Below are 70,243 nucleotides of genomic sequence, written 5' to 3' on the forward strand. Positions count from 1 at the left end.
TCCCTTCCCCGCTTTTCCCGCCAGCCCCAACAGAAAATGGCGGGTTCCGAGGCCAGGCTATTTAACCATCATGCAACGGGGCTGGAGAAAGGAGGGGAAGGGAGGAGGAGGAGGGGGGTGGAAAAAACGGCAGGTCAATTGAGGTGAGCTCAGCTTTCGCGCTGGAGCCATCTTGAGCGCTGCCACCTTCGCGCCAGAAGGCGACGACGTCCCCTTAAGAAAACCACACAAAACACGAACGCCCTTCAACAAAGAGGGGCCACGTTTCTCTCACAGCAGAACAGTTGCCTTGTGCGTGCGCACCAAGGCTCATAACCTTGAATTAAACTTTGTTTAAAGGTGCCACTGGACCCTAACTTTGTTCTATTCTATTGCTTCCAAGGGGTGGCCAAACTGTGGCTCTTTCACACATATTGTGTGGCTCTCAAAGCTCCAGTGGAAAAGGCATTTATCTCTTTAAATCGCTTCATTTGAAGTTAAAGTTGCTTTCTTTCCACCTCTCCCTCCCCTCCATCTCCCTTTCTTCCTGTTTTGTAGCTCTCAAACATCTGACGCTCATGTCTTGTGGCTCTCAAACATCTGACGCTCGTGTCTTGTGGCTCTCAAACATCGGACGCTCGTGTCTTGTGGCTCTCGCACATCGGACGCTCGTGTCTTGTGGTTCTCACACATCGGACGCTCGTGTCTTGTGGTTCTCAAACATCTGACACTCATGTCTTGTGGCTCTCAAACATCTGACGCTCGTGTCTTGTGGCTCTCAAACATCGGACGCTCGTGTCTTGTGGCTCTCAAACATTGGACGCTCGTGTCTTGCGGCTCTCAAACATCTCACGCTCGTGTCTTGTGGCTCTCAAACATCTGACGCTCGTGTCTTGTGGCTCTCAAAGATCTGAAGTTTATTCTATGTGGCTCCTGCATTAAGCAAGTTTGGCCACCCCTGCTTCAGACCAACACAGCCGCCCACCTGGACGTGGCAGTGGCTGCCATCAACCTTCAAATTGTTGTGCCAGGAAATGGGCGTGGCATAGAAAAGGGGAAATTGCTGGCCTGTCGTGATGAAAGCGATCCCCTCACATGGTACTGTGGCCAAAATGGGGGTTGTTAACTTGGCACCTGTCATTCCTAAACACGCAAAGACAAGTGAGGCACTCAGCTGAATAGAGGGAAAATACTTTATTCCTGGAATAAAGGAGATCAGGACTTTTTTCCTCCTGAAAAAAAAAGGTGCTGGAGCTCTCCTGAAGGAAATGAAGGAGAAACACACAAATACCCCTCATGAACTTTTAAACGATTTTTCCGTCGCATTCCCCCAGGAAAAAAGCCCTGAAGGGGTTACAGAAAAGCAAATCAACCCCACCCGTTCTGCTCTCACTTGAGTGGAGCTGGGATGGCCTTTTATTACCGCCACACAAACAACTTTCCTTTACACATGCACAAGCTGCATTTTGCCCTGTTGCCATTGCTAACTTCTGCACGTCAGCAAGCAAGCAGATAACTTATCGCATCTGAGACATGCTGAAGACCCTTTGTTCTTCCCCATGTTCTCTCTTTTCCTTTGTGCTCAGCATCTCTCCAAACGTTCATATCTCTTACATTCCAAAAACCTTTATCAAAGACAATGGAGTTGGGTGGAGACACCCAGAGCACTAGCCGCCAGCCAAAATCTAACAAAATGGTATTACTCTTGCCTATCAGTACCAGGCTGTTGCCTGTATCAATGGTAGGCAACTGGTCATGACTCGGGAAGAAGACTTTAAATTCTAGTGACCTTTATCATCACAGGCTATTCTTCCATTGCAAATATAACTAGTGGACTTGATTCTGAATGCAAATAAACAGGATAAGGCTGCATGGCTGTAATCCTGAACACAATTACTAGAGCATTAAGTCCAACAGAATTCAGTGGGGGGTTAATTTTAAGTTATAATGTTTAGGAAAGTATTGCGTAATTTACACCTTTGTATGGTCTGGCTGGTGTCTCAATTTGCCACTATGAAAAACTGAGGCATCAGCACGTCTTGAAAGGAGTTGCACTCCCCCAAAGTAGCAGTTTCATAGCTCGAGAGTGCTGCTGGATCCCAGCTTAAAGTTGGGAGTCTCAGGTGTCCTCTTTTATTAGCTTTGGCTGATACACAAGCTGTGGCCGTTCCTTGAAAAGCATGATCTAGACATGCTGTTTCAGGTTGGGTTACTGTAATATGCTTTACTTAGGGTTGCCATTGAAAACAATGCATAGACTTCAAAATGTGGTCACCAGGCTATGATTAGGGGCTGTGTGTAGAGACAGAGCTGAAAAATCTGTTTTGGCTATATTCCCAGGCACATTTTAAAGTGCTAATTCGTATCTTTTGAGAGTCTAAATCAGGGGTGTCAAACATGCAGCCCAAAAGCTGAATCAGGCCCCCGAGCAACTGGCTGTCGTCTGCCTCCTTCTCCCTCTCTCTTGCTTCATTAAGTGTCACAGCTTGTTTTGCAAGGCTTGCTCTGTTGTGCAGGAGCCTACAGAGCAAAGCCTCTATTTTCTCCATTCAGAGCAAGAGGTGTAGTTATCAGAGACTTAAATATACAAAATATTGCAAGAGTGCTAACCTTTTAAGCATGTTTTAAGTTTTTAAAGAATCTTTCTGTGTGTGTCATTTGTAAAGTTTATATCTTCACTACCTGGCATTACATTTTATGACATGTATGGCCCGGCCCAACAAGGTCTCATTTATGTCAGATCCAGCCCTCATAAGAAATGAGTTTGACACCCCTGCTCTAAATGGCTTGGGCTCAGGAAACTTGAAAGATGGCATTCTTCCGTACCATCCATGGAGAATTCAGATTCTGTTCCCTACCCTCATGTGCCCTTTCCTACAGAGTAAAATATGTCAACCAGAGACAGGGCTTTTTCAGAAGTAGCACCTCACCTTTGGAATACCTTTCCTTTTGAAATTCTCCAGGTATCTACTTGTCCTTTAAGCACCGAGCCAAAACCCAGGCATTTAACTGAAGTGTTCCATCTTTTTTAAACTGATTATTTAAGCTCTGGCCTGGCTGTTTTCTGGATATACCTTTTAGCTGTTCAAAGCTGCTTTTATGGCTTTTTAAAATACTGATAATTCATGGTGGTTGTCTTAAAGATTTTACTGGATTTATTTTTATGAGCTGAGTCAAGCGAGCATCCTGAGAGGCTGCATGTGCATTTTCCAAACAAGGAAGCAGCCTATAAAAACAGGCTGCCGCTATTGACCTAATGGCATTTAATAGAGGACACAAAGTCAAAACCATTTTAGGAGTAGCCATATATTTTGATCATCGTAGAATCAGACAGAACAATTAACCGTTGAAGGCTCATTCAAAGAACAGACGGCAGACTTTGTTGTTCAGTTGCAGTCGAATCCGACTCTTTGCGACCCCATGGACAAAGTCACGCCAGGCCCTCCTGTCTTCCACCATCCTACAAAATCTGCTCAAATTCATGTTAGTTACATCAGTAATGCTGTCCAGCCATCTCATCTTTTGCCATCCCCTTCTTCTTTTGCCTTCTGTCTTTCCCAGCATCAGGGGCTTCTCTAGTGAGTGCTCCCTTTTCACTTGGTGGCCAATTTAAGCTTCAGCTTCAGCATCTGACCTTCCAGGGAACAGTCAAGAGTTGATTTCTCTTAGGACTGACTGATTGGATCTTCTTGCAGTCCAAGGAACTCTTAAGATTCTTCTCCAGCGCCACAACTCAAAAGCATCTATTCTTCTGCGACCAGACAGCATATCCCTATTGACACTAGAGGGCACTCATGTAGTAATGACCATTTGGTCTCTTGCAATGGATGGAAATTTTTTTACTTTGAGGAAGAGAATGCTAAAATGGCATCAGTTTGACTTTGGCCACTCCTAAAAGCACAGTGGACCAGTCTTTATTACTTTTTATAGATCACTGAAACCTAAAAAACATTCCGATACAAACGCACCCAGAGAATTCCGTTCTCTTCCTATAGCAGTTGCCTCAAATTCAGTTTACTCCAACTTCCACGCTCTGTGCCCTAGGATCTTGTAGCCCTGGAACACTTAACTTATCCAAACCACACCCTCTTTCCCACAAACCCTTTCCTCAAATTTCCCAACCTCCTATCCCACTCTCATTAGTCCTGTATAAAGCTGTATTTTTCTCCATTTTCCAGACAAGGACCCATTCACTTTCTCACAGTATGCAGCACACACCAAATAAACATACTGCAAATGCTTCTTTCATTAGCTTCTCCACTGTACATGCTGGAAATGGCCATGCTTTACTTCCTTGCAATCAGGTTTGATTTAAACATGAAGTCAAAGAACACACACCTGGAGGACCTTGGGCTCACACAAGAGTCTCATTTAAACCAGGGTGCTACCTGTGCAAAATAGTTACATGTGCTTAGCTAGCATACCAGAGATCTGTGGCCCAGGTGGGCATTGTGCTGCAAAGTCCCACAAATGAGATCTTTTGTCTTACCAGCATCCCATTTACATTAGCCTACAGTATCAAGCAGTGAAGGCATTTAAGCAGAGGATGGCTGCAGGTTCTGTCTGTAGCGGTGATGGAAAATGAGAAACGATGCGGCACTCACTGCTTCTTTCAAAGCAGCTTAATTAATGAGAGCATTCAGTTGTCATGGCAACAGCAGAAAACAGTTTCACATAAGCCCCTTGCAGTGAGGTACCAGAGGCCTCCTTCAACCTGAGATTTATTCCTTAAGTAGTCTATAATAGGTAGAAATGATGTGCCAAAAGTTGTATCAAGCAGATTTGTTTTCTTTTAAAGCACAGCTATTTTAGACAAAACATGTCCCAAGAAGAGGTGGGCTGCTTTGCTATTCTATGAAGGAATCAGATAGCTGGAAACCCTCTATCTCAGGGATGCCAAACTCATTTGTTGAGGGCTGGATCTGACATAAATGAGACCTTGTTAGGCTATGTTCATAAAATGTAATGCCAGGAAGCAGAGATACAAACTTTATAAAGGACACAGAGGTGCTTTCTTTCTTTTAAAAGGTGATTTCTTTGTATCGCTCTCATGGGAGAAACTCTTGAGGGAACTGAGCAAAGGAAACTCCGGCTCTTTTCCTCCCTCCCCGGGGGATCAGGAGGGAGAGGAGCCTCAGCCAGCAGAAGGAAGAGAGGCTTGGCTCAGTAGCTCTGCTGTGCAATTGAGTTTGGCAAAGCAAGCTCTCCTTTCCCCCTAAGGGAGGACCCTCAGCCAATGGAGAAAATAGAGGCTTTGATCTGTAGCTCCTGTGCAGTTGAGCAAGCTTGGCAAAGCAAGCTGTGATGCAGAAGGAAGCAAACAAGAGAAAGAAGCAGACTTGTTTGAGGGCTTAATAGGAGCCCTCCAGGGGCCTAATTCACCCCCCCAGCCACATGTTTAAAACCCCTGCTCTATCTCTTGTTTCTAGCATACTCCAGAACTACACTAGATCATGACTCAAGATGGAAGCTTTTTACCTACATAAAGACTTTGGGCACAAAGATCCTCAGCCATCCTTTCCTCCCCCCCCCCCATAGCACCACGCAGAACGCCTACCCAAATTCTGCTTTGAAGCTTACAATCTCCACTTATAACGTTCATTGGAAAGAGGAGGGTGAAAGTGCTGCATCAGCTTAGCACTCACTAAACTTTTAACCTAGCATCCTTTGAGAGAAGTTATGTTTAGAGAGATTTATTTAAAGGCTACCCAAGGAGAACTTAATAGGAGAGTAGGCTCTTGCGCTCAAAGCAGAAATCCAGAGTAGCATACAAGATAACAGTCCTCTAAGTTAAGAAAGGGAACTGAGAAACCCTGGCCACCAGAAGGTATGAAAACATGGGATGTACAGAGCAGTCAACATTTACATCATCCATATGTTAAGGGTTCAATTTGGACTTAGCTGAGAATACACACACAGAAGCAAAATAATGTAAAGCCTTGGCAAGGAGTGGCCAAACTGCGGCTCAGGAGTCATATGTGGCTCTTTCACACATATTGGTGTGGCTCTTGAAGCCCCCACAGCCCCATTGGCTAGCTTGGAGAAGACATTTGTCTAAATCACTTCTCCAAGCCAAGCCAGCTGGTGGCTTGGAGAATGCATCTGAAGTTAAAGTCGCTTCCCCCACCCCCACCTCTCACTCCATCTATTTCTTTCCTTCCTCCTTCCCTCCCTCACGGTTCTCAAATATCTGACGGTCGCATCTTGTGGCTCTCAAACATCTGATGTTTATTCTATGTGGCTCTGTTAAGTTTGGCCAACCCTGGTCTCAGCTCTAAAAAGGACGTAAAATATCAGTGTAAATGTAGGCTATGCACGTAACAAAGCTGCAAAAAGGCAAAAAGATTTGTGTTTCACGTAAGCTGCAATCTTTTGAGAGGATGCATATAATAGATACCCCAAATCTGTAGAATCCTACACCAAAGGAACCGGAATCAGAAGCAAAGAGTGACAGGATGATCCTGTAACTTGAAAAATTATGGAGAGAGCTGCGTGTTTGATAGTTGTGTCAGGCCGGTTAATGGAATTTGACACCAGCACATTTGTAAATTTAAACATTTATTTTTAAAGATGGAAAGCTGAAGATGTTCAAGGATTTTTCATAGCTTTGCAAACTTGTTTCCCCGCTCCCTTCCAGCCTGATAGCAAGTTGTTACTGTTGTTCACTGTTAAACTCAAATTACACAGAAAGTCAACATCACATGTAGCATGCACAGAAGATACAACCCCAGAGGCGGACCTTCAGTGCAATGCACAGAGGTGTCGAAGCACACCATCTTCAGAGTTCAAATGTCCATCAGACTCTGGTCAAGCCAGCCTCCCCCGCAAGATTTCTCAGGGAACAACCACGCGTCGAGTGACATTTCAGCAGTCCCCATCATTAAGCAGTCAGCTGGAATGAACAAAGCGGATTCTTGTTTGAACTACTGGGAAACATAAGAGAAAAAGAGAAGGCATATGCACCGTTATGAGATCTGCAGATAGAAGAAGCAACTGCTTTACTGGAGAGACTGCTTTGGATAACAGGAAAAAAAAACGGCTTTGGTGATTCACAGAAGTTGGTAGTATCTTTAAAGCTTTTTGGCCATCGATATGAAGGAAAGGCTTTGTTCCTGCTTAAAATGAAAAATGGCTTATAAGAAATTCACAAATATTTTCCTCCGTGGGATCTCACTGCTGCATTGCTTGCATTTTGAGAGCATTATGCCAACTTTAGAACTGAAGGCTTTGAACCAGATAAAAGAGAAATGATTGGCTGCTCCACATAGAGAAGTACATTGCAACAATGGGTGAGTCCTATGAGTTCCCTGTAATAGTTGTTGAATAATTTGAGGATAAAGGTTTGAATTCATCCCAGGGTCCTCAAAATGCACCATATTAGTGTAATAACAAACTTTACCAGCGCATTTGTTATCTGTATTTTTTAGGTGGAGAGTGTTTTGGCCAGCGATGAAATGGAAGGCTTTGCACATGTGTTTGAAAAAGAGATTGGCTTACTCCTTCACTACATACAGCTCAACAAGAAGAAGACATTAACGATACTGATGAAGTGGCAACACGAAATGCGTCTATTATTGTAACTAGTTAATTGCATGCTGCATGACTAAACAACAAGCTCTGTTGAAAATTGTTTTTTACTGTCTATTTTTGTAAAAATATGGTAGCCTACACATATCACAGTTACGGTTGGTGCTTCTTTTGGTGATTCCCTGGCCTTATGCATGGAAGAACTGACACTCCACAGAGGGTGCTTTTAAAAGCAGAATCGTCCCAGCCCTATCATATGCAAGCTTATTCGGAAATCTCCCGTCAATGACCGTAGGTGCAGGATTGCAGCATGACACTGCACTCCCTCCCGCCTACAGTCAACTGAGACAAAGGCATTTCTGCACACGCTCAGAAAGATTTCACATGCAACAGGACTTATTGTGGAATTAGGATCCTGAGATTCTCTACTACACTAAACAGACACAATCCTCCTTAGAACGTGGGATAGCTGCCAACTCTTACAGCCATTTCTCTCACCACACTGAAGTGCCGTTGAATCTCTCCTACGGTGCAGGGTGGGATGGAAGCATGTTTAAGGCAGAGTCCCTTCTAGGCCCTTTAAGGATCACACTGATTAGCTGTCCCAGTCACTTCAAGTGTCATGAGGCGACATATTCAGCAGATCCACCAACAGATCTAGAGAGCGCAGGGGAGGACGGGAGATCCCTGAACCCAGTCCTCTTGAGAAAGCCTAACACGAAGGCTTTGGCAGAGACTAAACAATTTTATTCCAAGATTTGGGACAATCCCTGCAGGGATCTCAGCAACAGATATTTTAGAATGAGGAACAATCACCATCCGTTTTTACCTCTGCTGTTTACCGATCTGCTGGGTACATTCTTCCAACGATCTCTACGCCAAGGCTACTTTTACGGCCGTGATTATCTTGTGTAACTTGTCGGCGTTGTCCACAAAGCCATCTCCGTTCTACCAGGAAGAAGGCAAGGTTAAAAGCAAGAGCTTTCCCTACCTCTTTCTAGTTTTAATAAAGAAAACAAAATTATTCATGTGTCCATCCAGGAAGGGATGAAACCAAACAGCACCCCTGGAACATGGAGAGCTGGGTCATGGAGAGAGGATGCTGGACTCTCAACTGCTGTACCGCTGTACAAAAGGAGCAATTACAGAATCCAGTTTTCCCAAGCAGGAATTTTTCATTCTTTTGAGCCCTCCTGTCTCTGCTAGTTCACAGCCCGTGGGGAAACTGCCTTATTGAATGACTTAGCCTAATTTAGGGGGAGGAGACAGAATCACTGAAGCATCTTGCATTGCCTGTACCACTTTATGTTCTCAGTCGCCATTCCCTCCACCACAGGCTGTGTACAGATGAACTAGGGTTTTTGGAAGACAAGGAAAACCCTAAACTCTACCCCACATGCTAATTTGTTGGAGCAGGGAGAATGTATCTTTGCAAGGGGAGAAATTCACATGCATAACTTTGTGGAGTCCAGGGGGAAAAAAAGATACCACATAGGGACTACCGATTTTGTGTTCTTGTAGAATGCAGATTCAGATTTGCACTAGAACACGTACAGAGGTCCGGATAGATTTGCACTAATCCTGATCACAGAACATATCTGCACTAACCTGCCTTAACTACTATATTTGCAGAACAAGCCTTAATATATATGACACAGGCCCATAGTGATCTCTGAGAACAAAGAAAGAAAGAAAGTACATTGCATATCGCAAAGTCCTTCTCTCTAGCAAGAATATGTTATCATCATGTTCTGTAAACATCTAAGAGAAAGTAAACTTTCTCCCTATCTCTGGAGACATACCACAAAGGTAGAAGTTTTGCCTCTTACACATTTTCTGGAATTAGGCCAAGTGCCCACACAAAGAAGACAAAGGACCTGAACAAACACCCCTTGGCCATCTGCATATTCCCAGAAAACCACAAATGCAAGATACCAGGAAGTTAAGGGTTGGGGGGTCCAGATTAGAAGACCCCATGAGGTATCACGTCATCTTTCGTTTCTAAAATGGGAGATGGGATTCACTTGACCGATGAGATACCACAAAGGGCCAGAAGCGAGAACTATGTGACCAATCAACTAGACTTGCTTTGTTATCAGAAATGTATAAATGTTATGGCTTTGTGAAAATGACTCAGAGGAAAAACACAGGAAGGATGTTGGTACAGAGAAGGAGAGTGTGTTGCTTTTCCTCTTTCACCAGTGGCAATAAAGAAGCCTCTGGATCAACTCACTTGAACCTCTGGCTGTTGAGTCTCTTAAATTGGGCTGGGGACTCTACTTGGCACTGATGGTGTATGCAACATTCTTACAGAGACATCCCCCCCCCCCAAAAAAATATCTATGCTTACGGAACATTTTGGCTTCTAAACTGAGGAGCTGCTTACCTTCTTGGAATGCACCAGCTTCCCTTTGACCGTCACTTCAAACCATCCTGTGACCTGGGGAGTGCCTTCACCACTCTAGGTTGAAAGAAGGGAGGGAAAGACAAAGTTGGCACATTTGCATTCTCACTTACTACAAGCTTTTCAGAACTTCTGAATACCAACAGTAAGATATGAAGGCCTGTTTAAGGGGATTACTGCACTCCCTCCAGCACATCTGCAGCTTTTCCTCCCACGGTCCACCCTCATCTCTAAACTCAACACAATCTGTAAGACGGCCAATGTCCTAACACTTCAGCACTTTACGGCTGCACCTTCTACCAGCCACTGAACTCCTGCTTGCTACAACACCAATCCCCAACTTTTCTGAGCCTGTGGGCACAGTTGGAATCCTGATACACTATGGTGGTCACAGTGATACAATGGCTGCACAAGGGGGTGGAGCCAATCACGCAGTGGCTGCCACAACTTAACTTCAGTCACATAGTCGAGATCCTTGTGCTGAGCCAGCACCAACCGCTGAAGCAATATTTCGAAAAAATATGCACAGCCGATCAAATCTCCAATGGCCTATAAGAAGCCTTGCTGGGCAACGGCTCCACACGGTCCGGCATTTTCTAAAAACATTTGGCAGGAGCCAGTAAAGGTGTCACTGGGTGCTATGGTGCCCATGGGCGCCAAATTGGGGACCCCTGTGCTAAAGGATTCTGGGACACAGTCAGTTCATAGAAACCAGGAGCCAAACCTGTGGAGTCTTACTGTCACCCTGCAGAGACCAAAAAGCCGCTTTAGAACACATTTGGCTAACCTAGCCTGGAGTTTCATGTTGCGGAGGACTCAATAGCAGCGTTCACCAAGGAACTCTTCCAGGTTTCCCCAGAAGGAAGCTGCTGGTCTACAGAACCCAGAAACAATTTCTGCCAAGCAGGCCAGACATTCATTACAGCTAATTTAAGGCATTTCTGCATGGGACTCAGTCTGAGGTCGGGGCACAAATCTTTCATTTTACATTAAGAAACAGCCTGCACGCATATCAAATTCCTCCTCTGAAAGGGCAAGACTGGAATTCCACTCCGGTTCATAGATCACACGACTGTACAAACGCAAGCAGGCTAGAGCCAACAGCTCCGGGATATACTCACGATCTCCAGCTTGCCCGGAAACTCTCTCTCGAGTTCCTTCTTGAGCTGCTGATACTATTGTGGGAGAGAGGAAAAGAGAAGTTCAAGATTGGTGAAGACGTATCGCTCCCAAAGAAATTAAGGACCTCTAAGACCTAGCTTGGGAGCCCAAGATTCTGAAAGGGGGCCATTACTTAGGAGATCTGATCTGCATGTTCCACCACTGGCATCTCCAGGATCAAGTATGATGCAATGAGGAAGGTGTTTGATTTTGATCTACGAGCGATGGGTGCCATAAACTCATTGTACAAGCAGGCCGGAGCTGCAGGGGGAGCCCAGGCCCATCCTTTCAAACCTCCTTCCAACTACTCCTTCCAAGCCCAATCAGTGTTCCCTCTAAGCCGAGTTAGTGTGAGCTAGCTCAGTTTGTTAGTCTCCGGCTCACACATTTTTGTCTTAGCTCAGGAAGGATGGCCCCAGGGCAAACTATGCAGCAGTTCACAACTTTAACGCCAGTAGCCCAGGAAGTAGCGTTTTTGCTCACAAGACTCCACAGCTTAGAGGGCGTATTGTCCCCTTTGCTCACCGCCACTCTGAACAAGTAGTAGCATTGCGGCTGGTCTCTTCACTTTTTTCTCTCCCCTTTCCTAACACTGTGTGCAGAGCAAACGGGGGCGGTTTGGCTTGTGGAACTCAAGGCTGCTTACAGTGCAGAGAGCCCCCCAAACAACAAATCCTGCTGTGGCAACATGAAATCCTGGCTATGGCCCTGTGTACAAGTCATGGGTTTGGGGCCTTGACTAAACAGCAGGCTGTAATCCACAGTGTAAGAGCTGGTCTTCGAGACGCTGCATTTTTCGCCAATACTGCTCCAAGAGGTTCTTGCGGCAGTTAATGAGCAATGTGGAAATGACACAAGAACTCTGGCATTGCCAAGGGCATCGCCTACACTAGCGGGGCACGTGACACCCCCCTCCCATCCCTCTTCCCCGGAGTGATCCAAACCCATTATGCTCTTCAGCATCTGTTCACTGAGACAGTGTTACAGAATCCGTTAAAGACAAAGCAATCGATACGATCCTAATACCATCCTCAGGCATTCCAACTGCCGCATGTCTGGACAGAAGGGGAAACAGTTCCACGCCAGGAACTGCTGCTGACGTTACAGAGGACGGTCTCTACTGCTCCCCCCATAGCCTAATACTTATGTTCCATATTTTCTAGGAAACAGGTGGACAAGCTTAACGTAAGAGCCACATAGAATAAACACCAGATGTTTGAGAGCTGCAAGACATGAACATCAGATGCTGGTGGGAGGAAGGGAAGGTCAAATGGATGGAGGGAGAGGTGGAAAGAAAGCAAACTTTAAATGCATTTTCCAAGCCACCAACAAATGCCTTTCCCAAGCCAGCTGATGGGGAAGTGGGGGCCTTGAGAGCCACACAATCTGTGTGAAAGAGCCACAGTTTGGCCACCCCTGTTCTAGGAGAACACTGGCTGTGCATTCACAGCCCAAAGGAATCACGGAAGACTTCCAGCCCCAGTGTTAGAAGTATAGGTTTCTCCAGCTGTGATTGCTAGGAACCACCACAAGCCCCCAAAGATACCTGCTGCTGCCCTCATACTTCCCAGATGTTCTCTGGCCAAGCATCCAGGTAACTGTTTGGGGCAAAACAATGAGAAGGACGGAGACACAAGGTCTCCACTCGCTCCCCGTCACGAATAAGATACAGAGAAATGGACCTCTGCTGGATCTGACAGATGTGCAAGAGGCAAAAGCCGCAATACTACACTACAACTCACCCCACCTCAAAGAAAAGGGTGCTGTTAGTTCCCTCCATGCATGAGAGGAGACGGATGGAGCATAGCAACAGAGTCTCTGTTAATTACTCCCAGCACTCCGCAATTAAGAGGGATACTTTTACATATCTGTCTCCAATTTTGACATATTTATTTCCTTCCCTGTCTCCCCACCCGGAATTAAATCCAAACAAATGGTGACCATGTAAACGTATGTAACATTTTCATTATGTTGTATGCTAATTTGCTGTTCAACCTCTACCAATACATGTGGACTGGTAGCTTCCATTTCAATGTACCTGTGGAAGCACCTCAAAAAGGATATAGCACTGGGAAAAGTCCAGAATGATTAAAGGGTTGGAACCCTTTCCCTATGAAGGAAGGTTAAAACGCTTGGGGCTCTTTAGCTTGGAGAAACGTCGACTGCGGGGTGACATGATAGAGGTTTACAAGATAATGCATGGGATGGAGAAAGTAGAGAAAGAAGTACTTTTCTCCCTTTCTCACAATACAAGAACTCGTGGGCATTCGATGAAATTGCTGAGCAGTCGGGTTAAAACGGATAAAAGGAAGTACTTCTTCACCCAAAGGGTGATTAACATGTGGAATTCACTGCCACAAGAGGTGGTGGCAGCTACAAGCATAGCCAGCTTCAAGAGGGGGCTAGATAAAAATATGGAGCAGAGGTCCATCAGTGGCTATTAGCCACAGTGTGTGTGTGTGTATATTTATTTATTTATTTATTTTGGCCACTGTGTGACACAGAGTGTTGGACTGGATGGGCCATTGGCCTGATCCAACATGGCTTCTCCTATGTTCTTAAGTGTGTGTGCCCACGAAAGCTTACGAAAGAATATAACTCTGATGGCTGTAAAGATGCCACTGGACTCAAATTTAGTTCTGCTGCTACAGACCAATACGACTACCTACCTGGATCTCTCTTCAACCCACCGGGCACCCAGACCCATTTCAAACATCATAAGCCTTTCCAAGTTCTACAGACCCTCAAGGGTGACCGGGGTCTCCAGAATTCCATCCCCCAGCCTCTTTCCGCAGCAATACTAACCCAAACAACTGCGCCAAAAAGTACCAAACACTTGGTTCAAAGTAGAAAAATATCATATCGTATATAAGAGCATAAGCATCCAAAAATTCTTACAACAGTTCCAAAGACAATTAAAAACAGAGAGTATGGCAATGTCACTGGGTGACTCCAAAGAAATTTTCAATCCTCAGGGGGTTATGATCACTCCCAAATTATTTGTAGAATGGAGTCCCCCCACAGGTATCGGCTTCAAAGGAAAATTCACCTTCATGTGATCACCAGCTTGATACCCCGTTTCGCTGATTGCAGCTTCTTCGTTAAGCCGAGCAAATAAACTTGTAATGTTATCCTGACTAACTCTTGTTCATACCCATTTTCAAATTCTCAAATGACAGCAATTTCTTTGGAGTCACTCAGCGAAATTGGCATACTCTTTATGGGACTTTCTGTTTTTAATTGTCTTTGGAACTGCTGTAAGTTTTTTTGGATGCTTATGCACATGTACAATGTGATATTTTCCTACTTTGAATCAAGTGTTTGGTATTTTTGGCGCAGTTGTTTGGGTAAGTATTCTGTACTGTGCCGCCACTGTTTTTCTTTCTGCCTTTCTCAGACCTATGTTATGAGACAGCAATTCCTAAGTGTATGACTCAGTGTGGCAGCTTGTATTAACCTGTTCCTAGACCAGGGGTGGCCAAACTGTGGCTCTCTTACACATATTATTTGGCTCTTAAAGCCCCTGCTGCCCTTTGGAGAATGCATTTAAAGTTAAAGTTGCTTTCTTTCCACTTCTCCCCTCTCCTCCCCATCTATTTGCCTCCCTCCCTCGTGGTTTTCAAACATCTGACATTGATGTCTTGTGGCTCCCAAATATCATATGAACATATGAAGCTGCCTTATACTGAATCGGACCCTTGGTCCATCAAAGTCAGTATTGTCTACTCAGACTAGCAGCAGCTCTCCAGGGTCTCAAGCTGAGGTTTTTCCCGCCTATTTGCCTGGACCCTTTTTAGTTGGAGATGCCGGGGATTGAACCTGGGACCTTCTGCTTACCAAGCAGATGCTCTACTACTGAGCCACATCCCTCCCCTGCTCTCCAGGGTCTCAAGCGAGGTTTTTCACACCTATTTGCCTGGACTCTTTTTTAGTTGGAGATGCTGGGGATTGAACCTGGGACCTTCTGCTTACCAAGCAGATGCTCTACCACTGAGCCACCGTCCCTCCCCCATCTGACATTTATTCTATGCGACTCTTATGTTAAGCAAGTTTGGCCACTCCCTGTCCTAGACCAAACTCTGCATCAGTTTTCTGCAACAGATAACAATGTTAAGTTGCTATTGACGGAGATGGCTTTAGCAAAGCATAAGACAGAGCAATCGACTTACCTTGGGGCTGTACCCTCAGGCCCCGCTACAAAGAGAAATAAAGAACAAACGTTACTGAAACAGACTATTTACGAGAGTCATGGAGTGTGCTGGACCACCTAGCGCAAGAGTGGCTACCTGCACAACCCCAAGGATGTGGGGCAAGGAACTCAAGATCACTGCCTAATGGGGAAAGGGGACAACCATGCCTTTTTTGGCTGTGCTAAGGTATTAGTGGATCACTTAGCAGCATTGGCTGCACCATCACAAAACCAAATGGCTGATCCACCTCAGCTGGCAAACATCCTAAATGCTTGGTCTGCAAAGCTGATATAAAGAGGGATTCTACATTCTACTGAATGAGCTCCTACGGACTGCGAGAGGCATCTTTTAATTAAGGGAGTTGGGCTGACTATAGCCAAGACCCAAAGTGATTGCTTCTTTCTCACCAGCCAATACCTTCTGAAGTCACTCAAGGAGAATTCCACCCCCTCCGTATGGAGATGAAATCATGGAAGCCTGCCTCTCTACCGGTTATCATGAGATGCAAGAATCCATAGGGTTGGATCCCCCCTTGTTCTGTAGAAAGGACCAACAATAAATTGAATTTCTACAGGCAGTCCCGGAAGAGATGTTCCCTTAGTGGTGGGAAGCAGGAAACGTCTGTCCTTCTAGGAGGCCGATTATTGGAATCCCAGTCCTTTCTACTTTAAATGAGTTTGCAATCCCATCTCATTCTGCACCACCCCATCGCATAATGGAAATTCTTCTAGACAGTGGAATAATCACACAAACGCCCCCAAAATACGCCCACTGTAGTCTCTGTTTGGGTCTCAACCTGTACACAGTTTACCACCAGCTTGCCCCAATCGTCAGCGCTCTTCCCCATAGGAATGTCTGAAGGAGATGCTTTATCCTTGCTGGCACCCAGGCCCCACAGAAGAGGACCACAAAGAAGCTGAGGAAACCCAAGTGTCTGAGAAAGAGAGGTCCAATCGACCACTTAGGACATTTCCTCACTCGGCAGCATCCTAAGGAGACGCCAGGCTGTACTGAGGGGCTCTACTTATGACACTCCGCTTTTCTCCTGATCGGTGGGACTTGTATTGTCTACAAAGAGGAGTAGGATTTCCAATCCGCAGGTGGGGGCAGGGGATCCCCCAATTTGGAGCTTTTCTTCCTGGTTCAGCGTCATCAGAAACCCGGGAGGAGGGGGGGGAGGGAAATGTCTGCTGGGCACTCCATTATTCCCTATGGAGACCGATTCCCATAGGATATAATGGAGAATTGATCCGTGGACATCTAAGGCTTCGGGGGGGCTGTTTTTTAAGGTACAGGCACCAAATTTGCAGCATAATATCCAATGCCTCTCCCCAAAATACCCACCATGTTTCAAAAGGATTGGACTAGGATTCTATGAGCCCCCAAAGAAGGTGCCCCTATCTTTCATTATTTCCAGTGGAGGGAAGGCGTTGAAAAGGCGTGTGGTCCCTTTAAATGTGACAGCCACAATTCCTTTTGGAGTTCAATTATGCTTGTCAGAACCTTGCTCCTGGCTCCACCCCCAATGTCTCCTGGCTCCACCCCCAAAGTCCCCAGATAGTTCTTGAATTGGACTCGCCAACCCTAAGGAGCGCTCGGAAACTCTCACCCTGCAAGGCGCAGGAAGAGGGGGGTGCACCCAGCAAGCAATCCAAACCCACACAAAGGACTCTCCCGAGCTAGCAACCGGTGGGATGGGGGACAAACGACATGCGACTGAACCTCCAGACGCGCTCCTAGGCCCTCGCGGCCTAAGCAAGAGCAAGAAAAAGCACCACCCTTTGCCCGCACACCGCCCTCTAATCTTACCAATAAACCACCTTGACTTTGAGAGGCATGGTGCCGACTACGCTGCTCGTGGCTCTCCCCGCGCGACCTTGTACTTCGCTACCCAGATGGAACGCTCGGGCCGCCAACGTTCTGATACGGAACATCGCGACAAGAGACTTTTAAGCAGCCGCTCGGGCTATACCATTCCTTGGGGGAGAGGGGGGAGAGAAAGAAGAACCGCGCCTTTCCCTCGCCTCCTCTCCCGCTTGTGCTCTGACCACGCGTTTCAACTCCCCATCACCCGCCGAATCAAAACCATCAGCTCCATAACCTGCCGCTCATTGGGGGGAAAAATCCGAAGCGTCCCGCTCAGTCGAACATGCCACACATACACCCCCGTTTTCTGAGATGGTACCGTCTCCTGCCGCAAAGAATCACATGCAGGCCACGACCCGCAGGGCCAAATAAGGAAAATTAGGGGAAATTGGAGGGGGGGGGGGTTTCTCCAGATTCTATAGGGGAGACGGCCCCTGTGCCCCCCTCTGCTGGCCTCGGCCCTGCATTTTCGCCTGAATAAATAAAAGATATATGCCCCATTTTTTAGAAGTAATTTTGAGTTAGCACTTAACGATAGGAAACAGAGAAAGCCCCGGAAGCCAGTCGCATAGGGTGGTCTCTGCAAGTAGCACACTGCGCTCCCCTTCCAGGTGGCACCTGGGGATCCCCCGGAATTAGAGCTCATCTCCAGCCTGCGATCAGGCTGGAGAAAATGGAGGCTTTGGAGGGAGGGTGGGCTCTGTGGCCTCGTACCCCACTGTCTCTGTCCTTTACCCCAAAAAACCTCCAGGAGTTTCCTAACCTGGATCTGACAACTCTACTCCCCTGTCCCCCGCCGGGACCTGGCAACCGTAGCCCAGCGAGATGGGGAATTCGCTGTTTTGTGCGCTTGCAGCCTGGCGATTCGTGCCGTTCTTTAAAAGGGAGCGAAGGAGAAAGGTCCCTGAATATTCTTGGATTTTTGATGGGAGGGAGGATATCTAGGAAGAGGGAGCGTTCGAGAAGCCCGGCCCATGCAAGGCCGCGAGACTCCTACGCATGTTTTCAGGGATGAAAGTCTGTCCGTTTCTGAGCATCGAAGCCTCCTTTCCCAAACGGACTCTCTCTGCAAGAATGCTGGCGGGGTTTGTGTGTGTGTTTCGGGTTCTCCCATCTGGAGTCTGTGGGTCTTGCAAATGCAGGCCTTTTCCTGGACCTTTAAGAATCCAGCACAGTTCTTTAATTTGTGCTTGAGTCATGTTCTTCGCCAATCTTGTAATTGATTTTCAAACCAGTTACTTTGCCATATTGAGTCAATTTCTCTTTTAATTTTTCAATTGAGGAATCAGGGTCTTCCAAAATAAACACCACATCCCCTGCAATGGCCTGTACCTTGTAATGCTCCCCTTTTATTTTTTTAATCCCTTCATCTCCTCCCGTATGGATTGGATCAGAATTTTATCTTTTGAGTATATGTCATTCCCACATTTCTAAAATGCAAACTAGATTCTTAGTCCACGCAACTACTGCTGCGAGGATTGTATATGCAAGGTATTGGAAGGTACCACAAACTCCCCCAAAAGAAGAATTTGCACAAAAATGGTTGGAAGTAGCTGAAATGGATTTTCTTTCAATAAATTGTCTGAAGGGAATTTAAGCCAATGTAAAGAGGTATGGCAACCTATGTATGATTGGTTGAATATGTAGGATCTGCTGCAACACGAGAGAAGGGTGAGGAAAAAGGGAAAATGATGATCTTGATGGATGAAATAAGTGTTAAAATAGACCAAGTTCTCATCCTCCAATTTTATTTGTTTGTTTTTTATTTGTTAGTAGATGGGTAGTTATTTGTTTATTCAATTGTAGGTTTTTTGTATTTTGTTTTGTAACTTTATGATAAAAAATTTAAAAAATCCATTCAAGAAAGAAAGAAAGAAAGAAAGAAAGAAAGAAAGAAAGAAAGAAAGAAAGAAAGAAAGAATTCAGCACAGTGGATTCCTCGTCTGATGAAGTGTGCTTAAGAGCGCACGAAAGCTGACGTTCTAAATCAAAATGGGTTGGTCTTAAAGGCGCCACTTGACTCCTGCTTTGTTCAACTGCTTCAGCTGCCCGCTTGGATCTATTTTCCTGGACCGACAGCGGCCCCCAAGCTACAGTCCCCGGCACTGGCAGCAGCAGAATGGCAAACGACTGCGGGGATCCGGTTTCAAGAAGGCGGCGAGAAGCAGCACGCAGGACGGAGGAGGTCCGGGACTTCTGGAGACTACCGGCGGTGGCGGCAGAGAGCCGGGCTTCCTTCCTTCCCCTCGCTGAACTTCCTGTCTGCACTGAGCCCCGGAAGGCCGTCAGATTTCAGCGGAAGGCAGCCCAGCCTTGGCCTGCGCGCCACCGGCGTCTCCTGCTGCGCTCCTCTGGTTTGAGAGATCTTTTTCCAAATGAAGCCCCCGCACTTCCTCGTTCGCGTCTGGGGGGCACAGGAACACATGAAGCTGCCTTCTACTGAATCAGACCCCCCCCTACCCCCCTTGGTCCATCAGTCAGTCTTGTCTACTCAGACTGGCAGCGGCTCTCCAGGGTCTCAAGCTGGGGGTTTTTATTTGCCTTTTTTAGTTGGAGATGCCAGGGATTGAACCTGGGACCTTCTGCTTCCCAAGCAGCTGCTCTACCACTGAGCCACCGTCCCTCCCCTGCTCTCCAGGGTCTCAAGCGGAGGTTTTTCACGCCTATTTGCCTGGACCCTTTTTAGTTGGAGATGCTGGGGATTGAACCTGGGACCTTCCGCTTACCAAGCAGATGCTCTCCCACTGAGCCACCTTCCCTCACCGACCCTTCCACGAACCTTTGCCTTTGATCCAGCTGAGGTCCTGCTTCGGATGGGAGTCTGCTGTTGTTCCATTCCAGTCGCCGGCTGCTTTCACAGCCAGATGCAGGCCCTTTGTTGGGGACGGGGGGCAGACAGCGGGCCACCCCCCAGGTGGTGCTGCCTGGAACTCAGTGCGGAGAGGGCTCCTGAGGGTTCCGAGACACCAACCTGGCGGGGGGATGGACAGAGCCGGATTAACAATTAGGCCAAGTAGGCACTGGCCTATGAGCCCCCATGCCTTTAGGGGCCCCGGGCTGGCTTTCCCTCCTGTTTCCCCCCTGCTTGCAGCCCTCCCAGCCTGCACGTGCAGCCAGCAACTGAGCCGTTCTTTGCCCGACTTGCTTGGTGCGGCTGCAGCTGGTGTTGCCAAGTTTGCCTCTCTCTGCCTCTCCCCTGCAGCTTAGTCAAAGGGGCTTTTGAGAAGGGGCCTGCAGGCTGCAGTGGGGCCATGGATGGTGAAGTAGGCACTCAGAGTCTTGAAATAATTTGCGAGGGCGCCCCCGAGATCTTGACTGCCTAGGGGCCTCCACAGGGTTCAATCCGGCACTGGGGATGGAGACCTGGTGCCACTGAAACGGCGACAACCCCCTCCCCTCTCCACACATGTAAGGTGGCCAGGCCGTGGTCCGAGAGCTGTAGTCCAGCAGGAGAGGCGTTGGCAGGGTGCCCTCTGGCAGCTTTCTCCAGCCGGCGGCCCTCCCTGGCTCTGAGATGCTGAGTGATTGGGTTCATTCACCGGGGCGGGTGTGGTTGGGGGTCTTGGAAAAGAGGTGCGCCCCCTGGCTGGCTGGCTGGGAGCCCCTTGGTCCCATATGACGGAGAGCTGAGCGCTGGGGGTCTTTCAGGAAGCACATAAGAAGATAAGAGAAGCCATGTTGGAGCAGGCCAATGGCCCATCTAGTCCAACACGCTGTGTTACACAGTGGCCAAAAAAACCAAGTGCCATCAGGAGGTCTACCAGTGGGGTCAGAAGCCCTTCCACTGTGCCCCCCCCCCCAAGCAGAAGAAAACAGAGCATCACAAATTGTCACTCACCTCCTGGGCAATATTCCCTCTAAGCCAGGGTGTCAAACATGCGGTTTGGGGGCCGAATCAGCCCCCCAGAGGGCTCCTTTCAGCCCCCCCCCCCTCCAAGCAACTGGATGTCGTCTGCTTCCTTGTCCCTCTCTCTTGCCTCCTTCTGCATAACAGCTTGCTTTACAAGGCTTGCTGAATCACACAGGAGCTACAGAGCAAAAGCTCTATTTTCTCCATTGGCTGAGGCTCCTCCCTTGGGGAGGAAGGGGAGAGGAATAGCTTGCTTTTCCAGGCTCTCTCGATCACACAGCAGAACTACTGAGCCAAGCCTCTCTTCCTTCTATTCACTGAGGCTCCTCCCCCCTGGGGAAGGAAGGAAAGAGCCAGAGCTTCCTTTGCCCAGTTTCCTGGATCCCATGGGAGAAATACAAATAAAGCATCTTTAAAACCAATGAGTGCTAATGTTTTAAGCATGTTTTAAGTTTTAAAAATATATGTGTGTGTGTGTGTTTGCTTGTGTCCTTTGTAGTTTCTATCTCTGCTACCTAATCTTAAATAGGTACATATGAACATATGAAGCTGCCTTATACTGAATCGGACCCTTGGTCCATCAAAGTCAGTATTGTCTTCTCAGACTGGCAGCGGCTCTCCAGGGTCTCAAGCTGAGTTTTTTCACACCTATTTGCCTGGACCCTTTTTTGGAGATGCCAGGGATTGAACCTGGGACCTTCTGCTTCCCAAGCAGATGCTCTACCACTGAGCCACCGTCCCATCCCCGTACACACATGGCCCAGCCCACCATTGCTCAGCCCAACCCAACATGGCCTGGCCCAACCAGGTCTCTTTTATGTTACATCCGGCCTTCGTAACCAATGAGTTCGACACCCCCGCTCTAAGCTGTGGAGTCTTGTGAGCAAAAATTCTACTTTGTGAGCGACTGGCATTCAAGTTGTGAGCTCCTGCATCAATTAGTGTGCTCTGGGGTCATCCTTCCTGAGCTAAGACAGAATTGTGTGAGCTGGAGGCTAAAAATGTGTGAGCTAGCTCATGCTAACTCAGCTTAGAGGGAACACTGGTTCTGGGTTAGGGCACTGCTGGTATTCTGTTGTCTGGCCCAAAGGAGAGGCTCCAACCCAGCGGTAAGGACGTCAAGGACATCATTCATCTTGGCGTGATGAATGCACCGGAAAATGTACAGATATCCCCGGATTCTTTGCACTTTGGAGGGCACAACCCGAGACATGGGGAGGAGGCAGTGGCTCTTTGAATAGGAGGCAGGCTGGTGTGTCGTGTGACAGTTTCGTGATCCAAGCCCAGATGGAGAGCTGCGTGATTCCGCGTCAGAGAGGCAACATCATGAGATCGAAACGCAGGCCAGAAGGAAGCATAGGTCTAGCGGGTGACAAGTCCATGGAAGGTTTTGCTTTGTCTTGCCGATTAAAAACTGCCACAGACTCCCCCCCTCCAAAGCAGCCATTCCTCCAGGGGAACCGATCTCTGTAGCTGTGCAGATGAGCTGCAGTTCCTGAGAATCCCCAGGTCTCGCCAAGTCCAATTCAAGAAATATCTGGGAACTTTGGGGGTGGAGCCAGGAGCAAGGGTGTGGCAAGCAGGACTGAACTCTGAAGGGAGTTCTGGCCATCACATTTAAAGGGACCGCACACTTCTGAAATGCCTTCCCTCCATTTGGAAATAATGAAGGATAGGAGCACCTTCTTTTGGAACTCAGAATTGGATTCCCTGGTCCAATCCTTTTGAAACTTGGGCAGTATTTTGGGGAGAGGCAATGGATGCCATGCTGAAAATTTGGTGTCTCTACCTCAAAAAGCAGCCCCCCCCCCCGAGCCCCAGATATCTGCAGATCAATTCTCCATTATGCCCTATTGGAATTTGTCTCCATAGGGAATAACGGAGTTCCCAGCAGACATTTCCCTCCCCCCCACACACACTTTCTGATGACCCTGAAGTGGGGGGAAGGCCTTCAAACCGGGGGGATCCCCTGCCCCCACCTGGGGATTAGGTAACCAGGAAAAGAGTCACACGGGATGCGGAATGGAGAGTAAGTGTAAGCACCATGCACCACTGACACCATTCATTCAAATGGTGAACATCGACCACAAGCTGACAGGCAAACTGGTCTATTTTACAGCGAAACAAGGTAAAATAGACCGGTTTTGCCTGTCAGCTTCATTCCCTTGTGGATACTGATTTCTGATGTTGGAGAAATTTTCCATCCCATGTGGTCGATGTTCACCATTTGAATGAATGAACGGATAAATATTTTTGGATACCTTTTCGGGTTTTTTGAATTGGTTTGCTGAAGGTTTACTCTACTACAGGAGTCAGTGGTGTGCGGTGCTTACGCTTACTCTCCAGTCCCACCTGGAGGCTGGCGTCCCTATTTGTGTGCTAGGTAGGCGGCCTCATTAGGAATCCCATGGACAGTTCTGGTCCTAGTCTCTCAAAAAAAGACATTGCAAAGCTGGGAAAAGTGCAGAGGAGGGCAACCAGGATGATCTGGAGGGTTGGAGCACCTATTCTAGGAGGAACAGCTGAAGAATCTGGGACTTTTCAGTTTAGGAAAGAGCCGACTAAGGAGAGACGTGATAAAAGTAGAGAGAGCCAGTTTGGTGTGGTGGTTAAGTGCGCGGACTCTTATCTGGGAGAACTGGGTTTGATTCCCCACTCCTCCACTTGCACCTGCTGGAATGCCCTTGGGTCAGCCATCGCTCTCGCAGGACTTGTCCTTGAAAGGGCAGCTTGTGTGAGAGCTCTCTCAGCCCCACCCTCCTCACAGGGTGTCTGTTGTGGGGGGAGAAGATAGTGGAGATTGTTAGCTACAGCTCTCGCAGGACTTGTCCTTGAAAGGGCAGCTTGTGTGAGAGCTCTCTCAGCCCCACCCTCCTCACAGGGTGTCTGTTGTGGGGGGAGAAGATAGTGGAGATTGTTAGCCACAGCTCTCGCAAGAGTTGTCCTTGAAAGGGCAGCTTGTGTGAGAGCTCTCTCAGCCCCACCCACCTCACAGGGTGTCTCTTGTGGGGGGAGAAGATATAGGAGATTGTTAGCCGCTCTGAGACTCTGATTCAGAGAGAATGGCGGGGTATAAATCTGCCGTAAATGATGCATGGGGTGGAGACAGTGGACAAGGACATTTTCTTCCTCCCTCTCCAAAAAGGTTAGAACTCGGGGGCATCCAACAGAACTGACAGGCAGTAGTTCAGGGCGGACAAAAGGAAATATGACTTGACACAGACGGTAACTAAAATGTGGAATTCCCTGCCAGAGGATGTGGTGGTGGTGGCCACAGGAATAGACAGTTTTATAAGGGGATTAGATAGATTCATGAAGAAGTTTATCAGTGGCTACTGGTCATGGTTACCTCCACATTCAGAGGAACTCATCATAAAATGTAATGCCTCATAGCGGATACAGAAAAACAAAGATTTTTTAAAAAGCTTAAAATAAAACCATAAAACATGCTTAAAATGTTAGCACTCGTTGGTCTTAAAGGTGCTTTCTTTGTATTCCTCCCATGGGATCCAGGGAACTGGGCAAGGAAGGTCTGGCTCTTTCCTTCCATCCCCAGGGGACCAAGAGGGATGAATGACGGGCCAGGGCTTCAAGCATGCACAAACGCATCTCACGTGCTTGTTTCTCACCCTGCTGATATTCTGCCCAAAGGAGAGGCTCCCACGCAGAAGCCAAGATGACACTGGCAATAAATCATCTTGACATCATGAACGCACTGGAAACTGCAAGGACATAACTGGATTGGTTGCGCTTAGAAGTGGATGATTTGACCGAGGAGTGTAAAAACCAAGACATGGGGAATGGGGCTCTTTGGAGACAAGGCATGCTCTGCTCGTGTCGTGTGACAGTGCCGTGATTCAAGACCGAATGGAGAGGTGCGCAATTTGGTGTGTCAGAGGCAACATCATGAGATCAAAACACAAGCCTGAAGCACAGGTCCGGGGGGGGGGGGGGGGGGGGGGGATGGCGACTCGAGTTGATTGAAGACCTTCTTTGTCCTGCAAATTAAAAACGACTTGGGCCCTTGTGAAGAGAGAGAGAGAGAGAGAGCCAGTACACTCACGCTGCATCCAAAAAGAAAAATGAAGTTTGTAGCCCCTCCTAGTGGACCTATCAAGAACAACAATGTACCTTTTTAAGGAGTGGGAAATGGTCAGTAATATCAAAGGCAGTTTTCTCACCTGGGTCGTTAATTTGCCAGTTTACAAAACAAAACTAGTCAGTAAAGTCAGTATTTTTTTGCTTTTAAAAGAAAGGTTAAAGCGCTTGGGGCTCTTTCGCTTGGAGAAACGTCGACTGAGCGGTGACATGATCGAGGTTTACAAGATAATGCATGGGATGAAAAAGAAGTACTTTTCTCCCTTTCTCGCAATACAAGAACTCGTGGGCATTCAATGAAATTGCTGAGCAGTCGGGTTAGAACGGATAAAAGGAAGTCCTTCTTCACCCAAAGGGTGATTAATACATGGAACTCACTGCCACAGGAGGTGGTGGCGGCTACAAGCATAGCCAGCTTCAAGGGGGTATTGGATCAACATATGGAGCCGAGGTCCATCAGTGGCTATTAGCCACAGCGTATTGTTAGAACTCTCTGTCTGGGGCAGTGATGCTCTGTATTCTTGGTGCTGGGGAGGAGGCACAGCGGGAGGGCTTCTGGTGTCCTGGCCCCACTGGTGGACCTCCTGATGGCACCGGGGTTTTTTGGCCACTGTGTGACACAGAGTGTTGGACTGGATGGGCCATTGGCCTGATCCAACATGGCTTCTCTTATGTTCTTATGTGACTCAGAGTGTTGGACTGGATGGGCCATTGGCCTGATCCAAAATGGCTTCTCTTATGTTCTTATGTGACTCAGAGTGTTGGACTGGATGGGCCATTGGCCTGATCCAACATGGCTTCTCTTATGTGACTCAGAGTGTTGGACTGGATGGGCCACTGGCCTGATCCAACAGGGCTTCTCTTATGTTCTCATGTGACACAGAGTGTTGGACTGGATGGGCCATTGGCCTGATCCAACAGGGCTTCTCTTATGTTCTCATGTGACACAGAGTGTTGGACTGGATGGGGCCACTGGCCTGATCCAACAGGGCTTCTCTTATGTTCTCATGTGACACAGAGTGTTGGACTGGATGGGCCATTGGCCTGATCCAACAGGGCTTCTCTTATGTTCTTATGTGACACAGAGTGTTGGACTGGATGGGGCCACTGGCCTGATCCAACAGGGCTTCTCTTATGTTCTCATGTGACACAGAGTGTTGGACTGGATGGGCCACTGGCCTGATCCAACAGGGCTTCTCTTATGTTCTTATGTGACACAGAGTGTTGGACTGGATGGGGCCACTGGCCTGATCCAACAGGGCTTCTCTTATGTTCTCATGTGACACAGAGAGTTGGACTGGATGGGCCATTGGCCTGATCCAACAGGGCTTCTCTTATGTTCTTATGTGACACAGAGTGTTGGACTGGATGGGGGCCACTGGCCTGATCCAACAGGGCTTCTCTTATGTTCTCATGTGACACAGAGTGTTGGACTGGATGGGCCATTGGCCTGATCCAACAGGGCTTCTCTTATGTTCTTATGTGACACAGAGTGTTGGACTGGATGGGGCCACTGGCCTGATCCAACAGGGCTTCTCTTATGTTCTCATGTGACACAGAGTGTTGGACTGGATGGGCCATTGGCCTCATCCAACAGGGCTTCTCTTATGCTCTTATGTGACACAGAGTGTTGGACTGGATGGGCCACTGGCCTGATCCAACAGGGCTTCTCTTATGTTCTCATGTGACACAGAGTGTTGGACTGGATGGACCATTGGCCTGATCCAACAGGGCTTCTCTTATGTTCTTATGTGACACAGAGTGTTGGACTGGATGGGGCCACTGGCCTGATCCAACAGGGCTTCTCTTATGTTCTCATGTGACACAGAGTGTTGGACTGGATGGGCCATTGGCCTGATCCAACAGGGCTTCTCTTATGTTCTTATGTGACACAGAGTGTTGGACTGGATGGGGCCACTGGCCTGATCCAACAGGGCTTCTCTTATGTTCTCATGTGACACAGAGTGTTGGACTGGATGGGCCATTGGCCTGATCCAACAGGGCTTCTCTTATGTTCTTATGTGACACAGAGTGTTGGACTGGATGGGGCCACTGGCCTGATCCAACAGGGCTTCTCTTATGTTCTCATGTGACACAGAGTGTTGGACTGGATGGGCCATTGGCCTGATCCAACAGGGCTTCTCTTATGTTCTTATGTGACACAGAGTGTTGGACTGGATGGGGCCACTGGCCTGATCCAACAGGGCTTCTCTTATGTTCTCATGTGACACAGAGTGTTGGACTGGATGGGCCATTGGCCTCATCCAACAGGGCTTCTCTTATGCTCTTATGTGACACAGAGTGTTGGACTGGAGGGGCCACTGGCCTGATCCAACAGGGCTTCTCTTATGTTCTCATGTGACACAGAGTGTTGGACTGGATGGCTTCTCTTATGTTCTTATGTTTTTGTCAATGCAGTTTGTGATTTTTTTTTCTTTACCGCATTTTGGGTGAAATATTGTGACATTTCAGCAAAAAAATCAAGGATAAAGTAAAAGCAAAGATAAGTCTTACCTTACTGTAATTATATTTTGTTGTCATGATGTTTATTTTATGTATAATTTTAAATCTGTTTTGCTGTTTTATTATCTGCAGTGTGCGATTATTTTTAAGAGAATCTTTTTTTGACTTACATTTTGTACAATAATGAAAACATGGACCTATCTTCATTTAAAAAAAAATATCAATATAAAAAGGTGTGCCATGACTGACTATGGGGATGGTGGAGGCCAGAGAATAATAGTTTTCGAATGACGCCCCAGTTTTACTTTTAAAATGCTAATTTATCGATATGCTGACATTAAATTGTTCAGTCATTTGTTGGGGTTTTTGTCAGTATTTGGCTAGGGTTCTGTTTTTGTTTTGTTTTTAAAAAAAAATTGCTCAGTAAAATCAGTAATTTGACCCCTCAACTAGCTTCCAACCCTTTGATCACATTAATCTTGGGTCAGAATTTTGGACGATCATAGACTTGGAAGGAACCTCCAGGGTCATCTAGTCCAGCCCCCTGCACAATGCAGGAGACTCACAAACACCTCCCCCTAAATTCACAGGATCTTCATTGCTGTCAGATGGCCCTCTAGCCTCTGTTGAAAAACCTCCAAGGAAGGAGAGCCCACCACCTCCCGAGAAAGCCTGTTCCACCGAGGAACCTCTCTAAACTCACAAACACCTCCCCCTAAATTCACAGGATCTTCATTGCTGTCAGATGGCCATCTAGCCTCTGTTTAAAAACCTTCAAGGAAGGAGAGCCCACCACCTCCCAAGGAGGAAGCCAGTTCCACTGAGGAACTGCTCTAATGGTCAGGAAGTTCTTCCTAATGTTGAGCTGGGAACTCTTTTGATTTAATTTCAATCTGTTGGTTCTGGTCCGACCTTCTAGGCTGCCCTTAAATGTGCTGCCCTTAAAGGATCCCTTTCCCGACTGACGAGCTGCAGAGCAACTGCTGTGGCTCCAGATGTGAATTCTGAAACCTTTGCAGATGATAGCACAGACTAAACACACATGAAGCTGCCTTATATTGAACCAGACCATTGGTCCGTCAAGCTCAGTATTGTCTACTCACACAGAGTCGTCTACTCATACTGGCTTCAGTGTTTTAGGATGAAACATCACCTACCACTAGGGTTACCAAGTCCCCCACAGCTACCGGAAGTGACTATTGAACTGCATGATGTGCGGTGATGCTCTAGGAATTTGCTGAAAACTCTACGGTTTCGCGTGGGGACACTAGCAATTTAGGGGGGGACTCTATGGTACCATAGAGTTTCCCCTAGGGTTGCCAATCCCCAGGTGGGGGCAGGGGATCCCCCGGTTTGGAGACCCTCCCCCCGCTTCAAGGTTGTCAGAAAGCGGGGGGAGGGGAGGGAAATGTCTACTGGGAACTCCGTTATTCCCTATGGAGATTTATTCCCATAGAAAATCATGGAGAATTGATCTGCAGGTATCTGGGGCTCTGGGGGGGGCTGTTTTTTGGGGTAGAGGCACCAAAGTTTCAGTACAACATCTAGTGCCTCTCCCCAAAACATCCCTCAAGTTTCAAAACGATTGGACCGGGGGGTCCAATTCTATGAGCCACAAAAGTAGGTGCCCCTATCCTTCATTATCTCCTATGGAAGGAAGGCATTGAAAAGGTGTGCCGTCCCTTTAAATGTGATGGCCAGAACTCCCTTTGGAGTTCAATTATGCTTGTCACAGCCTTGATCTTGGCTCCACCCCTGATGTCTCCTGGCTCCACCCCCAGAGCCTCCTGGCTCCACCCCCAAAGTCCCCAGATATTTCTTAAATTGGACTTGGCAACCCTAGTTTCCCCCCAAATTGCTAGAGGATCCCCACACAACATGCCTGGTGCGATACGTCACTTCCAGGCGTTGCACAAACTGCGTGGCACTAGGTGGGGGTCCACCGGGGGAACTGAGCTCTGTAGTCTAGAGATGAGCTGTCCTTCTGAGGGATCTCCAGGTCCCACTTGGAAGGTTGGTACCTTCAAATTCTCCTTGGGCTCTAAGGTGCTCCTGAACTCGAATCTAGGTGATCTACTGCAGACCAGCACGGCTACCCTCCGAAACCAGATTTTTCACCAGGGCCTTTTTTTGTAGCAGGAGCTCCTTTGCATATTAGGCCACACACCCCTGATGTAGCCAATCCTCCAAGAGCTGACAGTGCTCTTCGTACAGGGCCTACTCTGTAAACTCCAGGAGGATTGGCTACATAGAGGGGAGTGGCTTAATATGCAAAGGAGTTCCTGCTACAAAAATGCCCTGATTTTTAGGATGCCAAAATGCTAGTTTTCTGGCCTCGGTGGCATGGTTGCCCAATACGGGCATTCCTGTGACGCATGCATTTCCATACCTTTGTCCAGAGTGATGCCAAGATGTCTGAGCTCAAAACAGCCAAAAAGTGTTTCAAGGCTTCTTCCCCCTTCGGATTTCCCTTTGGCATCTTCCTTTGGGTTGCAGGGCTTTAAAACCGATCTGCTTCCATTAACTCTGGGCTGGTTGGGACTTTCTCCCCCTCACTCCTGTTGTTTGGTTAGCCTCCTCAAGGGGAGAGGGCGGCTCCTTCTCCCTCCACCCCCACCCCATTGTGGTAGGTGGAGCTCGTAATCCCTGATAAGATGGGGAACTCTTGAGATAAAAAAGGAAGAGAATGACCAGAAACTCTTCAGCAAAGTCCTGTCTGGATTGTGGTGGGACAGGAAGCTGAAAAAGCCTCCGGGGGGGCCCCATGGAAGAGCTGAAAGGGTTTGCCATGGAAGCTTTAGAAGAGGTGGCCCAGTTCATGCCAAGCGCCCACCAGCCTGGCATGGCCAGCCCCCGATTCTCCATCGCCCACTGCCTCCCTCAAAATCCCATGCTGGGGTGCTACCCGGGTGCCTTCCCCGGTCCTGCCGACCTGCCCGCCTACCCTCAGGAGAACTTCAGGAACGGGGTGACCCACGGGGAGTGGTACGCCACTGGGACGCTGGAAGGACCCTACCCATCGAGTGAGTGATGCCCGCCGCCGGTCAGATCTTTTATTCTAATAGCTAGGGCGACATCTGACAGCAATGAGGATCCTGTGAATTTAGGGGGAGGTGTTTGTGAGTTCCCTGCATTGTGCAGGGGGTTGGACTAGATGACCCTGGAGGTCCCTTCCAACTCTATGATTCTAGGATTCTATCCTGTGAATTTAGGGGGAGGTGTTAGTGAGTTTCCTGCATTGTGCTAGATGACCCGGGAGGTCCCTTCCGACTGTATGGTTCTATGAAACATCTGTCATTACGGTGAACACCAGGAGAGCTTTTTAATTGTCAGGATGCTTAGAGAGTACCCGTAAGACTCTCTTCGCAGCCCCCCCCCCGGGTGGCTGGTCTTAACCAGGAGTTGGGGTCATGGGCAAACCCCCTCCAAACTATAGTGTGGTACCCAAATGCAGGAATTCCTCTCCCCTCCCTGGGAATTTTTAGGAGACAATGTTAAAACAGGGCCTGAAGTCTCTGCATGACCCGCATAACTCCTGGTGTTAGGAGCTCCATCCTATGTTGGGAGAAACCAATGGAGGGCATGAAGGCATTCTCAAGGGAAGCCGTCGTTGTGCCTCTGTGTGAGTCACTGCTCTAAGCCTACCCCTGCCCAGTCAGTCTCCTCAAGGAGGGCGGGGAGGTTAATTCTGTGGACACCTTTGCATTTAGATGAAGCATTCTGCGCTCGAGGCTGAGACACCTTAGTGATAGCACCCAGATGGATGTTGCCTGTTGCGTCTCTGCATGATTCAGTGCTTTGGGCTTGTTCCCTTCTGAGTAAAAAAGGAGCAGCCAAATTGTGGCTCTTTCACAGATATTGCGTGGCGCTCAAAGACCCCATCAGCCAGCTTGGAGAAGGCATTTCTCTCTTTAAATCACTTCTCCAAGCCAAGTCAGTCAGGGGCTTGGAGAAAGCATTTAAAGTTGCTTTCTTTCCACTTCTTCCTCCATCCCATCCTCCATCTCTTTTCCTTCCTTCCTTCCTTCCTTCCTTCCTTCCTTCCTTCCTTCCTTCCTTCCTTCCTTCCTTCCTTCCTTCCTTCCTTCCTTCCTTCCTTCCTTCCTTCCTTCCTTCCCTCAAACATTCGATGTTCATGTCTTGCAGCTCTCAAACATCTGATGTTTATTCTATGTGGCTCTTTGGTTAAGCAAGTTTGGCCACCCCTGCTATAAAACAACACACATCTGGGAGCAAATCTATGAAAAAAAGATTTTCTTTAAAGCCAGATGTTGCTTTCTCATATGATGGGCACTTGCTAAAAGTTTACACAGTAGGCCATGGATATTCTCTCATGGTAATGGCACACGCTCTCCAAGTCATTCTGCACTGGTACCAGATATCCAACATTTCTAGATGTGTGTTGCTTCCATCAAAACTTAGCAATCAACTCGACTGTGAATGTATGTTGTTTTATAATAGTAACCTTGATCACTGAGGAAGGCCCCTGAGAGATGAAATGCGTATGGTCTATTGATCATAAGATATACCCATCAATTGTAACAATTATCTCTGTATGTAAAAAGTTTTAAGAGTCTGATATTTGGACTGTTTCTTTTAACCTATTTTATCCTTTGCTAATGCATACATCTTAATAAAGGAGCCCCGCGGAGCTGAGTGGTAAAGCTGCAGTTCTGCAGTCCAACTCTCTGCTCACGACCTGAGTTCGATCCCGGCGGAAGCTGGGTTCAGATAGCCGGCTCCAGGTTGTCTCGGCCTTCCATCCTTCCGAGGTCGGTCAAATGAGTCCCCAGCTTGCTGGGGGGAAAGTGTAGATGACTGCGGAAGGCAATGACAAACTACCCCGTAAAAAGTCTGCCGTGAAAACGTTATGAAAGCAACGTCACCCCAGAGTCGGAAACGACTGGTGCTTGCACAGGGGACCTTTCCTTTACCTATTATCTCTGTATGTAAAAAGTTTTAAGTGATTTCTGGACCATTTCTTTTAACATCTTTTGCTAATGTGTACGTCATAATAAATATTTCGGTTTTTATAATGACTTCTTTTGACAGCCTGATCCTCATTTATCACAGTCATATCTTGGGTAGATTCCTCCCCCTTTTTTTCATTTTTTAAAGTCCTCCCAACACCCACTCTCATCCAATTAACACTAATTGCTAATGATTCCCACTCTGCATTCTTCCACACAGGCTTATCCTCTGAGGGGATTCCTCTAAACCAGGGGTCCCCAACCACCGGGCTGCAGACCAGTCCCGGTTCGTGGCCTGCTAGCAACTGGGCTGAGGAGCAAGGCAGAGGTGCTGCACTGCCCCCACCCACCCAGGACCCAGGCAGACGAAAGAGGCAGCGCAGCCTCGGGTGGGGGTCTTTAAATGGGAGGGGGAGGCAGATTGGCCTCCTAGCACCTGGCCAGCTCACAGGGAAGTGGCAAAAGCAACCCAGGTCTCCCCCCATTTAAAGACTCCCCCGTGGGGGCAGGGATGGGGTGCAGGTGGGGGGGGCAGCCTAGGGTGGCAAAAACCCAGTGCTGCCTCCCCCGCACAGGTCCGTGGAAAAATTGTCTTCCATGAAACCGGTCCCTGGTGCCAAAAAGGTTGGGAAAGGAAAGGTTCCCCGTGCAAGCACCAGTCTTTTCCGACTCTGGGGTGACGTTGCTGTCACAATGTTTTCATGGCAGACTTTTTACGGGGTGGTTTGCCCTTACCTTCCCCAGTCGTCTACGCTTCCCCCCCAGTAAGCTGGGGACTCATTTGACTGACCTCGGAAGGATGGAAGGCTGAGTCAACCTCAAGCCGGCTACCTGAAAATCCAGCTTCCACCGGGGATCGAACTCAGGTCGTGAGCAGAGCTTAGGACTGCAGTACTGCAGCTTTACCACTCTGGACCATGGGGCTCCTAAAAAGGTTGGAAGCCACTGCTAAACTGCCCATTCTCAAAACATTTGCATAGCATAGTTTGGTTCCCAAGTACAACAGCCAATTGTGTCTTATTTTATTGGCTTGCTTATGGTTTTTACTTTATTTATACTCTGCTTTTTTCAACGATGCAAAGTGGCTTCCATTCTTCTTCTCCCTCTTATCCCCACAACAACCCTCCAAGATAGGGCAGGCTGAGAGCATGTGACCAGCTCAAGGTCACCCAGCCAGCTCCCATGGCAGAGGGGAGATTCGAACCTGGGTCTCCCAGGACCAAGTCCAGGGGTGGCAATGCTGCGGCTCAGGAGCCACATGTGGTTGTTTCACACATATTATGTGGCTCTTGAAGGTCCCACTGCCCCATTGGCTGGCTTGGAGAAGGCATCGCTCTCTTTAAATCACTTTACCAAGACAAGCCAGCTGGCAGCTTGGATAATATATTTAAAGTTAAAGTTGCTTTCTTTCTACCTCTCCCCCCAATCTATTTCCTTCCTTCCTCCCTCCCTCATCTCAAATATCTGACGTTCACACCTTGCAGCTCTCAAACAACTGACATTTATTCTACGTGGCTCTCACGTTAATCAAGTTTGGCCACCCCTGACCTAGTCTGACACTAACCACTGCACCGTACTGCTTTCGGTATTCAGGAGCAACTTGCTAAAGGACAAAGATTCCTCCTCTTCCTCAGATATGATGCTGCATTTAACTCTGTCCTGCCTCCATCTTGTTCTTCTCCCAGTCTCCAGGTATGTGGGGCCGCTGGGCTTCAGCATGCCCGGAGCCGACTGCCTTGGCTACCTCGGCGATGTGGCGAAGTCTTCCCCGTTCCTGGTGGCGAACCCCTCCAAACGGAAGCGGCGGGTCCTGTTCTCCCGGGCCCAGGTACACGAGCTAGAGAAGAGGTTCGAGCTGCAGAAATACCTGACGGCCTTTGAGCGGGAACGCCTAGCCAGCATCACCTGCCTCACCCCGAACCAGGTGAAGATCTGGTTCCAGAACCACCGCTACAAGATGAAGAAGCAGGCCAAACAGGACTCCAAGGTCGCTACAGGCCAGGACATTCACCAGCTCTGCGACAGCAGCGCGCCCGTTCCGCAAGAAGCTTACGGCTTTGCCGGCTCCCAGGTGGAGGAGAAGTCTTTGCCGGTAGCTACCTGCCATCTGCCGGGACTCATGCAGAGTGGCCTCGTCAGCCAGAGTTTCTCTCTGAGCCCCACTTCCAGCCTTGACTCGCAGCCTGGCATAAAAGCTGCTGGAAGCAGTCTGGTGTTTGGCAAGCCCTGGTAGGCCCGAGAAGGGACAGTACCAAAGCTTTGCCAAATCCAATTCAAGAAATAGCTGGGGACATTGGGGCGGAGCCAGGAGACATTGGGGTGGAGCCAGGAGACATTGGGGTGGAGCCAGGAGACATTGGGGTGGAGCCAGGAGATATTGGGGTGGAGCCAGGAGACATTGGGGGTGGAGCCAGGCACAAGGTTGTGACAAGCATAACCGAACTCCAAAGGGAGTTCTGGCCATCACATTTAAAGGGACCACACACCTTTTCAATGCCTTCCTTCTACTGGAAATAAAGAAGGATGGGGCACCTTCTTTGGGGGCTCATAGAATTGGATCCCCTGGTCCAATCCTTTTGAAACTTGGAGGGTATTTTGAGGAGAGGCACTGGATGCTGTGCTGAAAATTTGGTGCCTCTACCTCAAAACACAGCCCCCACAGAGCCTCAGATGCCCATAGATCAATTCTCCATTATGGGGATTGGTCTCCATATGGAATAATAGAGTGCCCAGCATATGTTTCCCCTCCCGCCCCGCTTTCTGATGACCCTGAAGCGGGGGGAGGGCCTCCGAACTGGGGGATCCCCTGCCCCCACCTGGGGATTGGCAACCCCATTGTACCAAAGGAACAGAGAGCGGGCTGAGGAACCAAAACCAAGTTGGCGCTGGAAAACTGTTGACAACTTAAGGTCAAGTTCTGGTTCCAAGTTTATTAGGGTTTTGTTTTTTAGCTGTCTGGTTACATTTTGGTTCGGACACAAAGGCCAAAATCAAATATATGTTGTAAAGTATGGGAAGGTTGAAATATGGCCGTAAGTTGACTTTTCTGCATGTCTGTCCATTGATCTAGAAACCCGATATGCGCCTGTCTGAAATCTCACACCAAGAGCACATTTGTGGCCTCAGACAGATGAGATCCAAGATCACCTGCCTCAAAATGCAAACTGCAGGCGTGTGGTTTTGAAAACACCCCCGCCCCTCAACTTCTAACACCAAAGCCCGCTTTCAGTCATCAAAAGTGACTGGAGGTTGAAGGGTTAAACACCCTTTCCTTTCCCTGCACAGCTCCAAGACGAACCGAGGCTCTGCAAATCTACTGTGTCCATGTTATGGATAGAATCCAGATGTATAATCTTCATCCTGCCGGTTTCAGCTTGTTTCTCACATGTGCACAAAGTTGTTTGTTTCTCACAAGCGCACCAGGGGCGAGGCAGTGAAAAATTGCTCTACGCAGCATGCTGTACGAATTCAGTTACTTTTGTACCCTTGGATGGACACCAAATATATCTGAATCTTGCACTTCAATCATTCTGGGTAAAGTTCTTCTCCTGAAAAAAAAGGAATACCTGATCAATATTTAACTTGAGGGGGAAAAAATGTATTTTTAAACTTGCCATTTGTGTGTACCAGTGCTGGGTGCAATGCCGGATTATACCCCTAAGTAGTCAAAATCCCCTCACAAATTATCTCAGAGTCGGAGGGCCCGCCCCACCACCCATGGCCCCTGCTGCAGCCTGTACTCACCTTCTCAAAAGCCCCTTTCACAAAGCTGCTAGGAGAAGCAGAGAGAGGCAGACTTGGTGGCGACGCCAGCAGCAGCTGCACCAGGAAGTCGGGCCAAGAGCCGCTCAGTTGCTGGCTGCAAGCAGGGTGAAAATTGGTGGGGGGAGCCAGCCAGGGGCCCCTAAAGGCATGGGGGCACATAGGCCAGTTCCTACTTTGCCTAATGGTTAATCCGGCCCTGGCTGGGTGGGTGTGCCTGGACCACAGAAAGAGCTCCAGTCCTCATTCAGCCTTTTCTACACAGCCAGAAATGATCACCCAGTTTTAGCTCATCGGAAACATGCCTGTGCTTCCTCTCTCTGTGAAGTAAAGGTACTTTTTAAAAAAAAAGGGGGGGGGGGAAGCCCAGCACAATTAAGTGTGTGGTGCAGCCATCTTTACAACATCACGTGCCATTCTTGTGCTAAACTGGAGAGCCAGCTTGGTGTAGTGGTTAAGTGTTTGGACTCTTACCTGGGAGAACCAGGTTTGATTCCCCACTCCTCCACTTGCAGCTGCTGGCATGGCCTTGGGTCAGCCATAACTATCGCAGGAATTGTCCTTGAAAGGGCAGCTGCTGCGAGAGCCCTCTCAGCCCCACCCACCTCACAGGGTGTCTGTTGTGGGGGAGGAAGGTAAAGGAGATTGTGAGCCGCTCTGAGACTCTTCGGAGTGGAGGGCGGGATATAAATCCAATATCTTCTTCTTCTTGTTGTGCCTGCATCTCAAACAGACTGCTAGAGAACTCCAAGGCAACACAGCTTGCAACCAAATGCTCAACAGGCTTTGAGGAATGGTCTCCCGTGCAAGCACCAGTCATTTCCGACTCTGGGGTGACGTCGTATCACGACGTTTTCACGGCAGACTTTTTTACAGGGTGGTTTGCCATTGCCTTCCCCAGTCATCTACGCTTTCCCCCCAGCAAGCTGGATCCTCATTTGACCGACCTCGGAAGGATGGGAGGCTGAGTCAACCTCGAGCCAGCTACCTGAAAACCCAGCTTCCTCCAGGATCGAACTCAGGACATGAGCAGAGATTTCAGACCGCAGTACTGCAGCTTTACCACTCTGCACCACAGGGCTTTCAATGGGCTCTATGCAGTAGTAAACTCAATGAGCGGGGAGGATGTGGTAGAGGTTGGAAAGATATGGGGACAAGGGTGGCCAAACTGCGGCTCGGGAGCCACATGTGGCTCTTTTGCACATATTGTGTGGCTCTCGAAGCCCCCACTGCCCTGTCAGCTGGCTTGGAGAAGGAATTTGTCTCTTTAAATCACTGCTTCAAGCCAGCCAGCAGCTTGAAGAATGAATTTAAAGGTGCTTTCTTTCCACTCCTTCCCCCATCTATTTGCCTTCCTTCCTTCCTGTCTTGCGGCTCTCAAATGTCTGACATTCATGTCTTGCAACTCTCAGACATTTGGTGTTTATTCTAAGTGGCCCTTACATTAAGCAAGTTTGGCCACCCCTGTATGGGGGGAGGGGGAGCTGGCAAGTGACCTGGTCGTCTCTGTTTGCCCACCTGAACCACGGGAGCAGTTGCAGCCTCCTTTGCAGGGTCGTTGTGAAGAGTGAGAGAGATCGAAGTGGCTTTAAAATGTTTTTACACCCACAACAAGAGGGCTCCGGGCGGTGGGCCTGATGCCTCCGAATGCCTTGGAGCAGTGGGGAGGCCAGAACCTGTGGAATAATCGGGAAATTTTTAAAAATGTAAACATTTTAATCCTATATAGCAGGGGGTGTCAAACACATTTCTTATGAGGGCCGGATCTGACATAAAGGAGACCTTGCCGGGTCGGGCCATGTTGGGCTGGGCCGTGTGTGTACCTATCTAAGATCAGGTACCAGAGATATAAACTTTTTAAAGGACACAGACAAACACGACTAAAGATTTTTTTAAAAAACTTAAAATAAACATACTTAAAACATTAGCACTCGTTGGTTTTAAAGGTGCTTTCTTTATATTTCTCCCATGGGATCCAGGGAACTGGATCCCAACAGCCTTCTTGATTGTATGAAAAGAGACCCATATATTTCGTCCTGGACAGCACTGCTTCTGTCTAAACTCAATCAATTGGGGTTAGAGGTAGATGATTTTTCTACCTCTGAAGAGTCATATATCTTCAGATGTATTAAACTGAGACTGTGGGAATTGGAGGAAACGAAATTACGGCCAACTCTCCCTTATACTTGCTCCCCAGCTTCCTTAGGTCTTTATGCTTTTTGTGGCAAAATGCCCAATTATCTATCAGACCTAACCACTCCAAGTCATCGCAGGGCATTTATGTTGGCCAGACTAAACGCGTTTCCCTCCAAAGTTTTACAAGGGAGATATCAGCGAGTCCCTTTAGCCGACAGACTTTGCTCCTGTGGAGCGAATACCCCTGACTCAATCCAGCATATATTGCTTGATTGTTCTTTTTACCATAACCTCCGTAAAGATTTATTTGGCAAGCTTTCTTTTTCTCCAGATTTGTCTATTCTGCCACCCTGTTATTATTTATTGAGTGATACTGAGGGGGTGGTTAGTGAGGCTGTGGCAAAATTTCTGGCTGACATCCTTAAATTTAATTCTGACCATGTTTGAATGTATCTGTAAGCTCGGTTTTATTTTGATTTTATCTCCAATGTTTAAATTTTTATATTCTGTGTATTTTTATCTGAATCTATTATGCCATTAAAGGTTTGGTATGGGTATGGGATCCAGGGAACTGGGCAAAGGAAGCTCTGGCTCTTTCCTTCCTTCTCTAGGGGACTAGTGGGGGGGGATGCCTCAGCCAACAGAAGGAAGAGAGACTTGGCTCAGTAGCTCTGCTGTGCGACTGAGAGAGCCTGACAAAGCTATTCCTCCCCCCCTTCCTCCCCAAGGGAGGAGCCTCAGCCAATGGAGAAAATAGAGGTTTTGCTCTGTAGCTTCTGTGCAATTGAGCAAGCCTTGAAAAGCAGGCGTCTTCAGGCAGAGGTCTTTCCCATCACCTCCTGCCTGGTTCTTTGAACTGGAGATGCCGGGGATTGAACCCGGGACCTTCTGCATGCCAAGCAGAGGCTCTGCCACTGAGCTACAGCCCCACTTCATGGCTCTCCAGAGTTTCAGGCTGAGGTCTTTCCCATCCCCTCCTGCCTGGTCCTTTGAACTGGAGATGGCGGGGATTGAACCTGGGACCTTTTGCATGCCAAGCAGAGGCTCTTCCGCTGAGCCACAGCCCCACTTCATGGCTCTCCGGGGTCTCAGGCTGAGGTCTTTCCCACCCCCTTCTGCCTGGTCCCTTTTTTTTTTTTTTTAACAAATTTTATTCTTTGCAACATATTGAAATATATTTGACCGTATACTTTCAAATATCAACCACTACTAACCAATACGTACAAATGTCTTCCTTCCCCACGCCTCAATTTCTTGACTTCCGTCGGTGCTTAAGTACTTAAAACAGAAAGAAAGGTAATATTCACAATTATAGAATCTTCACTTATACATCTAACACATAATAAACCAAGACTATGCACTAACAATTATTGAAGTTAAACTTCTATTTTTCTTATGATCTAATCACCCTTACAATTACATCTCAAATCAGAAACCATATTATCTGCTTTATCTTCCCATTAAGAGTTCAGGTACTATTATCAAATACCACTAAGTGTCTCTTAACTTTCCATTGTTTTTCAACATATTCTTGACACTTTTTCCAGTCATCCTTAAATTCTTCTGAACTGCAGTCTTTTAAGATTCTAGTAAGTTTATCCACTGATCTCAAAGGTTTATAAGTTGCTATTGAAATGGTCTACAGAAGATGAAGTAGTGAAACCTCAAATGATTAAATGGGCAATAAATATGAACAAAGAAATTCAAATGGAGACATGGGAACACCAACGGAAGAACTCTATGAAAATATCGACGTGTTACAATATAAGAGAGAATTGTTTTAAAATGCTGTACAGATGGTATATGACGCCTAAGAAACTAGCAAAAATGAACAATCAAATATCAGACAGGTGTTGGAAAAGTAAAAAACATGAAGGTTCTTTCTACCATATGTGGTGGACTTGTGATAAAGCAAAACAGTTTTGGCAAATGATTCAACAAGAAACCTCGAAAATTTGGGGCTATGATATTAAAAGAGCGCCAGATACCTTTCTGGTAGGATTACAAATGGAAAGTTTTCCGAAACAAGATAAAACATTGTTGTGGTGCTTGCAAGGACACTATATGCGCAAATGGGGAAGCAAGATAAATACCAGAGAAATGGGACTGGATCTTAAAAGTGTTACACTGGACTGCCTGAAAAGCAGGCGTCTTCAGGCAGAGGTCTTTCCCATCACCTCCTGCCTGGTCCTTTTAACTGGAGATGCCACGGATTGAACCTCTGCATGCCGAGCAGAAGCTCTGGCACTGAACCACAGCCCCTCCTCACTATTCCAAGTATCATTTAGGAAGGAGTCCGGGGGGGGGGGGGTGTTCAAAGCACCTTTTAAATCTCCAAAATCAGGCTCAAAGCTTTAACACACACCCCCATTCAGCAGTAGCACTTGCCGATCAAACTTCAGCCAGTCTGCATGGAGAAAGTCAGGATTTGAACCCAAGTCCAAGTCCAACTTCCCCTCCACATCAAAGACTGGAGACTGGCGTGGAGGGGGAGGAAGGAAGGAAACCTGCCTTTTTTGTTGTGCAGCTCTCCCGGCTTATGATCTCAGGGCCTTGCTTCCTGTCCAAATTTCAAAGAACGGAGCCTCTTAATCTCCGACGAAGAGGGACAAAGTCAACACAGGCCCTTTCCCCCTCGCTGGCGCCTTCCGCGGAACCAGCTTCTCCCAAGTGCTTTCCAAGAAGAAAGGCAGCGAGAAGGTCCGTAGAGGTGGAGAGGATGGTCAATATTGACAGAGGCTCTCGAAGATCTAAGCACAGTGAGCTCACTGCATTCTTGAGGAGGGCAGAGATGGGCTGGGGTTAGGCCAGGACGATAAGGGCGCATGTTTCTGGGCCTTCCTGGGAACAGCTGTGCGTGGGATGGGGAAGAGGGCAGGGAGATTCAAATCTCTCCTCCTCGTCGTCAATTTCTGCACAAGGGCGTTCCAATAAACGATGAAACAGGAGCACATTCTGGCGGGCACGTCAAAAGCACAAAGCTCTTTGACAATCTGGCTGGCGATGCGTGAAGCTGGGACAAAGGGCCCCGTTTCCTGCTTGGGTACATATTTGCCCTCGTGGCTCAGAACAACTCAGGTAAACGGCGGCATCGTCGTACTGAAGTTCCGAATGGGGATTTGCGCAAAGCCACCTTTGTGCCAAAACATTCTAGAAGCCATCAGAGAATTCTGGGTCTCGGAACAGAAGCTGGCCAAATATTTATCGAGTGGGACAGTTTGGATAGTGGCTCCTGAGGCCATGCAGCCTCCGGGGGAGGAGCCGTGGCTGGGTGGCAGTCCCTGCGTGGCATGCAGAAGGGCCCGGGTTCACTCCTTCTAAAAAGATCAGGGTCTCAAAAGATCAGGGACTATGCGGCAAAGGAAGTTCAGTGTTGCTAAGTGTAAGGTGATGCGCATTGCGCGGGAGGGGGGGGAATCCCAGCTTCAAGATAGGCTGATGGGGTCTGAACTTGCTGAGGCGGAGAGAGAAAAAGATCTTGGGGTCGTAGTGGGCCGCTCAATGAAAACGCCAGCCTGCTGTGTTGCAGCCAAGGCTTTTTTTGGTAGGAGGAACTCCTTTGCATATTAGGCCACACCTCCCTGATGTAGCCAATCCTCCTGGAGCTTACAGGGCTCTTACTACAGGGCCTAGTGGTAATAGTACCCAGGGCTGGTTCGCCCACGAGGCAAGCTAGGCATTCATTCATTCATTCATTTATTTATTACGTTCGACTTATATCCCGCCCTCTCCGCAAGCGGACTCAGGGCGGCTCACAACATCATATCCATACGATTAAAACAATAAAACATATAAAACCATAATTTACATTTTTCAGTTTTTAAAAACCACTGGGAGAGGTGTGCTGAATTGGGCTCCCCCCCCCCCCCGGTACCCCAGACAAACCCCTAATTTGCTGCCTCCCCCCCCCCCCGGCGCACTGAGAGGAGCGACGCCAGCCTCCCCTTACCCGCTTCGATACGGGCATCTCCGTAAAGCGTTTCAGTTTTGAAAAGAGGCCGCTAAGTGGAGAGCCAGTTTGGTGTAGTGGTTAAGTGTGCGGACTCTTATCTGGGAGAACCGGGTTTGATTCCCCACTCCTCCACTTGCACCTGCTGGAATGGCCTTGGGTCAGCCATAGCTCTGGCAGAGGTTGTCCTTGAAAGGGCAGCTGCTGTGAGAGCCCTCTCAGCCCCACCCACCTCACAGGGTGTTTGTTGTGGGGGAGGAAGGTAAAGGAGATTGTGAGCCGCTCTGAGACTCTTCGGAGTGGAGGGCGGGATATAAATCCAATATCTTCTTCTTCTTCTTCTTCTTCTTCTTCTTCTTCTCTTAAGAGAGCACAGGACGCAATGAGGCTTCGCTCCGCGCTCCCTTCCGGGGTGGTATTGGCAGGAGGGCAAAGGGGAGGGGAGGGGAGGGTTGGTGGGGCTCAGCGCCGCAGGGTGCTGTGGAGAGAACACCACAGGGCAACTTAGCCTGGGGCACGGGGCACCCTACGGCTGGCCCTAATAGTACCTCAAAAAAGACATGGCAGAGCTGGAAAAAAATTCAGAGGAGGACAACCATGACACTTAGGGGGTTGGAGCACCTCCTCTTGGAGGAAAGGCTAAAGAGTCTGGGACTTTTCAGTTTTGAAAAGAGACCGCTAAGGAGTGGGGGCATGATAGAGATTTATACATGGGGTGGAGAAAGCTGACATTTTTTCCTCCCTCTCCCAAAAGACTAGAACTCGAGGGGACCCAATGAAGTAGATGGGCAGGACAGAGAAAAGGAAATATCTCTTTCCACAGAGAGCGATTCAAATGTGGGATTTGCTACCAGAGGGTGGGATGACGGCCACAGGAAGAGACAGCTTTCAAAGGCGATTAGATTCAGGGAGGATAAGCTACTAGCCACGGTGACTGAGAGGAACCTCCATGTTCAAAGGCACTAAACCTCTAAATCCCACAGCCAGGGGGCAACATCAGGGGAAGACCTTTCCCTTTATGCCCTGTTCTTGGCTGTCCAGAGGAACTGGTTGGTCACAGTGTGAGACAGGAGGCTGGACTAGGTGGACCTTCACTGGTCTGACCCAGCAGGGCTCTTCTGAGGTTCTTATGAAGGCCTTGGCCTCTCTGCCCTGTTGTTGGCCCTTCAAAGGAACTGGTTGGCCACTGCGTGAGACAGGAGGCTGGACTAGGTGGACCCTCACTGGTCTGACCCAGCAGGGTTCTTCTGAGGTTCTTATGAAGGCCTTGGCCTCTCTGCCCTGTTGTTGGCCCTCCAGAGGAACTGGTTGGCCACTGCGTGAGACAGGAGGCTGGATTAGGTGGACCCTCACTGGTCTGACCCAGCAGGCCTCTTCTGAGGTTCTTATGAAGGCCTCTCCCTCTCTGCCCTGTTGCTGCTCCTCCTCCAGAGGAACTGGTTGGCCACTGCGTGAGACAGGAGGCTGGATTAGGTGGACCCTCCCTGGTCTGACCCAACAGGCCTCTTCTGAGGTTCTTATGAAGGCCTCTGCCTCTCTGCCCTGTTGCTGCCCCTCCAGAGGAACTGGCTGGCCCCTGCGTGAGTCAGGATGCTGAACAAGAGGGACCACTGGACTGATCCAGTAGGGCTCTTCTGAGGTTCTTATGATTCAGGACAAGGCAGTTCACGTGTGCTCTGAACAATACTGAAGTGTCTAACCCTGGAACTCGCGGGCAGTGGGGTGAGCCTGGGAAATGCCATAACAGGGGCAACAAAGTAACTTGAAGGGATCCTGTGGGCAGGAGATGTTTCCACCTACCCCTTTACCACGGGCAGCAGAAATGACAGCTGGCTTGTCCCCACCCAGAGGAAGCAGCTCTGGCTCAGCTCTAAGAGGGCACCAGTGTGTGTGTGTGTGTGTGCAGGAGGAAGTCCTTAGTTTCAGGGGACAGGGAGAGGAGACACAGGAATTAATCTAGCCCAGCATCCCTGCAGAACCTGGGCTCAGTCCTGAACGGGCGAGCAAGCTCACAGTCGATGGGAAAATGACCACTGTAACCATCAACGGGGCCAAATCAAGACCTGGAAACCCAAGGTGAACTGCAACTTAAGTACCCCATCAATTCATCAGAAAGAAGAGCAAAAGGGTCACGTGACCACATGAAGCTGCCTTATACAGAATAAAACCCTTGGTCCATCAAGGTCAGTACTGTCTACTCAGACTGGCAGCAGCTCTCTAGAGTTTCAGGTATTGTCTACTCAGAGTGGCAGCTGTTCTCTGGAATCTCAGATATTGTCTACTCAGACTGGCAGCTGCTCTCCAGGGTCTTAGGTATTGTCTACTCAGACTGGCAGCTGTTCTCTGGGATCTCAGGTATTGTCTAAGACTGGCAGCTGCTCTCCAGGGTCTCAGGTATTGTCTACTCAGACTGGCAGCTGTTCTCTGAGATCTCAGATATTGTTTACTCAGATTGGCAGCTGCTCTGCAGGGTCTAAGTTATTGTCTACTCAGACTGGCAGCTGTTCTCTAGGATCTCAGGTATTGTCTACTCAGACTGGCAGCTGCTCTCCAGGGTCTCAGGTATTGTCTACTCAGACTGGCAGCTGTTCTCTGAGATCTCAGATATTGTTTACTCAGACTGGAAGCTGTTCTCTGGGATCTCAGGTATTGTCTACTCAGACTGGCAGCTGCTCTCCAGGGTCTCAGGTATTGTCTACTCAGACTGGCAACTGCTCTCCAGGGTCTCAGGTATTGTCTACTCAGACTGGCAGCTGTTCTCTGAGATCTCAGATATTGTCTACTCAGACTGGCAGCTGTTCTCTAGGCTCTCAGGTATTGTCTACTCAGACTGGCAGCTGCTCTCCAGGGTCTCAGGTATTGTCTACTCAGACTGGCAGCTGTTCTCTGAGATCTCAGATATTGTTTACTCAGACTGGAAGCTGTTCTCTGGGATCTCAGGTATTGTCTACTCAGACTGGCAGCTGCTCTCCAGGGTCTCAGGTATTGTCTACTCAGACTGGCAGCTGTTCTCTGAGATCTCAGATATTGTCTACTCAGACTGGCAGCTGTTCTCTAGGCTCTCAGGTATTGTCTACTCAGACTGGCAGCTGCTCTCCAGGGTCTCAGGTATTGTCTACTCAGACTGGCAGCTGTTCTCTGAGATCTCAGGTATTGTTTACTCAGACTGGAAGCAGCTCTCCAAAGTCTTAGGAAGAGGTCTTTCATATCACTCACTGCCTGGCCCTTTAAGATGGGGGAGGGGCAGAGATCAAAACTGCCACTGAGCCATAGACCCCTCCCTCAGAATATCTCAAATTAACACTTTTCTTACTGGGCACACAAACCCCGCCACGTAAAAAAGTTCTTCAAAAGGCCTCCATCACGACAGTTACAGAAGACCAGAGATTTTCAAGGCCCATTAAACCAGTAGAGGAGGCGTCTTTTTTTTTTCCTGCGACCCCCTCAAAATCTGGCACCTCAGACGACTACCTAGCTTTGCCTAGTGCTCCTGCTGGCCCTGACCAGGAATAATTGCTTCTGGCTGACTTTATGAGCATGCAGTTCGCAAGGGATGTTGTCTGTAGCCAACACAACCCAGGGAAACAGTCAAGGCTGCTCGCGTTCAGCCGCATCTTGGCTAAAGAGGGCCTTGGCCTCTCTCACAATAAAGAGTTGAAAAATCCGAGGCTCGCCTTCACGTTGAAAGGGGCAGGCTCGATGCCAGCCAACGTGGACAGCTCAGTCGGGCGCCAGCAAAGACAGGGAGTGGCGTGCCATTCCAGCAGCTACACAAACACGACGGTTGTGTGGTGGCCGCCGAGCGGCACCCCTTCCCCAGAAGAGGGCATCAAAAAAGGTGCCAAGAACCAACCTGGATTGCGCCAGCAGGGCCGCCCGCCTCTGATCTGGTTTGGACAGGGTGTCCTCTTAAACTGAACACTCAGCCCAAGATCTCAGGAGGTGGGAAGTTTGTTTCTAGGGTGCAACGGCGGGAGAATGAATTAAGGAATGCATTGCAGGATCGAAAGAACAAGACGTCCTACGGGAATTCATGAGGACATACGTGACCTGAGAGTTAATACTAATACATAGATCTCTACATATTAAAAAACCAGGTTTCGGGGGGGGGGGTGTCTGGCATCACAGACTAGAACAGGGGTGGCCAAACTTGCGTAACATAAGAGCCACATAGAATAAATGTCAGACGTTTGAGAGCCACAAGACATGAACATCAGATGTTTGAGAGCCAAAGGGAGGGAGGGAGAAGGCAAATAGATGGGAAGGGAGAAGTGGAAAGAAAGTAACTTTAACGTTAAATGCATTTTTCAAGCTGCCAGCTGGTTTGGCAAAGTGATTTAAAGAGACAAATGCCTTCTCCAAGCTGGCTGATGTGGTAGCGGCGGCTTTGAGAGCCACACTATATGTGTGAAAGAGCCACATGTGGCTTCCGAGCCAAAGTTTGGCCACCCCTAAACCACTCTGACCAAGAAACAGGATGTAGTAGGGGCTGGCTTAGATCTATTTGGCTCCCCTCCATCAGGGCACAAACTTGCAAATACGTGGAAGAGGGGGCAGGATAGTGCCACAAGTTGCCACTACATCCTTTACCCACCAACAGCCCAGCCAGAGGATAGATACAGGGGCCTTTATACTTGGCAGAGGCCCCAGATTGGCTGTCTGACATCACCTGATTGCAAAGGCCAGAGGGATTCTGGGAAAGAGTGATAGCCTCCTTCCTATACCCTCTCTGACCAGCAGAGGGCCCACCATGACCTACTCTGAACTCTATGGTTGACAGCCTTTGAATCCAATGGGCAAAAAGGACCAGCTACTTGACCTGGTCATTGTGGTCACCAGAGGAACGCTTAGCGGTCACTCCAATGCTGTTCCTGAATTCACCTATATTATTTGTTTAATCCATTTATACCCTGCCTTTCTCCCCAATGGGGGGACCCAGAGTGGCTCTCCTCCTCTTCCTCTCCTCCGTTTGATCCTCACAGCAACCCTATGAGGTAGGCTAGGCTGAATGAATGCGACTGGTCCAAGGCCACCCAGCGGCACAAGCTGGGATTCGAACCTGGAGTTTCCCGGATACTAGTTGGACACTCTTAACCACTACACCACGCTGGCTATTTTGAGAGCCACTTTGGTGTAGTGGTTAATTGTGCAGCCTCTAATCTGGGAGAACTGGGGTTTGATTCCCCACGCCTCTACGTGCAGCCGCTGGGTGACCTTGCGTCAGTCCCAGTTCTCTCAGAGCTGGTCTCTCAAGAGCAGTTCTATCAGAGCTCTCTCAGCCCCACCTCCTTCACAGGGAGCCTGTTTTGGGGAGAGGAAGGGAAAGGAGTTTGATTCCCCACTCCTCCACTTGCACCTGCTGGAATGGCCTTGGGTCAGCTGTAGCTCTGGCAGAGGTTGTCCTTGAAAGGGCAGACTCTTATCTGGGAGTACCGGGTTTGATTCCCCACTCCTCCACTAGCACCTGCTGGAATGGCCTTGGGTCAGCCATAGCTCTCGCAGAGTTGTCCTTGAAAGGGCAGCTGCTGTAAGAGCCCTCTCAGCCCCACCCACCTCACAGGGTGGAGAAGATATAGGAGATTGTAAGCCGCTCTGAGTTCAGAGAGAAGGGCGGGGTATAAAACTGCAGTCTTCTTTTTCCTTTTGAGCAATTCCCATTCAGTTCAGAGAGAATTCTGCTCGGATCGCATCCGGACTTTAATTCTAATAATATTTGAATGGATGGAAATGACTTGTCAAGTGGCAGCCAATTTATGGCCACCGTGTAGGGTGACCCTGTGCAGCTTCCGAAATCTGACGGGATCAGGCTAGCCTGGGCCATCCAGGACAAAGCAGAGGCAAACAGAGGTGGTTGGCCATTGGCTGCCTCTGCACAGCAACCCTGAACTTCCTTGGGTGTCTCCCATCTCAGTTCTGACCAGGGTCGGCCCTGCTTGGCTTCCAAGTTCTGATGAGATCAGGCCAGCCAGTCAGGACGGAGATATTTGGAGGTGGCTTGCCCTTGCCTGCCTCTGCATAGCGACGCTGGGCCTCCGAGGTGGTGTCCCCTTCCAAGTCCTAACCAGTGCTGACTCCGTTTAGTTTCTGATTTCTGACAAGGTCAGCCTAACCTGGGCCACCCAAGTCAGGGCAAACAGATTTACTCCAAAATAATTCCCACAGAACTCAAGGGGGATTATACCTGAGAAGAAGAAGTTGTAAGAGAGCTGCAATCCTAAATAAAAGGTCTCGAAATGAAGTCCCAGGGACCAGTGTTCCCTCTAACCTGAGTTAGCGTGAGCTAGCGCACAGATTTTTAGCCTCCAGCTCACCCGTTTTTGTTTTAGCTCAGGATAAGCTTCCCAATCCCCAGGTCCCAGAGGGGGATCCCCCGGTTTTACAGGCTTCCCCCCTCCCCCAGCCAGCTGGCCCGCGGGGGAAGCCCCGCCCCCAGAGCCATCATACACCTCCATGAACGATTCCCATAGGGAATGATGGGGAATTGATCCACGGGTATCAGGGGCTCTGGGGGGGCTGTTTTTTGAGATAGAGGCACCAAATTTTCAGTATAGCATCTAGTGCCTCTCCCCAAAATACCTCCCAAGTTTCAAAAAGATTGGACCAGGGGGTCCAATTCTATGAGCCCCAAAAGAAGGTGCCCCTATCCTTCATTATTTCCTGTGGAAGGAAGGCATTTAAAAATTTGTGCAGTCCCCTTAAATGTGATGGCCAGAACTCCCTTGAAGTTCAATTATGCTTGTCACACCCTTGCTCTTGGCTCCGCCCCCAAAGTCTCCTGGCTCCACCCCCAAAGTCCCCAGATATTTCTTAAATTGGACTTGGCAACCCTAGCTCAGGAAGGATGACCCCAGAGCGCACCGATTGATGCAGCGGCTCACAACTTGAATGCCAGGAGTTCACAAAGTAGAATTTTTGCTCACAAGACTCTGCAGCTTCGGCAGAGTCACTTAGTGTGGCCCTCGGGGATTGCTGGACCAAACCGAGCCATGTGGCAGCCTCCCTGGGGCCTGGCTGGCCAGCGAGGATCGTGGGGCCCAGCTGCGTTGTGCAGCAGCCTCTGCGGGGCCAGGCAGGGATCACAGGGCCCAGATGTACTGTGCGGCAGCCTCCCTGGGGCCTGGCTGGCTGTTCGGCCAGAATTGCTGCAGGGCCTGGAAAAGTGACTGCCCCAGTTCAGTTTGCACTTGATTATCCCAGATGGTGTGGCCTAATATGCTAATGAGTATGTGACCTAATATGCTAATATTAGGGAATGTGGTCTAATATGCTAATGAGCTCCTGCTGGGCTTTTTCTACAAGAAAGCCCTGGACCTAGGCATTTGCCTAGGGCGGTGGGCCAGGTGTGTGTGTGTGTGTGTGTGTGTGTGTGGAGGCAGATCAGGCTCTCCCCACATGACTTCAAATAGAAAAACAATTATTTGCATTAATTTTGCTGGCCTGAATCATTCTCCCTCAATGGAGCACTATTTTTTAAGTTGATAATTTTTATGGCCCGCAAATGATGTTATAAATATCCATATGGCCCTTGGCAGAAATATGTTCCCCACCTCTGCCTTAGAGGGAACGTTGGCAGTGATATGGATTAGGACTCAGGAGTGAGGTCCCCAGAAAATGAGGAGGGGGGGCATCAGAGCGTAATCCCACCCCTTTTATGCTTTCTGCTGATCTGGATGTCCAATCAATGTTCCCTCTAAACTGCAGAGTCTTGTGAGCAAAAATTCTACTTTGTGAACTCCTGGCATTCAAGTTGTGAGCTCCTGCATCAATTTGTGTGCTCTGCGGTCATCTTTCTGAGCTAAGACAAAAAGGTGTGAGCTGGAGGCTGGAAATCTGTGAGCTAGCCCACGATAACTGATCTTAGAGGGAACACTGGAGCCCATACACAGGATCAGCCCACACTGCAGTGGGATTAAAGGTAAAGGTAGTCCCCTGTGCAGGCACCAATCCTTTCCAACCCTGGGGTGATGTTGCTTTCACAATGTTTTCATGGCAGCCTTTTTTTATGGGGTGGTTTGCCATTGCTTCAACCAGTCAGCTACACTTTCCCTCCAGCAAGCTGTGGACTCATTTGACTGACCTCGGAAGGATGGAAGGCTGAGTCAACCTGCAGCTTTAACACCCTGAGCCACAGGGATTAGGACAAGCCAAAAGGCCTGTTTTAAACAGAAAGGGATGCTCTGTTCTGGCATCTAGCCTTTCCCCCCTCAGCCCCAGCTCCATGGGATAACCGGGGCGATTCCAGCCTACTGGGCAAGGGGAAAGGGAACACTTCATCGTCCCTGCCCTCTCCCTCACCCACTGCCTCGAGAAGAGCCCCTCAGTGAGAGCGCCGAGGAACCAGGTCACATCAGGCCACTGCTACCAGTCTGCCACCACCTTCCCGTCTCCATAGTAACGCCGCTCGGGAACTCGGAGGCGACTGCATCACACAGGCCGAGGTGGGCTTCCCCCAGTCATGGAGAGCCTTTCGGCTCACGCTGCCCTGGGCACCGTCCACCACAGCCATGCACGACATCCTGCCTGTCATCCATAGAGGGGAGCTGATGCCCCCCCCCCCGCCTTTCCAGCAAAAATGGGAGAAATGGTTCAAATGGGGTGAGGCCGAGACCCAGACACCTCCTGCCGCGTGGGTGCGGCTGTATACATAGGACATGCTAGTGGCTTGTTTCTGGCTACTGTTGCTGGTCACACCCTGCAGTAAGGGTTGCCAAGTCTCCAGGTGGGGCCTGGAAATCTCCCAGAATTACAACATTTTCAGATGCTGGAGAGCAGTTCCTGGAGGGATGGCCATTTCAGAGGGTGGACTTCGTGGCATTACACCCCCGTGGAGGCGTCTCCCTAAAACTGACCCTCCTTAGCACAGAGACATTTTGGATCTGACAAAGGGTGACCCCCTCACGGAAGACTGTTGATCTCCAAGGCTCCAACTGCGACTATCTGCACAGCGATTGTAAAAGCTGGAGTGTCCTAAGGACAAATTTGAAATTCATTGCTGCTGTTGCTGTAAAAGAGAGCCAGTTTGGTGTCGTGGTGAAGTGCGCAGACTCTTATCTGGGAGAACCTGGTTTGATTCCCCACTACTCCACTTGCAGCTGCTGGAATGGCCTTGGGTCAGCCGTAGTTCTGGCAGAGGTTGTCCTTGAAAGGGTAGACTCTTATTTGGGAGAACTGGGTTTGATTCCCCACTCCTGCACTTGCAGCTGCTGGAATGGCCTTGGGTCAGCCGTAGCTCTGGCAGAGGTTGTCCTTGAAAGGGCAGCTGCTGGGAGAGCCCTCTCAGCCCCACCCACCTCACAGGGTGCTTGTTGTGGGGAGAAGATAAAGGAGATTGTAAACCGCTCTGAGACAGATTCAGAGAGAAGGGCGGGGTATAAATCTGCAGTCTTCTTCTTCTGGGTTATTCAATCACGGAGCTCAAGGCTTTACCTAGTGTACTGCAGCCTGAAGAAGGTGAATGAAATGGATAGTTACCTAGGCAATCCATTGTTGCTGTTACTGCAATATCAACCTTCTATTGTAATTTTGCTAACTGTTGTTCAATTCTGGCATCAAGTGTTTTTTTGTTAATAATACTGAGATCAAATTGTTGGTTTCAAAATACAGAATAGCAAGCAAAGGCTTGTATTATAGGGTTTTTCATTTGTTTCACAATACCACTTTTCACTATAGCCATATTGTTTTTTGTATCGTCTCCAGGTGGGGCCTGGAGATCTCCCCGATTTCCAGCTGATTTTCAGACAATGGAGAGAACTTCCTGGGTGGGTGGGGGGAATGGCTGCTTTGGAGGGTGGACTGTGTGGCATTATACTCTGCGGCGCTCCCTCCCCACACCGACCCTCCCCCACCCCCAATCTCCAGTTTGGAATCTATTGGGAAATGCAAGATTCTGAAGTTTGGATCTGATAGAATGCCGTCTCGAATGTGAAGCTTAGATGAAACTTTCAGCGAAAAAGGGGGGGTCCGAATGTTCCGGAAGGGCTCGCTTAGCTGCATGTCTGAAAATGTCTGTCCTGCACATTTGAACTGGACTGGAGTTCATTGGAGATTTTTTTTGTCTTCTACTGGGGGGGGGGGCGGGCTGCAGATGTTTGCCTGAGGAAAAAGACCGATTGCATTCGTAGTTTGAATTCTACCTGTTGGACTTCCAGGTTTCACATCCTGCTCTGTTGTGCTTTGTACAATTTTGTCATTTCCACAATCCTTTGAAAAACAATGATTTTCCTGTTCTAAGTAATTATAGTGATTTTCAGTCACGTTGAGAGTATTTGGTAGACACCTTTGCACAGAGGCAGTGCCATTTTTCCCCCCTTTCCAATTTAGCCGTGATTCTCACTTCTGTTGCCAAGCCTCCAGGTGGGGCCTGGAGATCTCCCAGAATTACAACTCTTCTCCCGATGACGGAGAGCAGTTCCGGGGAGTGGGACGGCTGCTTCAGAGAGTGGCCTTGGTGGCATTACACCCCACTGAGGTCCCTCCTCAAACCAATCCTCCTTTGGCTACATCCAGCCTCCAAGAATTTCCCAACCTGGAGTTGGCAATAGTATTCAGTGTCCTAGTCCTGCACAAAGGTGCAGTATCTCCTACATTCATTTCAGAGAGGATCGCTCTATCCCCCCCCCTCCACAATACCTGCTACGGTTGTTTTTCTGCCAGTTCGTAACCAATCTTCTAATATATATATATTAATATATACAGGACAAAGGGAAGAAGAAGAAGATGAAGAAGATATTGGATTTATATCCTGCCTTCCACTCTGAAGAGTCTCAGAGCGGCTCACAATCTCCTTCACCTTCCTCCCCCGCAACAGACACCCTGTGAGGTGGGTGGGGCTGGAGAGGGCTCTCACAGCAGCTGCCCTTTCAAGGACAACCTCTGCCAGAGCTACGGCTGACCCAAGGCCATTCCAGCAGGTGCAAGTGGAGGATTGGGGAATCAAACCCGGTTCTCCCCAGATAAGAGTCTGCCCTTTCAAGGACAACCTCTGCCAGAGCTATGGCTGACCCAAGGCCATGCTAGCAGGTGCAAGTGGAGGAGTGGGGAATCAAACCCGGTTCTCCCAGATAAGAGTCTGCCCTTTCAAGGACAACCTCTGCCAGAGCTATGGCTGACCCAAGGCCATGCCAGCAGGTGCAAGTGGAGGAGTGGGGAATCAAACCCGGTTCTCCCAGATAAGAGTCTGCCCTTTCAAGGACAACCTCTGCCAGGGCTATGGCTGACCCAAGGCCATTGCAGCAGGTGCAAGTGGAGGAGTGGGGGAATCAAAGCCGGTTCTCCCAGATAAGAGTCCGCACACTTAACCACTACACCAAACTGGCTCTCTGCAGTTGTGTAGAACTGCACTCTACACAAAGGGAACTGCATCGTGCTTTCACATGTTCTAGGCTCGCATTCCACACATGGTCTTGGGCTGCTTTAAGCCGACAGAAATGTGCAAAACACCAGAACGGAAGCCAAATTGCTTCCCCCTAAGTAGCAGATTGATTCAGCCTCAGTCCAGGATCAGTGTGAGGTGATTTGAAGTAGCCCCATCAGAAGCCAAGCACGTTAAGAAATCTGTGCTTGATCTCTAAGGTATATGGATGAAGGCAGCGCATAGGGCTTTTTTTGTAGCAGGGACTTCTGTGCATATTAGGCCACACCCCCTGATGCAGCCCCGTGGAGCAGAGTGGTAAAGCAGCGGTACTGCAGTACTGTGGTCTGAACTCTCTGCTCACGACTTTTCGATTCCGGCGGAAGCTGGATTCAGGTAGCTGGCCCAAGGTTGACTCAGCCTTCCATCCTTCTGAGGTTGGTAAAATGAGTACCCAGCTTGCTGGGGGTAAAGTGTAGCTGACTGGGGAAGGCAATGGCAAACCACCCCGTAAAAAGTCTGCCGTGAAAACATTGTGAAAGCAATGTCACCCCAGAGTCGGAAACGACTGGTGCTTGCACAGGGGACCTTTCCTTTCCTTTCCTGATATAGCCTGTAGAACAGGGGTGGCCAGCGGTAGCTCTCCAGATGTTTTTTTGCCTACAACTCCCATCAGCCCCAGCCATTGGCCATGCTGGCTGGGGCTGATGGGAGTTGTAGGGGGGGAAAACATCTGGAGCGTTACCCTTGGCCACCCCTGCTGTAGAACAGAGCCAAAGACAACAGCTGATGGGTTAACCTTGGTGGTGTGCAATTTGCCAATGCAGCCACTAAGCGGCGCTGTGACCACATGTCTCAAGGAGCCGTGCCGCTGCCACCATCTCTGCAGCAAAAACCCAAACTTGGGAGAGACTGGTGGAGACGCGTGGGAGAGGAAACGACCCAGGATAGGGAGGGGAGGAGAACCAACGCAGGGCAGGCCGACCAGCTCCTTACCTGTCCCCTTCCTCTGTCCTCACACACCTGCCCAACACCTGGCAGTTCAGCAGCAAAGGTGGCCCAGAGTCCTGCAAGGACTGGTGGATGAATTGCAGGGTTTTTTGGTAGCAGGAACTCCTTTGCATATTAGGCCACACCCCACTGATGTAGCCACTCCTCCAAGAGCTTACAGTAGGCCCTGTAAGAAGAGCCCTGTAAGCTCGTAGAGGATTGGCTGCATCAGGAGGTGTGGCCTCATATACAAAGGAGTTCCTGCTACCGAAAAAAGGCCATTGAACTGTGCCTTAAACCGTCTGCAGACCGGGTTTGCTTTATCTAGGGTTGACCCTTCCAGGCTGGGAAATTCCTGGTGATTGGGAGGGACAGTGCCAGCGGATGGCAGGGTTGAGAGAAGGACCAAAGCAAGCGCATAATGCCCCAGAGGCCGCTGTGCCATTTCCTCTCTGACCTGCAAGCCCGTTTTTCAAAAGACTGATGCATTGTGGGATTGATCACAGAGTGGAGACAGGCCAGTGCCCTCTGTGCATGTTCCAAGGCACTAATGGAGCGGCAGGGACCGTATGTTGCAAGAACCCTGTTGTAAGCTGCCTTGAAGCACAAGGAAAGGGGGGGGGTGTGCTTAGAAATGCTTTAATTAAAAAAAAGGGGCTTTTTTTTGTACCAGGAACTCCTTTGCCTATGAGGCCACGCCCCCCGATGTAGCCAATGGTCCAAGAGCTTACAGGGCTGTTCATACAGGGCCTACTGCAAGCTCCAGGAAGACTGGCTCCATCAGGGGTGTGTGGCCTAATACGCAAAGGAGTTCCTGCCACAAAAAAGCCCTGCTATTAGGCCACACCTCCTGATGTAGCCAATGGTCCAAGAGCTTGCAGGGCTCTTCGTACAGGGCCTACTGTACGCTACAGGAAGACTGGCTACATCAGGGGTGTGTGGCCTGTTATGCAAAGGAGTTCCTGCTACACAAAAAGCCCTGAACACAACCACAAATAATAAAAACCTGGGGTGGGGAAGAAACCCATTTCTCTGGCAGTGGAGGGCAGGTAGGTTACCTGGTGCCAAGTGTGGCAGGTAAACTTTTCCTATGATATCAGTGACTGTAGCGCTTTAGTAAGGGGTGGAATTCTAGCAGGAGCTCCTTTGCCTATTAGGCCACACCCCCCTGATGCAGCCAATCCTCCAAGAGCTTTCAAGGCTCTTTTTTGTAAGCTCTTGGAGGATTGGCTACATCAGGGGTGTGTGGCCTAAAAGGCAAAGGAGCTCCTGCTAGAATTCCACCCCCGGCTTTATAGTTATTCCCACGGCAACGGATGGTGACCCTTCCTTTAGATGGAAGAAACTCAAGGGTGTGTTTAGAAAGATCACTGAGAGGGCACTCAGTCACTGAGGATCCCAGCCTCCAAGAATCTGTTTTGTTCTTTAAAACAGGGATCCCCAACCACCGAGCTGCATACCGGTCCTGGTCCGTGGCCTGCTAGCAACCAGGCTGCAGAGCAAGGCGAAGGTGCCGCACCCCCCACCCACCCACGCAGACGAAAGAGGCAGCGCAGCCTCCGTGGGGGTCTTTAAATGGGAGGGGGAGGCAGATTGGCATTCTGCCACCTGGCCGTATGCTTTAAATCATCCCCAGTACCACTCCTTCCCCCACGGTCTGTGGAGTATAGTGTTCAGATGACGTGAAGTGATGGTATCGCTTTACTCTGCTCTGGTTAAACCTCACCTGGAGTATTGTGTTCAGTTTTGGGCACCACCTTTTAAGAAGGATATAGACAAGCTGGGATGTGTCCAGAGGAGGGCGGCAAAGATGGTGAGGGGTCTGGAGACAGAGTCCTATGAGGAAAGGTTGAAGGAGCTGGGGATGTTTAGCCTGGAGAGGAGGCGGCTGAGAGGTGATAGGATCACCATCTTCAAGGACTTGAAGGGCTGTCATCTAGAGGATGGGGTGGAATTGTTTTCTGTGGCCCCAGAAGGTAGGACCAGAACTAATAGGTTGAAATTAAATCAAAAGAGTTTCCAGCTCAACATTAGGAAGAACTTCCTGACCGTTAGAGCGGTTCCTCAGTGGAACAGGCTTCCTCCTTGGGAGGTGGTGGGCTCTCCTTCCTTGGAGGTTTTGAAACAGAGACTGGATGACCGTCTAACAGCAATGCAGTTCCTGTGAATTTGGGTGGAGGGAGAGTAGAATTTCCTGCATTGTGCAGGGGGTTGGACTAGATGACACTGGAGGTGCCTTCCAGCTCAAGGATTCTATGAAACCGGTCCCTGATGCCAAAAAGGTTGGAAGCCACTGCTTTAAAAGATCTATAAGCTCCCCTTCAAAAACAAACAAACACTGGAATGCAAGTTAGTAACAAAACAATCCGTGATCCACTGGGTAGGGCAGCCACGAAGGAGCTAGAGAAGATCTTTACTGTAAGGATGCATTAATTCATGCCATTACATTCCCCATTACTATGTATCGGCGCAAAAGTTGGACAATGAAGAAAGTCGGCAAGAAGAAAGTGTTGCCTAGATTTATGGCACTTCGCACCTACAACAGCAGTCTGTTTTCTTTATCACCCTCCAGTGTTGTTTCAGCCCTGCTTTGTTCTAACACTAACAAAGACAAACCCCAATTTGTGATTCTTTTAATCTGCTAAAAACATTCCCATGATTCTACGTACCAACTCGCTGCCCACTTATATTAAGAATTGCTGCTTGCCATTCCCATTTGGTCTGATGAAGTCTGCTTAAGAGCGTACGAAAGCTGACATTCTGAATAAAACCTAGTTGGTCTTAAAGGTGCCACTTGTCAACTGCTTTGTTCTGTTGCTTCAGACCAACACGGCTGCCTACTGGGATCTATCTACAAGAAGAAAGTGTAGTTTTGGAGGAGTTTTATGGATCCCGTGAGCCGCCAGAACAACCAATCAGTGGTTCTTCCTCAAATCAAGCCTGAAGCTAAAACAGCCAGAGGCTGTCATCCATTGGTCACATTATGAGAAAGCAAGACTCGCTTGAAAAGATGTCAGTACTAGGAAATATTCAAGGCAGCCGAGAGAGAGGAAAACCCTACAGGAGATAGCTCTGCTGTGTGACTGAGAGGGCCTGTCAAAGCAAGCTATTCCTTCCCCCTTCCTCCCCAAGGGAGGAGCCTCAGCCAATGGAGAAAATAGAGGCTTTGCTCAGTAGATCCTATGCGATTGAGCAAGCCTGGCAAAGCAAGCTGTGATGCAGAAGGAAGCAAGAGAGAGAGAGAAGGAAGCAGATGACAGCCAGTTGCTCGGGGGCCTGATAGGAGCCCTCCGGGGGCCTGATTCACCCTGCAGGCTGTGTGTTTGACACCCCTGCTTTAAGGTGCTACTGGGTCTCTTTTCTACTGCTACAGGCAAACATGGCTACCCATCTTGATCTACCTCAAGACAAGGGGCGCTATGGAGAAAGCCAGACCTCCCTTTCAGTAAGTCCCAGAATGCTGTTTACTTCACCCCAGAGAAAGGAAGGGAAGCCACTGAGACCCGCCCCCCCTCTTCCTGCCTCTCTTTGACCGGGCTCAGTGGGGCAGAAACATGAAGGAAGGCTCTGCAGAAGTGTCCGTGTCTCCTCCCATGCACTGTCCACGCAAGATGCCATGCGCCCCCCCCCCTCCGCGCAAAGGACCCTCACTTGTCTGAGCCGGCCATTAGATCTCAGGCCAATCCGGACGGAACGGGAAGCAGTGCGGCCTAGCGACCGGAGCGTCAGACTCTGGGTGTCTTCTGAGTGACTTCAGGCCACTGCCAATTCTTGCGTCCAAGGTTCCCTCTGAGCTGCAATCTTGTGAGCAAACATTCGACTTTGTGAGCCGCTGGCGTGAAGGTTGTGAGCTCCTGCACACGTTATTGTGCTTTGGGGTCCTCCTTCCTGAGCGAAGACAAAAAGGTGTGACCTGGAGGCTAAAGATCTGCGAGGCGGCTCACGCTAACTCAGCTTAGAGGGAACACTGCTTGCGTCCCCCCCTGTACCTCGCAGGGTCGTTGTGAGGGGTAACACGGAGGAGAGGATAACCTCCGGGTGGAAAAGCAGGCGAAAAATGTCATGAGGAATGATAAACAGAGGGTCTCGCATCGCCAGCTCTGGGTTGGGAAACGCTTGGTGCTCTGGGGGGGGGGGGGTGGAGCGAGGAGGGGAGAGGCTTCAGCAGCGTATGAGGCCAGAGAAACTCCCTCTCAAAGTAGCCATTTCCTCCAGAGGAACCGATCTCTGACAGCTGGAGATCAATCCCAAGAGATCTCCATCTCTTGCTGGGTGACCAGTCAATCTAGTGGAGCAGGGAGTGGAATTCTAGTGGGCAGGGGTGGAATTCTAGCAGGAGCGTCTTTGCATGTTAGGCCACACACCCCTGATGTAGCCAATCCTCCAAGAGCTTACAAGTAGCTGTTTTGCTGCCAAGGAACTTCAAGAGCAGAATGGAGAGAGAAATGGCTGAATTGCAAATTATTGTGAAACTTGGAACAAACACCTCCCCAGGACTGAACAGGGATATTGGGTTTTTTTTATCTCATCACAGATGCTAAACCCACTCTCAGAACTTCAAGAACAGAATGGAGAGGGGAATTGCTGAATTACAAACTATTAAGAAACTTGGAACAAACACCTCCCCAAAACTGAACAGAGATGTTGCTTTTTTTGTTGTTTTTTTATCTCATTACATATGCTAAACCCACTTTCACAAAGTATGGCGATATATCCACAGTATTCCAATGTATTTCTTTTTTAGGTTAGTGTATCAGAATAATGCTTTTGTATTGACAAACTCAAACAACGGGCATTGGCTGTTTATCTCATTACATATACTAAACCCATCTTCCACTATATTTTAATGTATTTTTTTCCAAATGGCAAACTAGGATGATGTATTTATTTCTGTTACATGTTAAAAGGTAAATTAGTTGGGCAGGAAAAACTTCTGGGAAAGAAATGCCTTTTTTTGACCCAGGTTTATTAGCAATAGAATAATTAACAAGCATTCTCACATTCTGACCTGTTACTGTTTTATGGTTTCCCACGCTAATGCAAACCAGATCAAAGGTTTTCTGGATTTGTTAATTTTACTATTCTGCTCTTGGTTTTTAACTTTGTACCCCTTGGCATTCCGAACCCCACCAGCTATATGTGGCTCTGCTTACTGTACCTCATTCCTCGTCTGAAGAAGTGTGTGTACACACGAAAGCTTACGTTCAGAATAAAACTAAGTTGGTCTTAAAGGTGCAATCGACTCCTATTTTGTTCTAAGGCTCTTTTTTGTAAGCTCTTGGAGGATTGGCAACATCGGGGCGTGTGACTTAATATGCAAAGGAACTCCTGCTAGAATTCCAACCCCGGTATAAGGTAAAGGAGGACTTGGCAAAGGCACCATTGGACTGTGCGTGTGTGCATGGGGGGGGGGGGGGTCTAAACCTTTCTCTCACCTGCCCCACACACTGTGAACCAAGGAGGAATTCGGGTTCTCGATCACACTCAAACGGTGAGGCAATTTCGTTCCCCATCTTTCTCCCCCCAAGGGGACCAACATCGTTCTCCTCTCCGTTTCCCCCTCACCACAACCCTGTGAGGTGGGTTTGACTGAGAGCGTGTGACTGGCGACACTGGCTTTCCCTATAGCAGAGGCGGTCAAGCTTGCTTAAGGCAAGCATCGCGTAGAAATAAACATCAGATGTTTGAGAGCCGCAAGCCGAAGGAAGAAAGATGGGGGAGGGAGAGAGGTGGAAAGAAAGCAACTTTAAATGCACTCTCCAAGCTGCCCAACTGCTGCGGTTTGGAGAACTGATTTAAAGAGACAAATGCCTTCTCTAAGCCGGGGGGGGGGGGGGCTTTGAGAGCCGCACAATATGTGTGAGAGAGACACTTGTGACTCTGGAGCCACAGTTTGGCCACCGTCCTTTGCCCTATAGCATTCTCTTCTCCAAAAGTTCTGGGCTGGGCAGCTGTCCCACAAACTGCTCTGGGGACTTAGTCAACGTTCAAAGCAAGCCAGCTGGGGCCACTCGTGTGTCAAAAGGGAACCTCAGCAGGCACAGCAGAAATGGGCAGCTCTGCGGTATAACCTCCCTGCATCTCTCTCTCTCTCTCGCTTAAGGCCGCTGTCCTGATGCCGAGGCTTGTTGGCCCTGCATTTGTGTGGGAAGGGAGGGGGGGAGGAGAGACCGCCGACAGCTGCACCGCACGGCAGGGGGGGGGGCATGCCCATTTTGCCCCTCTGCAATGCACACGCGGTTGCGCCCAGGAGTGGCGAATGCTCGCACACCGAGAAAGCCTGCAATGCACTTTTCGAAGACGGGCAGCAAGATCCAGCTCAGGTTGCGCTGGGCGGGGGTTTCTGCAATTCGGGCCCTGGGCCCTGCAGCAAGGAATGCCGCAGAAATGCTGCAAGAGCAGCGCTTGTGTCCGCCGCACTTCTGATCACGTGCCACACTATCGCTGCACGCGCGAGGGGATTCAATGACCGAGACCGACCGGGGGCCCTCTCGCTAGCCACGCGTTGCATCGCGACAGCGAGGGCGTGCCCGCAGTTACCCCGCTCCGGTTTGCAGGATGCGTTACAAACACACACCCGCCTGCATCGGCAACCTTAAGCTTCCGTCTGCACGAAAACACCCAGGCGTGCCGTTACACAAACCCGGCGCATCCAAACCCACCCGCGCGCAACGGCAACCCCGGCGCCTCCGCACGCGTGCCCTGGCACCTGCCCTCGCCGCCGCCTTGCACGCGCGCCTGCAATCGCAGCCCGGCTTCCAGAGGCGCGGAAAGCCACCCGCCGCCACCGACCCGCCAGTTTGAAACTCTCGCTCATCAATCCGCCCCCCCCCAAACCCCTCCCTCCGCCTCCACCCGGGTGGGCTGGCGCGTCTCTCGGCCTGGGCAGGAGGAGCCCTCGTGGGGCGCACGGCCTGCCCCTCCCGCCTCCCCCCCCCCTCCTCTCCTCTCCCCCGGCCCCAAGCAGGTGCGCGGCGCGACTCTGGGCAGCCCCAGCGGCCGAGAGCGCGCCGGGCGGGCGGGCCAGCCGGCGGCGGCGCCACGGTTCCACGCGGGGCTCTCCATCTGCGGCGGCGGCTGGCCGGTGCTTTGCAGCCCCACGGAGGGCAGGCGGGGCGAGGCTTGGCGGGTGTGCTTGCAGCGGCCCAGCCGGGCACTGGCGATTAGCGGAGGCGGAGAGGGGAGGGGAGGGCGGGAGGGAGGCTGGCCGGAGGCGCACAAGGCTGGCAGCGCGCACGGCGCCGGAGAGGGCGCTCGGCCGCGCGTCTTGCGCTTAATCCCCCCGCCTGGGCGTCCTTGAGAGAGGCGCCGGCCCAGGTGGAGAGAGGAGCGCGCGGCGGGCCCCAGCCGGCCAGGGACCCCCCCCCGCCCCCCAGTCGCCGGGGCCTGCAGGCGCCGCTCGCCAGCCATGAAGCCGGGGGTCTCTCCCCATGCCAGCCGCCCGGGCGCCGCCGCTCTCGCCGCCCCAGCTGCCGTGGCCGCCGCCGCCGCCGCTTCTCCTCCTTCTCCTCGCCGGAGCTGATGGGGCGCCGGGGCCAGCGGTGAGCGGCGTTGGGGCGCCCGCGGGCGCCGGGGCGCGCAGGAGGGCGCCGGCCACCGTCCCGTCTCGGAGCACTCGGATGCGGGGAGGCCCGTCCAGCCCGGAGCGATGGGCGAGTGGACCATTTTGGAACGGCTGCTGGAGGCTGCGGTGCAGCAGCATTCCACCATGATCGGGAGGTGGGTAGAAGAGGACCCCCCCCCGTCCCCCAGTCCGGCCGCCGGGCCTTCGGAAGCCGCGGGGAGGGGGGCGCAGGGGCTTCGTCCCGTCCTGGGATCGACGGGCGTGTTCGCGCGGCGCCGAACGCTGCGTTTCCCAACTGGGTTTCTGCTGGATAACCCCACTTGCAAAACGCATCGCTGAAGGCAGCGTGAAGGCGCCCTGAAACTTCCACTTTGGGAGGCTGGGGGGGGGGGACACACGAAGGGGCTGCGGGGTTTGCTGGCCCGGAGAAGGGGAGCGATGGGGCGCGGGGAAGCGGGGTTTCCACTTGCCTCTTGACTTTTGGGCACCTTGGCACCGGGAGGGCGCAGCCGGCGGGCGGTGGGAAAGCTGCCCTTCTTTGGAACGCCTTTGCCGAAACCCGGGCGCCCCCCCCTCCCCTTCCTCGCGGGCCTGCGCTTGGATATCCCCTGGGGTGGGGGGGGGGGGCTGCCCGGCTGCGCGCCAGGGCGTTGGAGACGCTCTGCCCGGATCTCTTGCGCCCGGGCGCTGGCGGAGAAGGTTGGGGAGGCCCGGGCGATTAGCCCGCAGCGGGGACGGGGAGAGTAGGAGCCAGTGGTTGGAGCCGCAGAGCGTGCCGGGAGGGGAGGCCGGATTCCTGCTTCCCTTTTTTTCAGCCCGCCCCGGCCGGGTAACCCTTTCCTTGCGCTTTGTGTGGGGCGGGGAGAGAGGGCGCTCCGAGGCAATGCAGAAAGGGCCCGTGGGTCCGGGGGGAGGGTCTCCTCCTCAAGAAGGGGCCTGAATTCCTGCATCGGCTGAAGATGGAGAAAGGGACGGCAGGGCAGAGAGGTTATTATATGTATAGCAGGGGCGGCCGGACTGCAGTTCCGGAGCCACGTGTGGCTCTTCCGCACATATTGGGTGGCTCTTGAAGCCCCCACCCCCCGCCCTGCTGGCCAACTTCGAGAAGGCGTTTCACTCTTTCGATCACTTCTCCAAGCCAAGACAGCCGGCAGCTTGGAGAATGTTTTTCAAATTAAAGTTACTTTATTTCCACCCCTCTCTCCCACTTCACCTCTCCCTATTGTTGGAACTCTCTGTCTGGGCAGTGATGCTCTGTGTTCTTGGTGCTTGGGGGGGGCACAGTGGGAGGGCTTCTAGTGTCCTGGCCCCACTGGTAAACCTCCTGATGGCACCTGGGGGTTAGGGTGTTGGACTGGATGGGCCATTGACCTGATCCAACATGGCTTCTCTTGTGTTCTTATGTCTGGGCAGTGATGCTCTGTATTCTTGGTGCTTGGGGGGCACAGTGGGAGGGCTTCTAGTGCCCTGGTCCCACTGGTGAACCTCCTGATGGCACTTGGGATTTTTGGCCACTGTGTGACACAGAGTGTTGGACTGGATGGGCCATTGGCTTGATCCAACATGGCTTCTCTTATGTTCTCATCTATTGCCTTCCTTCCTTCCTTCCTTCCTTCCTTCCTTCCTTCCTTCCTTCCTTCCTTCCTTCCTTCCTTCCTTCCTTCCTTCCTTCCTTCCTTCCTTCCTTCCTTCCTTCCTCCCTTCCTCTGACCTTCATGTCTTGCAGCTCTCAAGCATCTGGCATTTATTTCTATGTGGCTCTTACATTAAGCAGGTTTGGCCACCCCTGGGTTATAGGATAACGCCTGAGAGGTTATAGGATAAGTTTCTCAAAAAGGTGCCTGCCCCAAAGAGTCGCCTGGGGGGACATTCGGCAGAGGAGGGCTAGAGACCAGGAACATGTGGTGAGTCTGAATACATTGATGTGGCGGAGAAAGGCAGACGTGTGGCATGGCAACCCTAGACCAAGGGTGCCTTTGGGCATGTACAGAGTGCCTCCTCCAGCAGACTGAGTGCCTCCCCCCCCTTCCCCATTCACAACTAAGGTCTTTCTGATCAGGTGTGAGGAGTCCCCCAAAAGCCGGGCAGGCACAGAAACAGTATGTGTGAGAAATGACCAAGGGAAAGAATGTGAGATAAGCGGATTTCTGGGGTGGCTGCTGTAGGACCCTGCAGTATTTCTTTGGGCTTCCTGGAGACCAAGTCCCACGAGGAAAGGTTGAAGGAGCTGGGCATGTTTAGCCTGGAGAGGAGGCAGCTGATAGGTGGTAGAATCTCCATCTTCAAATACTTGAAGGGCTGTCATATAGAGGTTGGTGTGGAATTGTTTTCTGTAGCCCCAGAAGGTAGGACCAGAACCAACAGGTTGAAATTCAATCAAGAGTTTCCAGCTAAGCATTAGGAAAAACTCCCTGACTGTTAGAGCGATTCCTCAGAGTAACAGGCTTCCTCCTTGGGAGGTGGTGGGCTCTCCTTCCTTGGAGGTTTTTAAACAGAGGCTGGATGGCCATCTGACAGCAATGAGGATCCTGTGAATTTAGGGGGAGGGATTTGTGAACTTACTGCATTGTGCAGGGGGGTGGACTAAATGATCCCGGAGGTCCCTTCCAACTCTAGGATTCTTTGATTCCCCACCCTATGTTTACCCCCATGTTCTCCTCCCCTCTTGCAGGAGTACAAAAGGTGAGAGGCCTGTTTCCTGCAGGGACATTTGGGGAGCTCCTTGGGGGGGCAGCAGGTAGGGGAAAGCAGGCTGAGACAAGATAAGAACATAAGAGAAGGCCAGTGGCCCATCCAGTCCAACACTCTGTGTCACACAGTGGCCAAAAAAACCCAGGTGGCATCAGGAGGTCCACCAGTGGGGCCAGGACACTAGAAGCCCTCCCACTGTTGCCCCCCCCCCCAGCACCAAGAATACAGAGCGTCACTGCCCCATAAGAACATAAGAGAAGCCATGTTGGATCAGGTCAATGGCCCATCCAGTCCAACACCCTGTGTCACACAGTGGCCAAAAAACAAACAAACCCCAAGTGCCATCAGAAGGTTCACAAATGGGTCTAGAAGCCCTTCTACTTTGTGTGGGGTGGAGGGGGGGAAGGCTTCAAAAACCTAGCAAATTAGGAGGAGAGAGTGGGAATTGGTGCTGGAGTGGATGGACACAGGAGAGGTGGAAGAAAGATTAACAGCATTTAAGTGCTTACAAGCTGCCAGCCTGGGTAAGCCGGGTGGTCCATCCATTCCAGCATCCTGTCTCCAAGGGCAACCGAGCCTGGATGCTGCAGAGAAGCCTCCTGAAGCTCCTTCCATCCACCTGTTGGATTTCCACTTTTGGCCGTGCAAGTGTTGGCTTTCTCGATCATCCCACAGCCTTTTAGCGTTTATACCGGGGGTGGCCAAACTGTGGCTCGGGAGCCACATGTGGCTCTTTCACACACACTGTGTGGCTCTTGAAGCCCCCACCACATTGAGCCCATCTTGGTGGGGAGGGCGGGGTATAAATTGAAATAAACATAAACATTGGCTGGCTTGGAGATGGCACTTCTCTCTTTAAATCACTTCTCGAAACCACGTCAGCTGGTGGCATTTAAAGTTGCTTTATTTCTACCTCTCCCTCCCCATCTCCTTTCCTTCCTTCCCTCAAACATCTGATGTTCGTGTCTTGTGGCTCTCAGACATCTGACATTTATTCTATGTGGCTCTTAAGTTAAGCAAGTTTGGCCACCCCTGGTTTATACACTCCCCATTTGCTGTCTCCATTGCATCATTTGATCTCTTTCCCCGCTCTTTAGCAGTGAAAGTACCTCCTTCCTCCAAAGATTTACATCCCCGCGCACTTTCTCTTCCCAGATTTAAAGAGCCCCCAACATGCCCTCATTTCACCCTTGCCTTTTGGCCTCCCCTTTTTCTTTTAAAAAAGATACGTTTGCTGCCTAAATTTCTAGATGGCGAGCAAGACTTATCTCCTTTCAGTGTTGTAAATATGCATAGACATCCCTCGTCCTTGGCCGTCTAGCTGGGTCCAAGCCATTTGCAATATTGTGGATGCTCTCAGGCCGACGACAAGCCCAACTTCAGTCAGATCAAGGTGGAATGGGAACTCCCTTTTCTCTTCCTTCCAGCCAAGAGGTCTTTAACTTCAGACTTCAGGTGGGCAGTGGTCCATCTAGTCCAGCATACTGTCTCACACAGGTGCTAGCCAGTTCATCTGAAGGGCCATCAACAGGGCAGAGAGGCTGAGGCCTTCATAAGAACATCAGAAGAATCCTTCTGGATCAGCCCAGTGGTCCATCTCGTCCAGTATCCTGTCTCACACAGGGGCCAATCAGTTCCCCTGGATGCCAACAACAGGGCATAGAGGCTGAGGCCTTCATAAGAACATCAGAAGAGCCCTTCTGGATCAGACCAGTGGTCCATTTCATCCAGCATCCTGTCTCACATAGGGGCCAACCAGTTCCTCTGGAGGGCCAACAACAGGGCATTAGAGGCTGAGGCCTTCATTAGAACACCAGATGAGCCCTGCTGGCTCAAACCAGTGGTCCATCTCATCTAGAATTCTGCCTTGCACAGTGGCCAACCAGTTTCCCTGGAGGGCCAACCACAGGGCATAGAGTCCGAAGCTTTCCCCTGATGTTGCTGCGTGGCTCTTGGTGGCAACTGAGAAAGGGCCTTCTCTGTGGTGGTGCCAAAACTTTGGCACTTCCTCCTCAGGGAGAATGATCTGTCTCCCTCTAATGGTGTCTTTTGTTAGTGGGTGAAGAAGGCTGCAGATTTATACACCGCCCTTCTCTCAGAATCAGAGTCTCAGAGTGGCTTACAATCTCCTTTCCCTTCCTCCCCCACAACAGACACTCTGTGATGTGGGTGGGGCTGAGAGGGCTCTAACAGCAGCTGCCCTTTCAAGGACAAGTCCTGCGATAGCTACGGCTGACCCAAGGCCATTCCAGCAGGTGCAAACAGAGGAGTGGGGAATCAAACCTGGGTCTCTCAGTTAAGAGTCCGCACACTTCACCACTACACCAAACTGGCCCTCAAATACCTGCCGTTTAACCACTACACCAAACTGATCTTTCCGATTCTTCTGGCATACCCCCATCATGGCTTTTGGCCCTCCTACTACTACTGTGTGTGTTTTAATTGAATTTTATCATTTTCACCATATTTCAAATTGGGTAAACGTCTCAATGGTTTTAATGGCCTTTTGGATTGATTGGGCGGAAAGACAGCATAGAATTTTTTTTAAAAAATAAACTAATAAATAAAATCATGAGAGGGACCGAGTCTGCTTTCTTCCCCCGCCCCCAATTTCAGTGTTTTCCAGCCTTTCCCCTGTTTACCAACAGGTTGAGGTTTGAGATGGGTCCACACACCAAGAGAGTTGTGCTTTGGCCTAGTTGAGGCTGGTCTGCTGAAACCCTGGAATGTGGCCGCAGCTTATGAAAAGGCAGGTCTAGGGCAGAAACCGGATATGGTCTGGCTACCCTCCAGGTGTGTCAAACCAGCTAGGGGTACCTGGGTCATTCAAGCCCTTTCTTCCCCTCTTCTGAATCCAACCCTTGACTTTCCTGCTTGCTCTTGTGTGCAGATCTCTTTTTATCGCTAATTCCGATGTGAGAGCCAGTTTGGTGCAGCGGTTAAGTGAGCAGACTCTTATCTGGGAGAGCCGGTTTTGATTCCCCACTCCTCCACTTGCACCTGCTGGAATGGCCTTGGGTCAGCCATAGCTCTGGCAGAGGTTGGCCTTGAAAGGGCAGATGCTGTGAGAGCCCTCTCAGCCCCACCCACCTCACAGGGTGTCTGTTGTGGGGGAGGAAGGGAAAGGAGATTGTAAGCCGGTCTGAATCTCTGATTCAGAGAGAAGGGCAGGGTATAAATCTACAGTCTTCGTCTTCTTCGTCGTCATCTTCTATGTGTAAATGGCCCAGGAGTGAACTGAGCAGCCCTCCATGTTTCTGAGGGCTTTTTCTTGTAGCAGAAACACCTTTGCTTATTAGGCCACACCTCCAAGAGCTTCTAGGAGGCCCTGTAATAAGAGTCCTGTAAGCTCCAGGAGGATTTGGTACATCAGGGGTGTGTGGCCTAATATGCAAAGACGTTCCTGCTACAAAAAAAGCCTTGGACTAGTACTACAAGCCAGCACTGTGGGGGCCACTCAGCTCAGGCCCTTCCGCAGCAACAAGGATACTCATTTTGGCTCCTCTGGTGCTCTCTTCTGCCGCCTCTGCCTGCACAGGGATGGCCAAGCTTGCTTAACATAAGAGCCTCACAGAATAAACGTCAGATATCTGAGAGCTGTCAGACATGAATGTCAGATGTTTAAGAACCATGAGACAGGAAGGAAGGAAAAATGGAAAGAAAGCAAATAGACGGGGCAGGAGATAAAGGTGGAAAGAAAGGCTCAGCCTCTATTCTCTGTTAGCAATCTGGGAGAGCTCGTTGGTTGCTGGATGAGACAGGATGCTGGACTAGATGGGCTGCTGGTCTGATCCAGCAGGGCTCTTTTTATGTTCTTACCAGTGGAAGGCCTTGGCCTCTCTGCCCTGCTGTTGGCCCTCTGTGTGAGACGGGATGCTGGACTAGATGGGCCACTGGTGTGATCCAGCAAGGATCTTTCTAGATTCTTATGAAGGCCTCGGCCTCTCTGCCCTGTTGCTGACCCTCCAGAGGAAGTGGCTGGCCACTGTGTGAGACAGGATGCTGGACTAGAAGGACCACTGGTCTGATCCAGCAGGACTCTTCTTATGTTCTTATTAGAGGAAGGCCTCGGCCTCTATTCTCTGTTGTTGGTAATCTGGGAGAGCTCGTTGGCCGCTGGGTGAGACAGGATGCTGAGCTAGATGGACCAGCAGGGTTCTTTTTATGTTCTTACCAGTGGAAGGCCCTGGTCTCTCTGCCTTGTTGTTGGCTCTCCAGAGGAATTGGTTGGCTTCTCTGTAAGACAGGATGCTGGACTAGATGGGCCACTGGTCTGATCCAGCAAGGCTCTTTCTAGGTTCTTATGAAGGCCTCGGCCTCTCTGTCCTGTTGCTGGCCCTCCAGAGAAACTGGCTGGCTTCTGTGTGAGACGGTGCTGGACTGAAAGGACCACTGGTCTGATCCAGCAGGGCTCTTCTGATGCTCTTATCAGAGGAAGGCCTCAGCCCGTCTGCCCTGTTGTTGGCTGTCTAGAGGAGTGTTCCCCAAGGTGGGTGACATTGCCCCCTGGGGGGCGCTGGAACGATTCAGGGGGGCAGTAATAGCCTTGGGCGCAATTGGGGGGCGGTGAATAAAAATAAGGGGGCGGTGGAAGCATGAAGGGAGAAGAGAAGAGGGTGGGAGGTGTCAAAACATCACGTTTCTGGGAGGGGTCCAGAATTTCCAATTTAGAGAAAAATTCCAATTAACAAAAATCGCGGATTCCTTTTTGTCTGCTTAAAAGCCCCGCGGCACAGAGTGTTGAAGCTGCAGTATTGCAGTCCTAAGCTCTGCTCACGACCTGAGTTCGATCGCGGCGAAAGCTGGGTTTTCAGGTAGCTGGCTTGGGGTTGACTCAGCCTTCCATCCTTCCGAGGTTGGTAAAATGAGTACCCAGCTTCCTGGGGGGAAAGCGTGAATGACTGGGGAAGGTAATGGCAAACCACCCCGTAAAAAAGTCTACCGTGAAAACGTTGTGAAAGCAACACCACCCCAGAGTTGGAAATGACTGGTGCTTGCACAGGGGACCTTTCCTTTCCTTTTGTCTGCTGCTTAGTGCGAATTCACCCAATTAGACTAGTAATGAGGACCAGAACTCCTTCCAATTAAAATATAAGGATGCAGTTTATTTACAAGACAGAATAAAAAAAAATAGAGGTATACAGACAAACAAGAAAGACAGAAACAAAAAAGCTTACTAGTCTACTCTAGCCAATACTCGCTATAGGTAGCAGCTTCTCAAGGTTGCTTGCAGTTTCTCTCTCAGCAATACAATTCAAGTCAGGACAGTGGAAGCGCTGAGGCAATTACACAA

At 49.9% G+C, this 70,243-nt stretch overlaps 4 protein-coding genes across 6 annotated transcripts in view; 2 read left to right on the forward strand and 2 right to left on the reverse strand.

Moving 5' to 3' along the window:
* Positions 1-160, reverse strand: part of LOC132585673 (histone H3.3A) — a 10,495-nt gene extending 10,335 nt beyond the window's left edge. The window contains exon 1 of one of the 2 annotated variants that reach the window (XM_060257540.1): positions 1-160. This exon is cut by the window's left edge and continues 80 nt beyond it. The gene's annotated coding sequence lies outside the window, so the exon portion shown is untranslated. The other variant, XM_060257539.1, reaches the window with a different exon arrangement.
* Positions 161-6,520: 6,360 nt separating this feature from the next.
* SELENOW (selenoprotein W) lies at positions 6,521-17,342 on the reverse strand. 2 transcript variants are annotated; one of them, XM_060258075.1, is made up of 6 exons: positions 17,071-17,342; positions 15,241-15,265; positions 11,032-11,085; positions 9,893-9,967; positions 8,336-8,454; positions 6,521-6,902 (listed from the first exon to the last, which is right to left on the reverse strand). In XM_060258075.1, the coding sequence occupies exons 1-5, from the start codon at positions 17,193-17,195 to the stop codon at positions 8,380-8,382; spliced, it is 354 nt and encodes a 117-aa protein (XP_060114058.1). In that variant the 5' UTR covers positions 17,196-17,342; the 3' UTR covers positions 6,521-6,902; positions 8,336-8,379. The 2 variants fall into 2 exon arrangements, with proteins under 2 accessions (XP_060114058.1, XP_060114057.1); XM_060258074.1 differs by having other exon boundaries at positions 6,521-6,905.
* Positions 17,343-30,302: 12,960 nt separating this feature from the next.
* LOC132585876 (homeobox protein Nkx-2.4-like) lies at positions 30,303-34,745 on the forward strand. Its single transcript, XM_060257754.1, has 2 exons — positions 30,303-30,561; positions 34,194-34,745. Exons 1-2 carry the CDS (start codon positions 30,303-30,305, stop codon positions 34,739-34,741), a joined length of 807 nt encoding a protein of 268 aa, XP_060113737.1. The 3' UTR covers positions 34,742-34,745.
* Positions 34,746-62,158: 27,413 nt separating this feature from the next.
* Positions 62,159-70,243, forward strand: part of LOC132586028 (gap junction delta-2 protein-like) — a 21,297-nt gene continuing 13,212 nt past the window's right edge. The window contains exon 1 of the mRNA XM_060257946.1: positions 62,159-62,414. Within this exon, the coding sequence (XP_060113929.1) occupies positions 62,344-62,414 (71 nt within the window). The 5' untranslated portion in view covers positions 62,159-62,343. The remainder of the gene's footprint in view (positions 62,415-70,243) is intronic.

The sequence above is a fragment of the Heteronotia binoei genome, chromosome 17 (assembly GCF_032191835.1).
Source record: "Heteronotia binoei isolate CCM8104 ecotype False Entrance Well chromosome 17, APGP_CSIRO_Hbin_v1, whole genome shotgun sequence".
In the NCBI taxonomy this organism is placed as follows: Eukaryota; Metazoa; Chordata; class Lepidosauria; order Squamata; family Gekkonidae; genus Heteronotia; species Heteronotia binoei.

What these genes read in the sequence shown, in the direction of transcription:
- LOC132585876 (XM_060257754.1), top strand. Translation starts at nt 30,303, where the DNA reads ATGGAAGAGCTGAAAGGGTTTGCCATGGAAGCTTTAGAAGAGGTGGCC. An exon ending in GGAAGGACCCTACCCATCGA is followed by an intron (nt 30,562 to 34,193) that starts GTGAGTGATGCC and finishes TTCTTCTCCCAG; the next exon opens with TCTCCAGGTATGTGGGGCCG.